Genomic DNA, 72,089 nt, shown 5'->3' with positions numbered 1-72,089 from the left:
TTAGATCTTATCTCCTAAGCAAGAGGGAGCAGATCAAGATGGCGGATTTTACCTCCCCGTGGTTATAGTGGAGTACATTGAAGCCAAGAATTCTACTTCCCGCAACAAAGGAATAGATTGAAGATTTCAGATCTTATCTCCCTAAGCAAGAGGGAGCAGATCAAGATGGCGGATTTTACCTCCCCGTGGTTACAAAGTGGAGTACATTGAAGCCGAATTTACTTCCCTAAACAACAAAGGAATAGATTGAAGATTTCAGATCTTATCTCCCTAAGCAAGAGTGGAGCATATCGAAGATGGCGATTTTACCTCCTTGTGGTTATAGTGGAGTACATTGAAGCCGTGAATTCTACTTCCCGGACAACAAAGGAATAGATTGAAGATTTCGTGTCTTATCTCCTAAGCAATAGTAGAGCAGATCGAAGATGGCGGATTTTACCTCCCGTGGTTACAAGGCAAGATTTTGAAGCCGTAATTCTACTTCCCTAAAACAAAGGAATAGATTGAAGATTTCGTGTCTTATCTCCCTAAGCGAGTGGAGCAGATCGGAGATGGCGGATTTTACCTCCCCGTGGTTACAAAGTGGAGTACATTGAAGCCGATAATTCTACTTCCCGGACAACAAAGGGAATAGATTGATGATTTCGATTTTATCTCCCTAAGCAAAGAAGGGAGCAGATCAAGATGGCGATTTTACCTCTCGTGGTTATAGTGGAGTACATTGAAGCCAAGAATTCTACTTCCCGACAACAAAGGAATAGATTGAAGATTTCAGATCTTATCTCCCTAAGCAGTAGTGGAGCAGATCGAAGATGGCAGATTTTACCTCCCTGTGGTTACAGTGGAGTACATTGAAGCCAGTAATCATATCTCTCTGGTCAGCAGTGGAATAGGTTGAAGATTGTAAGTCCTATCTCCTTGATATTGCGGTGGAGTAGATTGAAGCATCAATGCTTATACATTTGAAGATGCAGTAGGATGGAATGTGGCTGCTTGAAGAAGAGGAGCACTAAAATCCAGCGTGACTGGGCAAAAATTGGCCATTTCTAAAGTCTTTGCTCCGTTCCTGTTACACGATAACGAGCAAAGAGGGGCAGCTGTAATACCCAATCTTAGCCCGGGCTCACAGAAAAAAACCCAAAGTAATATCATTTGGTCCGATCGGAATTGCCCATTACTTGAAAAGGTTGAAGGTCCATCTACAAGCTTATGGAAACATAATCTTCAGGGATATGCAATCTTAGATATGATATGCAATCTTAGATATAATATATAATCTTAGATATGATATGCAATCTTAGATATGATATGCAATCTTAGAAGGTATGATTTTGTAATCTTAGAGATTTAATTTGTAGATACCCTTTAATCTCAGCCGTTGATGTAATTGATCTGTACCGTTGGATTTAGGGAGGCTCAACTATAAACAGAGGCCTCTCCCTTAATTAAAAAGAAAAAAAGAAAGGAGGAATAAAAAAAAGGAGAACGATTGGCAGTTTTTTAAAGGTGGCTTGCTGTTTTTTTTTATTATTTTTTACTTATTTACGATGTTAAAAAAAGGGAGAAGGTGATACCACTGCGAATTTTATTTATTTTTTTATTTAACCCTAATAAAGGGACACGTTTCAAAGGATGGGGATATTTTCGCATTTGAGGCCTATGAATTACTCACGCCTTTTAATTGGGCCCTTCATTTTTTCCCCCTAATTCTATTTTAGTTGCAATTTAATCCCTTTTGTATTTGTTCTTTTACTAATTAATTTATTATTATTATTATTTATTAATCCAATTATTATTTGTACTATTATTGTTATTATTATTTTCATTATTTCTTCTTATCAATTTACTTAAATTTCATGCGCATAGTTTTATCTTACTATGTATTTTTTATATTACTATTATATGTCATTATTTAATTTCATAAATATATTTTTCCTATTCCTTTTATATATTTGCCTCCAAATATGGTATATCTTCAACGATTTTGGTTTTATTTTTTATTCATTTAAATATATTTCTATATTTTAATAGATTTATATAATAATATTTTTTTCGATACCATGCTTTGTATATATACATGATTGATATTAAATTATTCTTGTTATAAATTATAGATTTCATTTTTGTCTTATTACCATATATAACTTTCCTCTTAAAAAAACTATTTTATTATATTTTACCTATTTTAATGTATTTCGTTTACATCAAATTATTTTTACATATATTATTGTATATTATTATTAAGTCTTCTACTTTTCTAAATATACGTATTTTACGATATCACTTTTTTTTCCTATATAATGTTTAGTTAAAAGTTTATCAAGATATTATTATTTATCGTAGGATTTATTTCTTTTGAAAATTAGCTTTTAATTCATTACCTTTCGATTGCCAATATGGTGCAAGATTGTTGTACTTGTTATTGCGACATTATTACACACATTCAATATCACATTACATCATCTTCTTATTCAAATTTAAAAAAAATAGGACTTTTCAAAATTGAGATAATGCTTGTATTTAGGATTTTCAAGGAAATTGAGCCCTAACGTATTGGGTTCCAATTTTCTTCGTTAAATCTAACAATCGAGCATTTCTCTTTAATCAAAAAATAAGAACTCATTATTGGGAATTCAACATGTTGTGTCCTAACGTATTGGATGTGACGCATTGATTTCTCGAAATGAAGAGTTTTTCTAAAAAATAATAAAGGAAATATTCTGAGTTTGGGATTTTAGAGGAATTGTGCCCTAACGTATTGGGCCGCGATTTCTTAAATCTTGAATAAATGGATATTCTTTTAAATTTTTATTACACAAGTATTCTGGCCTAATTCATTTTTGAGGAAATTAGAATGTCGTGCCGTAACGCATTGGGTGTGGCATTTTCTTTCTCTGAAATGATAAGGGTCTTAATACGTAACGTTTAAGAGTTTTTGCTAAGGATTATATTTTTCAAATTTTCGACATTAAGACATTAATTAATTAACTAGGTACCAATTTTTGGGCGTTACGAGGGTGCTAATCATTCCTCGAACGTAACTGACTCTCGGATCTGTTTTTCTAAAACTCGTAGACCAAAGCTATTTTTTTAGGTGATCCAATCACACCTTAATAAAAGATTGGTGGCGACTCCCAATTTTCATTTTTTAAAGTCGACAACCTAAAATTTTTATTTTTTCAAAAAAACGGTTTCGACAAAAGGTTAGACCGACGTTTTTGCAACAAATTTGTGAATCTAAACAAAGTGATGATGATTTGATTGCTAAACAGAAACAAATTGAGTTGACATCTGATTCAAACTTTTATGTCGGTTCAAACAATAGTTTGTACTTGAAAAACAAAATTTGTATTCCAAAGAATTTTGCTCTCATTTAGAAAATTGTACAAGAAGCTCATGAAGTATCTTATCGATTCATCCTGGTAGTAATAAAATGTACAATGATTTCAAACATATGTATTGGTGGCCAGGTATGAAACGAGAGATTTCAGAGTTCGTATCAAAATGTTTGATCTGCCAACAAGTTAAAACTGAACATCAGGTATCTTCTGGTTTATTACAACCTGTTATGATTCCAGAGTGGAAGTGGAAATGTGTCACAATGGATTTTGTATTGGGATTATCTCATTTCTGAGAAAGAAAGATACAGTATGGGTCATTGTTGATCATTTGACCAAATCCACACATTTCATTCCAGTGCGTACGAATTATTCACTCGAGAGATCAGCAGAATTGTATGTTTTTGAGAATGTTAGACTGCACAGTGTGCTAATTTCTATATCTTTGACAGGGATTCATGATTTACGTCTCAATTTTGGAGTTTTACATGAAATTTTGGGTACTCGACTGCATTTTAGTAAAGTGTTTCATCCACAGACCGATGGTCAGTCTAAGCAAGTAACTCAAATACTCGAAGATATGCTACAATGTTGTGTTTTAGAGTTCGAAGGTAACTTGGAAAAATTTATGTCGTTGGTTGAATTTGCATACAACAAAAATTATCATGCGAGTATTAAAGCGACACCATACGAAGCCTTGTATGGTCAAAAATATCGAACATCGTTATACTGGACTGAGCTAAGTGAGAAAAAGTTATTCAGAGTTGATTTGATTCGGGAAACTGAATAAAAAGTCAAAGTGATACGTGATAGTTTGAAAGCAGCTTCTGATCGTTAGAAATCTTATGCAGATTTGAAAAGAAAAGATATTTAATTTTCAATCGGCGACAAGGTATTTCTCAAAGTATCGCTTTGGAGGAAAGTTCTCCGATTTGGTCGAAAAGGAAAGCTTAGTTCGCGTTTCATCGGGCCATATGAGATCGTTGAGAGGATTGGGCCTATAGCTTATCAAATTGGCTTTACCGTCAGAGTTTGAAAATATTCATAATGTATTTCATGTGTCGATGTTACAACGGTATTGATCAGATCCTTTACACATGATTTCACCTATAGATATTGAGATTCAGCCAGATATGGCGTAAAGTGAAGAACCGATCAAAATTTTATCTCGAGAAGTTAAATAATTGAGAAATAAAAGTATAGCTTTAGTTAAATTTCTCTAGAAACGACATGAAACCGAAGAGGCTACCTGGAAACTAGAAGAAGCTATAAAAGTGCAATACATGAACCTATTTTCTGGTAAGATTTTTGGGGACGAAAGTTCCTTTAGGGAGGAGAGTTCTAACAACCTGTTTTTAGTGAAATTAGAACAGTGGTTTTGGGACCATAAATTTGATGAGTAAATTATTATTATTTTATTGTTTTATTGTTTACGAGATTTTATTAAGGTTGTATTAAAACTTCGTTAAGAAATTTTAATGTTTAAATGATTAATTAAATGAAAAGGACTAAATCATAAAAGGGTAAAAGTTGAATTCTATTTGTTAAAAGGGTCTAATGGCTATGAAACCTTAAATTAAAGGACTTGAATGGTAAATGGATCATTTAGTGAGTTAGTGGATTATTATGGATTAGGTTTTATTGAATTTTTGATAATTTTTAAAGGGAAAAAATGTAATTGAGTAATTAAAACTAAATTAACCTAAGAAAATCATATTCATCTTCTTCATTTGCTCCTACCACCACCGAAAATACTCCTTTAAACCAAGCTAGGGCATTCGGTCAAGTTCCTTTGCTTGCATGGTGAGTTTTTAAGTCTCATTTTTAATAATTTTTATATTTTTGAGTTTGTTGTAGCTTAATCTAGCTATCACAGGGGTCAATTTGTAAAACTGTTAAAGGTTGAGGGCTATGCCATGAAAGTTCTTGAATGGTTTTTGATGTTAAATGATAGATTATGATTTTTTATTGAGAAATAAACAAGTTTTGTAAAGTAATTTTGATGAAATTTACATTTAAGGTTTGATTTCTAAAAATAGTAAAATTCATGTTAAAATTTATGAAATGATGATTTATTTGGGTGGTTTAAGTCCTTAAAGAATTCGTTTAGCCTATAAGAGAGATTAAAATGTTTAGATTTCAATTTATAAGCTTAAGGACTAAATTGTGAAAAGTTAAAATGTTAGAGGTAAAATGGTAATTTTACTTAAATATGAAACGTAGATTAAATTGAATACTATAAGTATTAAATGGATTGAAATTATTTATTTAGATCAAGTTAAACCACATACGAACCTAGATCGAGGCAAAGCAAAAGCTTTAGATTAGCTCAATTTAACTTCTACGCCCCTAGTTGTCGAGGTAAGTTCGTATAAATGGTTATCATATTAATGCTATTTCAAATCGTATGGTATTATGTTATTTATAATGTGAATTGATTGATATATAAACAAAGTAGTGCTATGACAGTTATCGAGTTTCTATTGAACCTTAGGAATTCGTAGGATACAAATGACACGTCATTAAGGATTTCATGTTTTGGGTGCTGGTCTTGAATGTCCTACTAATGGTTGAGGTCCTGCATTTGTTGCGGATTCTCCACAGCTCGTTTGAGTACCATTATGTAGCTTACATTTTGACCCACAACTCGTGTGAGCAATGATGTAAAGGAAAGGTTACAGTTATGTAAAGGCACACTTCGTGTGAGCTTTCCCGAGTATCTGATGAAATTCTAGATGGTTTAACAGGTATGAAAATGAAATGAAATGGTAAGTGTTCAAATGGAATGTATCATGAACTTATGAAAAGGGTGATTTAAATTATGTGAATACATGTGTGAATTACTTGTTTATGGATGAATTCATTTGAACTATGTACAAATGTACTAACTTGTGAATTGATGATGTTGTATAGGCATTATGCCAAACTTATGGTTTTAGTTGGTGTTACACCTATGCTATTTTACATTATTCATATGAAATGGTAAGTTGTGTTTAAGTTATACGAGCTTACTAAACAGTAATTTCTTACGTAGTTTTTTCTATGTTTTATAGATTATCGGGAGCTCGATCAGTTTGGAAGCTCATCGAAGATTTATCACACTATCCAGCAAATATATTGGTAGTTTTTGATGTTTTGGCCAAGGTTATAATGGCATGTATAGGTTGAATTGTAAAGGCATTTTGTTGGATGTTTAGTTGGTTTTTGGCTTGTATAAGCTGTGAAAGTTAATTTGGTTAGTACCATTTGATGCCATGTTAGTTTGGGTTATTTTGGTTACCTATTGATGCATGTTTTAAATGACTCTTATGGTAAGTTGGGAATGGAATGATAATTGCCATGTTTGTAACATGTTTTGGTAAGTTTTGAACTAGAATTTAATGATTGAAATGTGGTAAAATTTAAATGTTTTGGTAAGTGTTGTTTTATGCATTTGAGGTGCCATTGAATGGCATATTGGTTAGTTATGTTACCACTTTGAAAATGGCATTTTGGTGTATGTTTTGGTAATGTTTAGGCCCATTTAATGTGTGAATGAATAGTTTGAGATGTTAAGCATGATATGGTATTGAAATGGTTCGATTCTAGGTGAATTTTAGGTCCACACGGCCTGAGACACGGGCCTGTGGCTCATCCGTGTGTGGCACACGGCTTGGCGACACGGCCGTGTGTCATCTAAGATTTCCTTTGTATGCAATTCAGTGAGTTACATAACCTAGCACATGGCCTAGAACACAAGCGTGTGGGGCAACTTAGACAGTTACGCAGCCTGGCACAAGGGTGTGTGACACGGCCGTGTGACCCTACTTAGAGGGTTACACAGGTGAGGACATGGGCTAGGACACGGTCGTGTTTCCCTAGTTCGAAGATTATACGGCCTGAGACACGGACGTGTGTCTCAGCCGTGTGAGGCACACGGCCTAGCCACATAGCTATGTGACCCCTGTTTCCAAATTTTTGTGACTTTTTCCTAGACTTTCCAAATGATTTTAAATTGTTCCAAAATCGTTTTTAAGATGATTCTAGGGCCTCGATGGCTCGATTTAGGGACAACATGTATGTTTCTGATTGGGTTATGATATGTTTATGTTATTGAATGATATTAAGTTTAAATGTTTTGATTAAATGGTAATGCTCCGTAACCCTAATTTGGTGACGGATACGGGTTAGAGGTGTTACAGAATTCATCATAGGGTTCATCTCCCCTAGGTATTTAGAAAATTAGTTCATAATCACAAATAAAAACATCCAAAAGACAGTATAACCAAAAGAAATAAAGAAACTCATAATAAACTTCAAAGAAATCAAGAGGAGATCTTCATTCTTGATGGCAATCTGCTTCAGAGTCGACTTCAATGGTGTTTTTTGAGTTGTTTTCTTCAATATTCTCTAACGGCTTACTCCCCTCTTCTTATATTTGGTATATATAGGTCTTAGAATGCTCGAAAAACCTAAAAATTTCGTTTTTCTACGTTTCTGGAGTGCAGTTCGCAATTTTGACACATTCTGGCACATGGTCGTGTGGCAACCCCTGTGGCTCCTAAAACTTGCTCTAATTTTCTATTTTTTTCTCTTTTTGCTCCCAAATGCACTCCTAAGTATAAAAACATGAATATAAAGTATTAGGAGCATAAAATTCACCATTTTAAATCAAATACTTATCCAAAAATGCATTAAGAATGAGACTAAAACATGTTACTTTTGGCATTTATCAAATATCCTCACACTTAAGCATTTGTTTGTCCTTAAGCAAAATCCTCAACCCATAATCAAATTAACTTCTCTTAATTTTTCATTTTCATCAATAATGTTTCAAGATAATTCGCAAACAATCATGCATTGAAAATTCAACTAAAAGGACACTAAAGATTCAAGCATCCAAGCCTAAATTTTTAAAGCTAAAAAATGTAGGTGTCACCCCTTATCTAAATAATTACCTTAAATTCAAAATCAACAAGAATTGACATCCTCATAAAGATTCACTCAAAGCACTTAAAGTGTTTAAGGTTCAAATATTGTGCGCCCAAAAGTCAAACAAGAAATGCTATTACATAAGCTTGCTTGAAAATCAAATCTCCACCACTATAAAATGAGATGACACACAAATTAAAAGGTCTTTTCAAGGTTGTAACGGGGCTTAGGTTAAGGGTATGGAAAAGTTTAGAATAGTTGGTTATAATCAAGATCGATTTGATAAGTTATCAAACTAGAAAAACAATTAGTTGCTAAGTTAACATAATTTACAGAAACAAGAATGATAAAAAAATAAAAACGAGCTTTTTAACAGAATATGAAACTAACGATTCAAGTTCAAACAAATATTTTTTCTTTTCTTTTCTTTCTTTTTTGAATTTTTTTAAGGTAAAGTAAACTTCAGAAATTCCAATAATGAAGCATAATTAGGCAACTAACCAAATCTGTAACACCCCTTACCCGAGACCGTTGCCAGAGTCGAGCACGAGGCGTTACCTAACTTAACTTACTAGTTCGAAGCATAAAAAAAGTTTCTTTTATAATTAATTCACTCACATTCAATCAATATGCCCCTAAAAGAACTTTTGAGACCCTAAAACATGCAACAGAAATGGTTCGGGTCCCAACCGGGAACATTAAAAATTTTCCGATTACTTAAACAAATAAAAATAATTTATTTCACTATTCACAATAAAACTGTCCACCTGCGTAGCAGTTACTAAATTAATTATAACTCGAGCTAAAAAACTAGAAATTTAGATCTGTAAATTTTCTCCAAAACTAGACTCACATACCTTCCTACCATAAAACTTTCAGAATTTTTGGGTTGGCCGATTAGTACAGTTTATTAGTTAAAGTTTCCCCTGTTTCACTATTTGACAGTACTGACCTCTCATCACTAAAAATTAATTATCTCATTTTATAGACTTCATTTGGTGCTACCACTTGTTTATACTGAAAATAGACTCAATAAGGAATCAAATCATATAAATTATAACTTTTAATTCTTTCTGTACAATTTTTAATGATTTTCATAATCAGAATAAGGGACTCCAAAAACCATTTTGACCTTGTCTCACTTAAATTCAAATATCTCAGAATATAAAATTCCTTTACCCACACCGTTATTTTTCTATGAAAATATACTCAATAAGATTTAATTATATATATCATTCACTCTCTAATTCATTTTATACTATCCATGGTGATTTTTCAAAGTCACGTCACTGCTGTTGTCCCAAAACTGTTTCATTGCAAATTTTTACTCTTTCATGATTTCTATGCATAATTTGTCACCTAGACATTTATAACAACAAACACCTTCATACTTATCCATTTTAATAACTATTCATCATCAAATATTTACATATCATCCTTTAGCAATATCATAAGGACATACATTCAAAATGACTAAGTCCTTATACATGTCATAGCTCAAACATTGATCATCATAAAATACCGAGTTGTTGTTGTTGATAGTGTGAACGTTCTCCGATGTCTTTAAGATCCCCGAAGTAGCTTTGCAATACTATAAAAGAAAGAAAAATAAAATAAGTAAGCATAAAGCTTAGTAAGTTTACAGGTAAATAAATAACAACACTTAACACAAATAATTATACTCAAGTAACATGATCCCTAATTTCCTCTTTACTTTATCTCTTACTCGTTCTCTTGCTTGTTTACTTAGCTAACTCATGATTATAACTTACTCTTCTCTTGCTGAAATGTTGATTCTTAATTGATAACATAATATGTTCTTAACTCTTATAACTCACCTGAATTTGCTATTTATGCTTTTACCTGAACTTTCATGGAACATAATCTGTTTTCTAGCCCGTTGAGCCACATTGGTATAATAAGGATACTTGGGTCTCATATCTGATAATAACATGCCAAAGCCATGTCCCAGACATGGTCTTACATGGGATGTTTCCTGTACTACCAATGACATATCCCAGATATGGTCTTACATGGGAGTTCTCATATCGGTGCCCATGCCATGTCCCAGACATGGTCTTACGGGGGACCTCTAATCTCGATGCCAACGCCATGTCTCAGACATGGTCTTACATGGGACCTCTTATCTCGGTGCCAACACCATATCCCAGACATGGTCTTACATGGGATCTCTTTACCCAAATGTCCTGACATTTGTATCCAATACACTCCTAATGTTTCAACGGGGCTTTTTAACACTGATTCTCTGTCATCTCATACTTGAGTCAACATTAAATAAATTCATGAAATAAATATATAATTGCTGGAAAATAACAACATTAATAATAATTATTAAAATATTTCATTTATTTACCGTAAACTTACCTCGGTACAAAAAATGTGATCAAATCTAACACTTTAGTCCTCAATCTTTTTCTTTCCCCGATCTAGCTTCAGATTTCATTCTTCTTTATCTATAATAGCAAATTTAGCTTATTTAATACTCACATTCATCAAAACAGTCCTTGACTCAATTATGGAAAAATTACAGTTTTGCCCCTAAACTTTTGCATATTTACACTTTTTCCCCAAAGCTCGGAAATTAAACGTCATCTCTTATTCTTATGTTTTATAATGTGCTGAACATTTTTCCCTTCTATGACAACATCAAATTCTTACTCTAACATGTACTTATGAACATTAGGTATTTTTACCGATTATGTCGTTTTACTCGTTTTCACTTAAAATCGCTTAGGAAAAGTTGTTTAATATAATTTCAAGCTTCATATTCTACCATAAAACATCAAAATAAACACATTTCACCTATTGGTATTTTTCCAAATATAAACCCTAGGTTAATTTATTGCTAGAATAAGTTAAATCAAGTTACCGGGACTTCGAAAACGTAAAGAACATTAAAAAAGGGGCTTGGAATCACTTACTATGGAGCTTGGAAGCTTGAAAACCCTAACTATGGCTTCCCCCTTGCTATTTTCGTTCACCATGGAGAAGATACCACATTTTGCCATCTTTTTCCATTTTTAATTCTTTTTATTACTAAATTACCAAATTGCCCCTAACTTAAAATTTTCCTATTTCACTTATCTCATGTCCATTTTTGTCTACCAACTTAACCAATGGTCTAATTACCATATAAGGACCTCCAATTTAAAGTTTCATAACAATTGGACACCTCTAACATGTAGAACTCAACTTTTGCACTTTTTACAATTTAGTCCTTTTGACTAAATTGAGTGCCCAAACGTCGAAATTTTCGAACGAAATTTTCAAAAAAAATCATTCTGTGAAATCGTAGACCATAAAAATATAAGAAAAAATAAATAATTCCTCATCGGATTTGTGGTCCCAAAACCACTATTCCGACTAGGCCCAAAATCGAGATGTTACAAAATCAAATCTCGACAAAAAAGGGAGTCAATAAACAGGATAAATTTACAACATATATATCGTTCATGGGTTAGTATTAACTGGTTAGAAAAAAATTGTGTTAGGATCAACGGGGTTTACTAGGGGTTAATTCAATAGGTAAGCTTTTTACAGGTTAAGTGGCTTAAATCCTAAGTCTCTATCATCTCAGTATATCAAATCAATAATGTGGTCTTGACATGCATAATCGAAGCAAGTTCTAGAACTCCAAATCAAGTTGACATACTCACAACCAAAAATAAAATGAGCACAAAATAAAATATATGTTTTATAGGCCCAAAAGCTCACAAATAATTATGGTTTTGATGTCAAACTTGCAAATTTAAAATTTCAAAATAACTTTTCAGTTTAGGGAGACAACCTAAAATTATAATTTCTGAAAAACAACTTAACATGCTTGACTCCCTCATGTTTTAAAGTATAAATCACACAATGCAAAAAAAATTCACAAATTATTCCAAAACTGAATCAATAAAAACTCTAAATTAAAAGAAATTACTTCAATGTAAGGTTCGAGAAAATTATTTAAACACAAATAATAATTCAGGGGCCATATCGAATAAACATATAAAATCCTCCCCACACTTAAGATGTACATTTCCCTCAATGTACAAACAGTAAAATCACAAAATAAGTACAATATCATGAGGAAGAGAATTGAAACTGCCCTGAATTTGGATGAATTCATCGGAATATTGAAAACCGAAATCATGGGCGATTCTAAATGAAGTGCATGTTTCCGAGAAAACTAGTAAGAAAATAGACAAAAATGAATAAGAAGATACAAAGATAACAAAATAGAAAAATAGCTGACAAAACAATAAACGTACAACGCATAATAAAATAAAATAATACAAAAAAACATAAAAATAAAAATAAATAAAATATAAAACTAAATGAAATCATTGGGGTAGGAAAGAAACAAAAAAGGAAAAAAAAGAAAAAAATAACTAGCCTTAAAAAGGAAAACAAAGTACATGGTCATGTGCCACTCACATAACCGTGTGGTTAGGCCGTGTGAAATGACCTAGACCGTGTGTGATAAAAATTAAGTAAAAATAAGCCTAGTAACAACACGGCTAAGGACACACTCGTGTGTCACATACAGCTATGTGCTAGGCCGTGTGCGATACTCCTTCGCTTCTCTCACGCCCGTGTGTGAGCTTGTGTGAGCCACACAGTCTACCACACGCCCGTGTGACAGGTCGTGTGTCTCACCCGGCCATGTCTCCAGCTTATGTAACTCTCTGTGCCCGTGTGGGTCAAATTAAAATTGAAAAAATTAGCTCCAATATACATATGGCTTGAGACATACCTATATGTCCAGGTCGTGTGTCTCACATGGCCGTGTGGATCACCCCAGACCATGGGGACCACTTTTTTCTTTTCAAGAAAAAAATCTCAAAAAAATTTTCTAATTTTTTTCTTTTTTTTTCAAGTAATAAAAATAAAAATGAATGTAAAATTTTTTAAAATAATTCAATTTTTAAATTTTTTTAAGAAATTAAAATAAATAAATAACACAAAAACACTCGGGTTGCCTCTCGAGAAGCACTTATTTAGATTCTACGCTTGACCTCCCTTTTTAAGCTCACGGTTAAGGCGGATCTTGGAGTCAAAACTCCTCTCTTATCAGTTTTACCACCAAAATATGATTTGAGATGAGTATCGTTTACCTTGAATGTATCGAATTCAGGATGTGTTACCTCAACTGTACCATATGGAAAAACAGTTTTTACCACACATGGGTTGGACCCTCTTGACTTAAACTCTGACGGAAAAATTCGTTGCTCCGATTTGTCTAACAACACTTTGTTTCCAACTTTGAATTGGTTCATTCTTTTTACGTGCACATCATGGTGTTACTTTGTTTCTTCCTTGTGTTTTCTCAGTTTCTTATCAACCTTCGGTCTCCATTCATCTAATTCATTGAGCTGCACCATTCGCTCTTCACTTGTACCTCGAGTTCTATCACTTTGAATAAAATATGGCTCCAACATGTTTTCATGATGGATTTCCTGTAAAGAACGTTGAGCCACATAGTTACTAACATTAATAGAACAATTAGTATCATCTCGCTCACTAAGTACTCTCACAAAATTACGTGCTTGAAGAGTAATCTTTTCATACCTACACGAAGCATAAGTCCACTAGTACTCACATCAATAACATTTCTAGTAGTTGCTAAAAAGGGTCGACCTAAGATCATAGGTACCTTAATATTCTGAATTTGGATGGTTTCTCCAACCTACATTATAATTATTGCTATAGGGGTTATTTTGAGGTTTAGAATTATTACCTGAAAAGTCAACTTGCTCATGCTCCATGTTAGACTTAAAGGGTGAATATTTTGAATTATTCATCCCCGCTCCATTCGCATCACATTGCATTATCGGGTTCACCTACGTAGAAAAATTTAAACCATCAATTTTCTTATTCAGAGCTTCTACTTGACTTGTCAACATAGCAACTGCATCTAGATTAAAAAAATCGGTTGCTTTCATCGGTTTTGTTATCATAACTTGCCACTAATAATTATTTAATGTTATTTCCTCAATAAACTCTTGAGCTACTTCAGGTGTTTTATTATTCAGTATTCCACCAACTGTTGCATCAATTAATTGTCTAGTCAAGGGATTCAAACCATTGTAGAAGGTTTGAACTTGCAGCCACAAAGGTAATCCATGATGAGGACACCTTCTCAAAAGATCCTTAAATCTCTCCCATGCATCATATAATGTCTCAAAATCAATTTGAGCAAAAGAAGAGATATCATTAATCAACTTAGTTGTTTTAGCCGGTGGGAAGTACTTTAAAATAAACTTCTTAGTCATCTAATCCCAAGTTGCGATAGAACCTCATGGCAATGAATTCAATTACTGTTTTGTCTTACTCCTCAATAAGAATGGGAACAGTCGTAAGCATACGGCATTATCAGTAGCGCCATTAATCTTGAAAGTGTCGCAAATCTCTAGAAAGTTAGCCAGATGAGTATTCGGATATTCATTGTGCAAACCATCAAACTGAACATACTATTGTATCATCTGAATTGTATTCGACTTCAGCTCGAAATTGTTTGCAGCAATAGTCGATCTCATAATACTCGATTTAGCCTCAATCAGAGTGGGCTTAGCATAATCATACATAGTACGAGGAGTAGGATGTGCAGGAGGTAGCTGATTATTTTGATTATCACCCATCTCCACAGTAATATCATTTTCATCTTGATCATCTACTATATTTTTTTGACCTTGCATTGCTTCTCTAACCCTTGTACAATTTCTACGAGCAATCTTTTCAATTTCATTGTTAAAAAGTAATGGATCCAACGGGTTTCCTCTAGTCATAAACCAAAAGAGCCAGCTAGAAGCAAAGAAATGAAAAATTAGATTATAAAAATTAAATTAAAAACAAAAAATTTTAAATAAAATAAAATGGCTAAACTAATATAAACAAAATTTTCCTAATATTTTAATCCCCAGCAACGATACCAAAAACTTGATTGCAGTCATAAACTAACTAAAAATCTGACTAAGGCAAGTGCACCAATCAATTAATAGTATAGCTACATTGAGCAAAGATATCGTTCCCACGATGACTAAAAGTACTACTAATTATTGTCTTTCTATTATTTAACCGATAAATTGGAGAGATTGGTTAAAACTAAAATTAACTAAATTAATTAACTAAAGAACATGACAAAGAATGAATTAGGAAAACAAATGATTAACAACCAAAAAGAAAAACAATACCCAGGAAAGAATCCACCTAGATTTCATTTATCATTATCAATCTGAATTAAACAATTTCTTCACTCAGTATCTTGATCCGTAGAAATTTCTAAATTATACTAATATCTCTCTTCAAGACTAAGAGCAACTGACTCTAGGTTGATTAATTGAAATTTCTTTTTAATTAAAACCTCTATTATCGCATTAACTCGATCTATGGATCCCCTATTACATTTTACTCTAATATGGTAGATTTATGTCATCTTATTTCTAGGATTGCATACAACTCCACTCAATTATGCTAGATCTACTCTTAAATAGGGTCTATTCCTCCTCTGATTTAAGCACATCAAACATGGATTAATAGTTTAGAAATATTAAACCAAGAAATAAGCACACATAATTAAGAACAAGATCAAAATATTTATTGCGTAAAACAGAAATCAAAAGACATAATTCATCATAGGGTTCATCTCCCCTAGGTATTTAGAAAATTAGTTCATAATCGCAAATAAAAACATCCAAAAGATAGTATAACCACAAGAAATAAAGAAACTCATAATAGACTTTAAAGAAATCAAGAGGAGATCTTCAATCTTGATGGAAATCTGCTTCAGAGTAGACTTCAATGGCGTTTTTCCAGTTGTTTTCTTCAATATTCTAACGGCTTACTCACCTCTTCTTATATTTTGTATATATAGGTCCTAGAATGCCCAAAAAACCTAAAAAATGTGTTTTTTCACGTTTTCGGAGTGTAGTTTGCAATTTTGACATGGTCTGACAAATGGCTGTATGACAACCTGTGTGGCTCACACGGCCTTGTGTCCTGCCCGTGTGGCTCTTGATACTTGTTCCGATTTTTTGTTTTTTGCTCCTTTTGCTCCCAAATGCACTCTTAAATATATAAAGATGAATTTGAAGGATTAGAAGCATAAAATTTACCATTTTAAATCGAATAATCATCCAAAAACGCATTAAGAATGAGGCTATAATATGTTACTTTTAGCATTTATCAAAGACCCAAATAGGAATTTTTAGAATCCATAATTTTCATGTTAAAACAATTTTCAATTTTTTTGTTTCTGTATCTTTCCATATAAGATGTGTTCGGAGAGAAGAATAGAGCGGATTTAGTGAAATTAATTCTTTGTCCGATAGCTCTTTGAAAATCATCCAGAATTTTTTAATTGAAAGCAAATTATTGACTTTTAGAGTGGTGAAAATAAGGCAATCATCGTAAAAAAATAAATGATTGATAACCGGACAATTTTTGCGTTTATATATTTGTTCGACTTTGACGAAAAAAATTTCCTAATCATGTTAACAGGAAATTAGTTACACTACCGTAATTTTAACATCTCCAAACTAGTGAGTCTAACATGTGACTTGGTCTTACATGTGGCTGAAATCCACGAGATGGGAGTCAACAATGCAATGTATTCAACGGCACAGAACTGCAAGGTTGGTTTTACTGTGAGCTCCAAACAGTATACCAAATTTTTTTATTTATACTAATACTAAAATTTCTAAAAAAAATATTAAAAATTTTAATAAAAATTAGAAATTTTGATGTAAGCTTAGAGTTTAGTATAAATCGAACAGTTCCCACAGCTCTGTGACTGCTTCCTTCAATACGGCTGTATAACCACGAATTGTAAAGTTCCATTTCATGTTAAATGAAAAAGAAAAAAATTAAAGCATGAAAATGTTCCTTATCTCTGCGTTTACTTACCCGGCTTCTCTTAGGCTTCCTTTGGATGCAACTGGTTCTCAGTGCGTTGATTTTTTTAGGCTAACAAAAATTGCAACTGAAATGTTAGTAAACGCAAGGCTGTTTGGAAAGCATTCTTCAGTACGTTGAAAATGCATTTCACCTCTCTGGAGGTTTAATTCCTGACTGGAGCCTTTTGCTCCAGGAAAAATTTAGCAACTTCAGTTGCTTTTTCTTTTCCTCTTTTACCCATATATTTTTCAGTTGCATTCTTCAGGCTTTTCTGATGTTTGGTTACCCTTCTTCTCTCCTTTCCCCTTCCTCTTCCCCTTCCCCTTGGGTTGCAAATCAGTTTGGTCAATGACCTCTTCTGGTTCCTCCTTCATCCAGGTAAGGCTCTTTCTCCTTCTTTCGTTCCTCTTCGGCTGAAAGTGTCAGAGATTCTACCGCAAATTCAAGACTGGTAATCTTCCTTTCTGTTGAATTTTATTTTTCATATTTCATTTATTTTTCCTATTCCTTTCTGTTGAAATGAAAAACCAGTAAAGAATTGGCTGTAGTTTTCTTTCACTCTGTTTATAAAATGAAGCTTTGGCTCAGATTTTATGGTTTCAGTTTCCCATTCCAACTCAGCATCAACTAAATGTTAAAATGATTTGACAGTGTTTTTATATGCACTATTTTTCCAGATAAGATTTTCTCAACTTCATCCATACAAAAGTAAAAATAAGAACCCTAGAATTCGGAGCTTAGTTCAGTGGTTTATGTTCTTTTAAGAGAGAATTTTAATGTAAGTTTAGCCTCTTGTATATATTTGTTCTGTTTATTGAAAAGTCCTTTAGTTTACTTAATTTTGTTGTTGAATGCTTGTTAATGAAAAGACAATTGAATTTAAGTTTGTAGCTGCTTCCTATGTTTCAATTTCTGCATTTTCTTTACCATGCTTAGCTTGTATATGATTTATTTGCTGAAGATGTGTTTCTAAGAAGCTGAGGCCTAGAAATGGTTTCAAAAGTTGCTTTTATGCTTTGCTTTTATTTTAATAAAACACTTCACTTTCTTTAGAAGAGTGACCTTCTGAAATCTATTAATGCTTTAATTTTTAATATAGGATTTTACTTGCTAAAGGTTCCCATGGAATTATTAGACTTTGAGTTAGGTACTTGTGTTGTAAATAAGGACTATCTTTAGTGTGTGGTCATTGATTCTTGCACTTATGGGTGGTAAACTTTGAGATGCTACGGACTCCATTTGGCACATTTAGTCATTATACTGCATCATAGCTGCATATACTTTCTAGTTTTTATTTGGCTGTTGAATGCATGAACCGAAAGCATTAGTAAACCAGAAGATTGAAGAGTTGATCTTCTATTTGGGTTGTGATCTATCTTTGTAACTGTTGATATTTATGACATAGCTGCTCTTTGTTCCAGAAAGGAGAGGTAATTCTTGTCATTGTGCTGAAATGTCATAACTTATATGTTGTCCTCAGTAAGTTTGTTTCATATCCCCCCTGGTTTTATTGGTTTTACCAGTATGCTGCCTCTCTTTCTTGCTTTGAAACGTCTTGCAAAGTCCTAACAAAGGTTGGCCAGGTGTATTACAATTGGTTGTCATCTTACTGATTGGTTTTTATGATATCTGGCTCAATGGCTTTCTTCTGCTATCTTCACACCAAATCTAAAAGGGCCTTAAATTTTATTAGATAGGTTCTTTCATTCTTTCATTGAACTGCATAGTTTATCTCATTCAATAAACATCATCATATAGACTAGTTGCAAACAAGTTATGTAGAAACTTGAGATAATCAAGGGAAAGGGGGTTGTCAAGGTTTGAATCCTCGACCTAGTGTCAACCAAGACTTGAAAGCAATATAAGTCATTTCTCAGTTGCTACTACACCGGTGGCTTGGTTACATGGAAAGTTGGGATTGAAATATTTATATATATATATACACACATATATATGAGGTTACTTTGGCAGGGTCATTGATGAAATGATTTGTATTAATTGTTCTTGAAAAGCATGATATGTATTAATTGTTCTTCTTCAAAGCATGTGGATTTAGAGATGATATATTGGGCTCTACTATGATGATGTATAGTAGGACAGTTTCAAGTACTTGTTTCGAAGGTGAACGGATGGTTAAACAAGCTGGTCGAAAACTGTAGTTAGTTTCATCACTCCAATTGCGTTAGCATCTTCCAAGACAACTAAACCACAAAGTTGAACCGCATCAAACATATGGATTTAGAAAGGCCGAGAAATTATTTCCTTTGTGTATTCAAGCTTCAGTTTCTTTTTTATCTTAAAAGATTACCCTATTATATTTGTTGGCTTCATTTATAATGTAGCAATAAAATAGAAGCTTTGGAGGGATATGGAATGAAGCTTTAATCATGGCGCAACATACTGATAGTAATCATATGTTGTATTAAGAACTATAATATATGCTTCCTGGACTCTTGTTTTACCGTAAATTACATGTTTCGGCATATATTTGGAATAGGTATGGGCACAACATACTGATAGTAATCATATATTGTATTAAGAACTGTAATATATGCTACCTGGACTCTTGTTTTACCGTAAATTACATGTTTCGGCATATATTTGGAATAGTTATGGAGATATAGTCTTTCAAATATATGAAAAATATTGAGCATGACTATGTTAGATGTGGTACTCTCATCTGATGAGTCTAGGCAACCTATTTTTTCAGCCACGCAGTGAATTTTAAATGGCCTCATTTAACTTCTTCACCCACATAAGTTCATTTATTTTAATCAAACAGCCAACAAAGCTATTTCAGTTACTAGCCAACGGTTGGTTTTAGTTTTGAAGTTATTTGGTGCTAGCAATGTCTTGCATTGAGTTACTGATGACAAACATTTGAAATAACATGCATTAAGACGCACAGACATTGAGAAAAAGGGTATTGTAAATATTTCATTAAAGAGATTTGAAAGAAGAATGAATAGTAATAATTTTTGAATTTTTTTCTAGTTTTAATTCATTTTTAATTATTTATTATTAAAAATAAATATAATTGTAATAATTTTTAATCATTTATTAATTTTGTAATTGTTAAATAATTTTAAAACTTCTATTATATATCATTTTAATCTAATGTCCTTAAAAGTCATTTTCTATTTTCACCTCACCGCCACACCCACGTTTGAATCCAAACACACACTCCATCATTGCTTTCTAATCTCACCATTCTAAAGATCCAATCTCACCGCTACAGTAACTAATCTCATCGCCACCGCTGTTTTTAATCTCACCGTAGTTAAACACACCGCACATCCAAACTAAGCCTTAATCTCTAAGAAACTCGGGACCAGAGTGGATCCCGCAGAAAATATTTAAACAGAATATTGGTGGGTCCCATGGTTTTAAGAGTTTGGGGCAGAGGGGGGCATTAGTTGGTTTCGTCGGTTAGTGTTTGGTTGCCTATAAAATGGGCTTCAATGATCAAACCCCGTGTCTCTCTCACATACATTCCCTTCACTTCTATGTATAATTTCTCTGCCGTCTGCCTCCGTTCGTTAAAATATCTTTCAATGTTTTCTCATTTTTAGCCTTGCAATCTGGTTTCGTTTCCAATCTTTCAGGCTTCCTCAAAACAAAACAGAGTACTCTTTTAACTACCTTAATTTACCAAAATGGGTAAGTTTTGTTTTTGGAGTTTGGAGGCTCGGGGTCTTTAGTTTTCATGCTAAAAGCTTTGTGGGTTTTGCCGAAAATGTTTTTGTGGGTTTTGCTTTTCCTTTGAAGTGAGTTTCTTTGAAGATAGTGCAAAGAATATTGCTGGTAAAAATGTGATGTTCACTGATGCAAAATCTGTCCTCAACATGTCGATCACAGTAACCGTATCAGCGCAAAATCCGCTAGCGTCTCCAGGATATAAAATCTCCATTAAAACAAAGAAGTTGCTGCAAAACCGTGAAATTATCTCTGGAGCAAGAGTTAATGCATGGGTTGATTCCATGAGAGCTTCTTCTCCAACTCATACAAAATCTACATCTTCCGTTACAGATGACCAAGTTACCTGGAATGTAAGTGCTAAGCTATCCGGCTGGTGCCTTTGGTATTTACAACAATCAAAAGATTCTGAAAATTTTATTGTTTATGACAATATTCAGCTCCATCATCCATCTGCCCTTGAGATGTTCGAACAAATAATAGATGCATCAAAAGGGAAACAAATAGTAATGTTTCTTGATTATGACGGCACTCTTTCACCAATTGTTGAGGATCCAGATCGAGCTTTCATGTCCAAGAAGGTTGGCTATTTGTTTATATGAAACAGACAGTGTCTAGCCCTTTCTATAATTAGTTTCCGGTTAACGAACTTTTCATGTTTGTGTAATAAATCAGATGAGAAAGACTGTGCGAAAGCTTGCCAAGTGTTTTCCTACCGCTATAGTGAGTGGCAGATGCAGAGACAAGGTACATTTTCATGCCTTAGATCTTGAGAATAAGCAATCACCATTTTTTTTTCCTTTTTGTCCATTTAGGTATTCACATTCGATAACTGTTTTCTTGTTTTGCAAATTACAGGTGTACAAATTTGTCAAATTAGCTGAGCTGTACTACGCTGGAAGTCACGGCCTGGACATTAAAGGGCCAGAGAAACGTTCCAAATCTAAAAGCGTAAGTGAGATGCATTGGTAACCTTTTCTTTTTCTTTTTCACTGCAGGGAAAGAGTATGTTCGCTCGTAAAAGTGATGGTATGAACTAGCTAGATTAACTCGCTCGTGCATTTCAGTGCTTGTACCTAATGGTTAAAAGGAACATAAACTTTTCCCAACTCTTCCACCTCGTTTATCCTGTGCTTTTGCACTTACAGGATGGTGAGTCTGTTCTCTTCCAACCAGCTAGTGAATTTCTTCCCATGATTGATGAGGTTGGTGTTCTTCACAGTCTTGATTAATTCAACCACTCCATGGGAATTAAAGCAAAGAGCTTAATTTTCATTTTTGTTTGTGAACTTTCCAGGTTTACAAACAATTGGTTGATACTACAAAATCAACTCCAGGAGCTAAGGTTGAGAACAACAAGTTTTGTCTTTCAGTACACTTCCGTTGTGTTGATGAAAAGGTAAAACCCCAATAGCAATTACTATTATCATCTTATTATCAGAAATCACTGTTTGCTTACACAGAAATTTTCTCTATTAAAAATACAGAAATGGAGTGAACTAGCACAGCAGGTTAGGTCAGTTTTAAAGGAATACCCCAAACTTCGGTTAACTCAAGGCAGAAAGGTAGGAACGGGGATGCAATCTGATCTTTTTTTTCCTCACCTTCGATGATATTCATTTATTAGTTAGAGATATCTGAGTTTGAATGATATTTGCTGCGTGCTGCAGGTTTTAGAAATTCGTCCTACAATTAAATGGGACAAAGGGAAAGCCCTTGAATTTTTGTTAGAGTCTCTTGGTAAGTACTACATAATTTATTACATGTTGTTTGATTGTTGACCATCTCCACTTCATAACCGCAAATATATATTATATATTACTCATAAAGTGTTAAAACAGCAGCCCACCTCCACTTGAATACTTTATTTCCCATAAAATTGTTAATGCTAGCAAAATAATGACATGATATTCTCTGCTCACTAACCATGATTATAAAATGTGTTTCTATAGGATTCGCTAACTGTACCGATGTTTTTCCCGTCTACATTGGAGATGATTGCACAGATGAAGATGCATTCAAGGTATCCAATGCTCAAAATCAAAGCCAAGGCATCTCTTTAATTTATAAACTAGTGGATCTTGCTAATACTTTGATTTTTATTATTTTTATAGATATTGAGAGACAGAGGACAAGGCTTTGGTATTCTTGTGTCCAAGTTTCCCAAGGAAACCAGTGCATCATATTCTTTACAAGAACCAGACGAGGTGAGTTCTAAACCAGTGCATCATTTTACATTTATTGCATTTGACCATAAATGTTATTATGGTCAATTGCAATAAATATCGGACATAATATCATAACAGAAATAGTAAATCTTGTTTCTTTTTGCAGGTGATGGATTTTTTACGTCGCTTGGTTGAGTGGAAACAATTATCTTTACAAGCTCAATCCAGAATGTAAAGACAGAAGATATGGGTAAAATAATACTAGTCCAACACCCAAGGAAGAATCTTAAAAGGGCGTGTAAGAGCCCATTTTTGCCCGGGCCCATACCAGCAAAACAAACCCAAATGATAAAAACAAAAACAGTCCATTTACAGAAAATTTAAACCCAAAATTACAATGGTCTGAACGGCCCAATAAGAATTAAAACCCTAAAGCCCGAATGACCCAAAACCTAAACTAGTTTTCAGCCAAGAGCAGACCCTAGCTGGCCGCCGCTCCTGCCCTAGCCTCTGTCACCTCCGCACGAGCACGCCTCTCCCCACGTACGTGCCACGTCCACATCATCGTACGGGCGTACACCTGCAACACACAAAGCAACAGAGCGCAAGCAAACAAGAAAAGGCGGACAGAAAATAGCAGACAAAAAGGAGCAAAAAAATAGCAAAAAGGGCAGAGAAAAAAAAAGGGATGTATTTGGATTTATTTTTTTCTGGATCTGGCTATATAAAGCCGTTTTTGAATCTGTAAAAGGGGGTTCTTTTTCCTCTACACACAATATCAGTACAGAGAAAAATATTGAAAACAAAAAATATTGAAAGGTGATTGAAATTTTGTTTCGCATCGGGGTTTCTTTTTTCTTTTGGTTTTGTTTCTATGATTGTTTAGTTCTTTATTTGAGTAGAAAAACAATAAAAGGAAAAGGGGAGTCATATACCTGGTGACCACATCTTCTTTCTCTCTGTCGTCATCGGAGTTGAAAAGGGGATCGAAGAACCTGAAGAACAGATTGTCGAACGGCGCAGAGTTTACTTTAGTTTAGGTTTTATCTTAATAAAAATGATAGGTTTGTTTAGGGTTTATTTTAGTTTAAAGCGCAGGAATTAAAACGCCACCGTTCAGAGCCAATACAATGGCATTGAAACGGCGCCGTTTAGTGGCCTTTGAACAGCGTGGTGACCCGACCCGGGGGAAGGATCCGCGCGCTTTGGGTCTGATGGGATTTTTGCACAATAAGTCCCTTCGCATTAGATTTTATTTTAAATCGGTTTTCTTCAGGTTTTAAAATGGTACCGCATATTTTATTTTATTTTCATTTCGATCCAAAGACAAACGACGTCGTTTTTATCAATCAGATTTGAACCCTTGTACTTATGTGTTTATTTGCAGCTTTAGTCCCTCGGTTTTTAATCCAGTACAAATTTTATTTTCCTTTTACTTTTATTCATGTCTGCTACCTATTAAATTTTGTTTTAATTTCAATGTAATTCTTGTTCCATCATTTTCTTATATCTCGTTTTTTTTTTCACTTCAATTTCGACCAAGCTTTTATTAACTTAATTTAAAATTAAATTAGTTTTATTTGGACATATTTTATTTTTTAGTATCACTTTAATATTTCCAAATTAATCTTATTTTAAATTTATTAGACATTATTTTTTAGAAATTCATTATAAACTTTGGTTTTCAAATTTAACATCTTATTATTTAATTCATCATTTGTTAATATATTTATTTTATGAAATTTGATATAATTTGTATGTATTTTAATTTTTATTTCATGTTATATCTTAAAATTCTCTCATTTATATATGGACTACATATTTGATGTTTACATGATAATCTTTTTCTTAATGCTAGTATTCTTATGTATGACTTATTAAATTATTCATTTCTAGGGTATATCATTATTCTGATCTTATTAGGATTATTAATTTTAAGTTATTGATGTGTTTATATGCTCATTTAGAATTGATTTTTATTTATTTAAAAAAAGAAGAAAAGAACTCACTTTGAATCCTTTATATACTTCAATATTTATGCATATATGTATTATTACTGTGATGTTTTTATATTATATGTATTACTTTTATTAAATTAATATATGTATGAAATTCGCTTGAATATATTTCAAATTTCAACTATTCTATGGTTATTTTATTTCAAGTCTATTCGAACTTGGATACGTAATTTATTTTAGAACTTTTATACATAAGATCCTTTTTATCTTGAAGTATCTTTTAAAAATTTTTGGTAATAAATTTATTTAGCTTTTGAATATTGATTTTATATTTGCATAAAATGATTAAGATTATTGGTGTTAGTCTTGTTTGTATTTGTCTATTACTTGCTTAACTGCTCCTTAGTGTAAGTTTAAGCTGCTATTTATCTTTTGCATTATGTTTCGCTATTCTATCATAATTCGTTTAAAAGAATTCTTTTATTTTAAAGCACAATAATCATTCTATTTCACAATAAAAAAAACCTAGCGTTTATATTTCTGGAGAGAATTGTGCCCTAATTTACTGGGTTCCAATTCTTCTCGATGAATTTAGATCGCAATGTGTTTATTTAATTAAAACCATACAATTTTAAAACTAAGCATTTAGGATTTAAAAATGTCAGATCCTAACTTACTGGATGTGACATTCTGTTATCCCAATTTTAAAATAAAGGCAATGTTTGATGTTTAAGAACTTCGAGAAATCGAAACCTAACTTACTGGATTCTAATTTCTCATTTGACTTAAATGACCAAACAACCTTCTCAAAATACATGAATTTTAAAATTTAAAAATTAAAAGAGGCACACTTAATTTTGATGATTGAATTGTTGCATCCTAACTCACTGAGTGTGACAATTTATTTCTTCGAAATGAGTGTGTCTTATCATTCAATTTGATTTATCCAAATTTGAGCTTCAAAGGATCGTATTTCAAAATCTTTTCAAAATTTTGACCCTAAGACATTAAACAATCAATTTGGTACCAATTTTCGGCGTTACGAGGGTGCCAACCCTTCCTCGTGCGTAACCGACTCCCGAATTTGTTTTATCAAAATTCGCAGACCCAAAATTATTTTCAAGGTGATCCGATCACACCTCAACAAAAGATCAGTGGCGACTCCCATTTTATTTTCAAAAGTCGATCCCCATTTTTCAAATTCAAAAAAAGATTTCGACAGCTTGGCGACTCCACTAGGGACTTTTAGAGAGTCAAGCCGTAAAATTGATTGTTTTTTTATCTTATTATTGAAAATTGAAAATTTGATTTAAAAATTATGATCCTTTCTTTGCATTTTCCTGCATGATTACTGTAAATTGAGTTTTATATCTTGGCATCATATTGCATAAAGACTGTTTAGTCTTACCCTTTTAAGTGTGAGTGAGAAGCTACTCCTTCGTGAGGTTTTCACCTCCGTGCAGGATAGTAGATCACTTCCGGGATACATCTGTACCTATATCTTCGTGAGATTTTCATCTCCGTGCAGCCATAGGGAAATGTATCCCCTGAACTGAACTCAGTCTGTATGAGCCTATAATGGGTGAAGATCGAGGAATCTGCTGGTTCGGGTACCTTATCTTTAGAGTCAAACCACATGTAGAAGACCTTAGGAACCCATCCTAGGTAGAGCCGCTCCAAATCCCTAGTGTTTACCTGACTAGGTACTTTTGTTTTCCTTGTTTGCTTCTATTTTTGTACTAACCCCTCTTGTTGTGCTTTGATTGTGTTTGCATTACATTTGTATCTTAGGAAAGAGATATTGATTCAAATCCGATTACTAAATTAGAAAGCTTATCATGGAATACGGATTCTTTGATAAAGCAGAAAGTAATACGACTGCTTGAATATATCCCAAGAAACACAGGAATGGTGATGAAAGAGTTCGTGACTTCATTTCGTGGCCCGAAGATTCAAGATGACTGTCTAGAAGCCTTCGACGTTTCAACTCCCTTAAAGAAGCTGACGAGCCTTATGAAGAGGGGCAAATGATGGATCGTAACCAAGATCAAGAAAAGGATCTAGCAGTGGCATCTATTAGAAATTGGCGAGATTATCTCAAACATGCGGATGAAGAAAAAGTTGATGTTGTCTCTTGGAATATAAGAGCAAAGCCGTACATGCCTCTGCTTTATGTAAATGAATTTTCTTTCTAATAAAGTTTTGTAAATGTAATTGAATCAGAATTAACATCTCTTTAGGCATTCACTTCATGCATCTGCATTACATTACATGCATTAAAGTCCATTGAAAGAGTCTAATTAAGTAAATTTGTTTCAGCTAATCTGGAAAACCAACCAACCAAACATCCTTATGGTACTCGTCGCAAAACTAAGGAAATGGGTCAAAGATTAGAAAAATTGGAGCAAATGCAAAAGGATATGCAAGAATGGTTACAAGTACAAATGCAAGAGCGGCTAGATAGAATCCAAGAAGACATGATGGAAAAATTGATCAAGGCTCAAAAAGATGCGATGGTTGAATTGACCCATTTACTGACTAAAAGAGTAAATAAGGGGAAATGTCCTATGGTAAATGATGAAGAAGACAAGGATAGACCTACCTATCCTCCAGGCCTTACGCCTCTGTACGTGCAGGTTCAGACTGAGGTACCTCCGCGCGGATCCTCTGTTTCAATTGGGCCTCAGCGGTTTCAAACTGATGTTTCAATACCGATGAACTTTTTGGCTGGATCATGTCCTAACCCTGGTGATAATCTGGTTAATCTTTCCGTCCCAAATTTTGATGAAACAGCTGAAGAAGGAAAGGCGAACGCTGAATTGCCAAAACGGTGGAAAGATAGGTATAAATGGTTGGAGGAAAAATTCAAAGCCTTGGAAAGCGCTGATAGTAATCAGGGAATTGACGCTAAGGATCTAAACTTAGTCCCAGACTTAGTACTTCCTTCCAAATTCAAGATGCCAGAATTTGAGAAATATAGTGGGACCAGTTGCCCCAAAGCCCATATCATCTGTTCTGTAGGAAAATGACTGGGTATATTAACAATGATCAGCTATTAATACATTGCTTTCAGGATAGCCTCATTGGAGCAGCGTTCAAATGGTACAATTAATTGAGCCGTACCAAGATTGGTTCATGGAGGGACCTAGCTCAAGCATTCATAAGGCAATACAGTCATGTGACAGATATGGTTCCTGATAGAATCACTTTGCAAAACATGGAAAAGAAGCCAAGTGAAAGTTTTAGGTAGTATGCACAGGGGTGGAGGGAGGTTGTAGTCCAGGTTCAGCCACCCCTCTTGGAGAAAGAGACGACAATGCTCTTCATCAATACACTGAACGCCCCGTTCATCACGCATATGTTAGGAAGTGCAACAAAAAGCTTTTCTGATATAGTTATGAATGGTGAAATGATTGAGAATGCTATAAGAAATGGAAAAATTGAGGCGGAAGAGAGTAATAAGATGTCAACCCCAAGAAGAAGAGAAAATGAGGTGAACAACACAGGTTACTCTAAATCAGTTGCTATGAGTCCACCAGGATAGATAGTTGATAATCAACAAAATTCGTCAAGGAAAGATTCTAGTATGAAGACTGAGAAGTTTCAATTTACGCCAATCCCAATATCGTATAGGGAACTGTATCAAAATTTGTTTGATGCACATGTTGTCTCCCCTTTTCATTTGAAACCTCTACAACCCCCATACCCCAAATGGTATGATGCGAACGTATAATGTGACTACCATGCAAGAATTACGGGGCACTCAATAGAGAATTGTACTGCCTTCAAAAATTAAGTTGAAAGACTCATTAACATGGGTGTTGTCAAGTTTGATGACTCCAGTGCAGAAAATACGTTACCCAATTATAATTGATAATGGAGTGAATGCAATGCATGAAGAAGAGTGGGAAATGTTCACACCGATGAAAAGCAACTGAAGAAGAGACCTTGTAGATATCCGTCCTTATAAATTTGGGAGTGTTCTAAGCAATTAAGACTGCAGAAGAAATCCCTGTAGATTTTAGAGCTTATTTAGAGTAATGTTTAGAACATTTTTGTTGTTTTAGCGTAAAAATGATAGAAATTCCTTTGTGAAATAGGCTCATGTCTGAACGTTATTATTTTAATGAAATACATCTTTACAATTATTGCTGAGCCAATATTTTCATTCTTTACGAATAATTCCAGATTCTTTCATTCTTTTGGATTTTCTTCCACATCATTCATTCATTCATAATCATATTGTACAAATAATTGTTCATAAATTCATACATTCTTTGGTACTTACTATGGGTCCCATGATATCAATGACATGAGTGACACTGCTGCAAACTTAGAATCTCCTTTTGAGCGAGATGTGTTTTAGAGAGATCACATGACTTTGAAAATAACATAGATTGTAGCTTATCTCTAGACTTGTTGAGGATGGTTGAATAAGAGGATAGACAGATCCTACCTCATAAGGAATCATTAGAAATTGTGAGCTTGGTGAATATTAGAATTGACCTGATTGCAAAGACGAAGCAAGACCTTGTTGAGTCACCTCTAAGGTTCAAAGATGTTTTTGTATGGTCATACCAGGATATGCCCAGGTTAACCGCTGATAACGAAATCTGCACAACAGCGCGATGTCAGAAATTTGCAGTATGAGCGATGCAAAATTCTTTGTCGGGGCAGTGCCTCTCTTGTTGACTCAGCATAACTTTGCCCATTTGAAGTCTAGTTTCTATCCCTTCAAGATGTTGTTAGATTTTACTTTGATTAAAGAGGAAGATCCAAAGTTTTCTGTCGTAGTTGCGCCCTAAAAGGCTCTATGAAAGAAATCTGATACCAAAGAAGGTTTTTCGCATACAAGGTGAAAGTGAGAGATCTTATGTGGGAAACTTTATCAAGAAAGAACATTGGTTCTAGTCAAAAGGGATAACAAGGACTTGCCTAATCCTATGGGTTCAGATCCAATCTCAAAAAAAAATCAAAAACAGAAAAAAGAAAAAAAATCAAAATCAAAGTCAAAATGAAAATAAAAAAGAGAGAAGAAAAAATGAAAAAGGAAAAAGAAAGGAGAGGCCAAGGCGAAAACCCGCAAAAGGCGCTTTGTGACCAAAGGAGGTTTTGAGTTGAAAACCCGAAAAGGGCAACTCAAATTTTGAGCAAATGGGGCATGGACATCACATTTATCGAAGACTTCTAATGGGCATTGCTTCACTATTAAGGTCATTAATTACTTCATCAAATGGATAGAGGCTACTGCATGCGTCAATGTCATCATATGCCATGGTATTAGAAAATGCATTGAACTTGAATGATAACGCGATAGCTGAGAGCTGTACTCAATTCAAAATCAGACACCACAGTTTGTCACTGTATTGCAAGACAATGAATTGCAAAAATGACTAAGACTTACAAGGACTGGCATGGAAATTACCATTTGCCCTCCTTGTTGGTTGAACATCTATCAAGACTCCTATTAGAGTAACATCATTCTCTTTGGTTTGAGGGATGGAGGTAGTTCTACCCATTACAGTAGAAATCTTTTCTCTCCAGGTGTTAGTTGAGCTAAGAGTTGGATGAGGCAGAATGAATCCAATTTGATCAGAAGGAAAAGGCTAAAAGCTATGCAGCACAGTCAAATGTATCAAAGGCGAATGATGCGAGTCTACTACCAAAAGGTTCGCCTTAGAGAATTCTATAGGGGAAACCTAATGTTGAGAAAGATCCTTCTTACACAAAAGGATTTTAGAGGAAAATTGACACTTAAGGCCTTTTCCAGAGAAGCTCTGATCTTGAGTAGGATAGATGGTAAAAACTCGCCAAATCCTACAAACTCAGATTCAGTCAAGCACTACTTCACCTTAAGAAGGAGAATGGACCAAGGTGAAAACCTGCAAATGGTGCCTTAATTTCTCAAAAAAAAGTGAAAAATGAAAAAATGAAAATGAAAAATGAAAAATGAAAAAGTAAAAATGGAGAGGCTAAGGGGAAAACCCGCAAAGGGCACCTTAGGTCAAAGAGGATTTGAGTTGAAAACCCGAAAAGGGCGGCTCAAATATTGATTGGAATGGGGGCATGAAGTGATCAGAGCGATTCGAATCTTTTTCAAATTGGGGTATGTGGTAATCTTGTTATACCGGAATCAACAGGAAAAGGTAGGCGACATCTTGGGACATTGATAAAGCATTGTAGATCTCCTAAACACATGTCTTCAGAAAGTTTGTACAGAGAAGTTCAAGCTGCGATATCTGGGGCACCCAATTCTCATATTATTTATATTGAATTTGTTGTTCTTGGAATACTTTTTCTTTCCTAAGATATACATTTCCAATCAATTTCTTTATTATCATTATTTACTGTTTTTGATAATTTATTCATTTTGAGCTATGCTTAGAACCAACTTTATTCTTATCCATTGTCATGACCCTTGTTGCAAGCATCTTGCATTGGAATAATGATCAATGGACTAATAAAAATTTCACAAAGGAAGTTTTGCATATTACTCTAAATAGTTTCTAAATAATACAGGAACCTGAAACAGGAATATTGTTTAGAACACACCAAATTTAAAGGTTGGAAATTTGAGAAGGAAGAGTCTAAATTTAGATTTTCTCTTTGGATTTTGTTGTCAAATGCATTGATTGACAAGATGCCATAAACAAGCAAGCAATGATCACCAAGCAATAGGAAGAGGTTACCTCAGAGAAGAGAGCCTCCATTTGCGCATGAGTCTTTGGTACAACACCCTGGAAATGGTGTAAGGGGACCAGAAAGATTAAGATCCTATATCCTTAAATTGTGATAAAAGAGGATTGAGGAAAAGCCGCATATTTCTACACTTGGATTACAGTGGGAGAGTGATGGTACAAATTTTGGGCCCTAATGGATTAAACTTTAAGGTTTACGGTGGGGGGCAACCTAGCTAAATGTTTTTCAGAAAAGCCGGTCAAACGAGAAGGCGTTGTAGCACGCCAGTATTAAAGCTTTGATAAACTTCGAGTAATGACAACCTAAGCTGGATTATTCTCGAAAATAAATAAATCTTGCATTCATGAAAATACCATTCACACATGTCTAGTTAGGAGCATTGGATTCATTCTGATCATGACATCCTAGTCATTAGGCATAATTAGGTTCATTACACATGTCATGTTCCCTAGAAAATAGATTAGTGAAGATAGCAGATCTTGCCTTCCTGCATCGACAACGAAGCACATCGAAGACACAAACCTTGCCTCACTCGGTTATAGTGGAATAGGTTGGGAAATTATAGATCTTGTCTCCCTAAGCAGTAGTGGAGCAGATCGAAGACGGCGAATCTTATCTTCAAGTGTAAGGAAGCAGGTTTAAGCCACAAAACCTAGCTCCCTGACCAGCAGTGGAATAGGTTGGGAAATTACAGATCTTGTCTCCCTAAGCAATAGCGGAGCAGATCAAAGACGGCGGATCTTATCTTCAAGAGTAAGGAAGCAGATTTAAGCCACAAGTCCTATATCCCTGATCAGTAGTTGAATAGGTTGGAAATTACGGATCTTGTCTCCCTAAGAAATAGCGGAGCAGATCAGAGACGACGAATCTTATCTTCAAGTGTAAGGAAGCAGATTTAAGCCACAAGTCCTATATCCCTGGTCAGCAGTGGATTAGGTTGGGAAATTACAAATCCTATCTCCCTGAAGTTGTAGTGAAGCGGGTTAAAGTAATAGATCTATCTCTCTGAAGTTGCAGTAGAGTGGATCGCATCAGGTCTTATCTTTCTGAGGTTGCAGTGGAGCAGACTGAGAAAACAAGTTTTATCCCCCTGAAGTCACAGTGGGGCAGATCAAAGAAGCAAATCTTATCTCCCTGAGGTTGCAGTGGAGTAGATTGAAGCCGATAATCCTATCTCCCTGAAGTTGTAGTGGAGCGGATTAAATTAATAGATCTTATCTCTCTGAAGTTGCAGTAGAGCAGATCGCATCAAGTCTTGCCGACTAGAGATAGCAAATTTTGTTCTTTTTAGAAGCTACAAGCTACGAATCCTATCTCTCCGAAGTTGCAGTGGAGTGGATCGAAGCATCAGTTCCTATACCTCTGAAGATGTAGTAGGATGGAATGAGGTTTCTTGAAGAAAAAGAACTACCAAGGTCTAGCACGACCGGGCAAAATTGGCCCTTTTTAGTCTTTGTTTCATTCCCGTTACACGACAATGAACAAAGAGGGGCAGTTGTAAGAGCCCATTTTTGCCCGACCCGATACAAATATAAAAACCAAATAAATTAATAAATTAATAAAAGTCCACTCTTAATGTCCAGCTTTTACAAACCCAATTAACCTAGCCCAAAATCTAACCCAATTAACCTAGCCCAAACCTAAGCCCAATACCCTAGCCCAACTGGCCTAAACCAGAAGTCAGAAACCCAAGTAGCTTGCAGCAGTTACCGCGCCGCAATCGAACACGGGCTCCCCTCTTGTGCGTGCGCCACCACACACGAGCCACTCCCCACGCACATAGCAGCACTCACGCGAGCCTCCGTAGGCGCGCGCCCGCGCACATCTGTACATGCCACGTCCACCCTCGTACGACCGTACCTGCGCAGCACACAAACAAGCAGAAAAATGAAGAAAAAACAAAAAGGAGCAAAAAAGAAAATAGGACAAGATGGCGGAGAGAAAGAGATGTATTTTTATTTATTTTTTCTTCTTTTCGATCCGGCTATATAAAGCCATTTTGCGAATTTGTAAAGGGATCTTTTTTTCCCCTTTTTTACACACATATTGAATACAAAAAAAATAAAAAATATACCGAGGAATCGAAAACAAACAAATTTTGAAAGGTGATTTGCAGTTTTTTTCTTTGTTTTTCCTTTTTCTTTTCTCCGTTTCGTTTCATCTCTGTTTTTTTATATGTGAAACAATAAAAAAGGGAAAAAGGGGGAGTCGTACCTTGTCGTTGGAAGCCATCGGATCTCTGACCCTCTCCATCGCAATCGGAGACATGGTGGAGGTCGTAGACGCAAGAGCGGTGCGGTACCTGAAGCTGGTACCTAGGTTTCTTTGAAAGGGGAAAATGGAATCAGATGCTTTAGACTTTTAGGTTTTTTTTTAGTTTTTATTTTTTTGTTTTATAGAGTATAAAACGACACCGTTTGGGGCCTGTTTCAGTGGCTCCAAAACGGTGTCGTATTGGCCATTACCCGCGCGGTGACCCGACTCCGGGGAAGGATCCGCGCATTTTGGTCGTTTGGTCTATTTGCGTATAAGGTCCCCCTTTCTTCGTGGTGTTTTCATATCAATTTTTCCTTTATTTATGAATTTCATGCTCCATTTAGCTGTTGTTTCATTTTGGTCCCTTCTGCCACTATGCGTTTGGAAGGGCAGGGAACATTTCCCATTTAATCCCTCATGTAATTTGCAAGCTTCATTTTTCCTTTTAATTTTGTTTTCTTTCTATTTTATTTATTTCCCTTTTCGATTAAACATTAAATCCATTTTAATCTCTATTTTTTTATTTGTTCATTTTAATTAATTTAAATATTTTGGTTTTGTCTTCTTTAATATATTTCAGTTTTAATCTAATGTCATTTTAATAATTAAACTTATTGGTATAAATTCATTATTGATATTATTTAAATCTATTGAACCATTATTCTAAAAGTTTTCTTTCGTGTATTATATTCAGGTTTTCATATATTATTATTAAAATTTAATACTTATTATTTTAATTTTATAATAACTAAATATAATTTGTACACTTTTATAGTTTTATTTATTTTAAATCCTCTTCTATATCTATATATTTTAAAATCTATATGATAATACTTTTACACTCTACCCTTATATAAGTATATAATTTTTATTAAATTATTTTTCTTATTTATGAATATACCATTGATTTCATATTATTATAACTATTAACCTTTAGTTTTCTTTCGAATATGTTTATATGTTTTTAATCAATCTATACAATTTATTTTCAAACTCTACTTTACATATTTGGTTTATTTCAACCCTTTTGCTAACATTATTATATATATCTATATTATTATTTATATTATTATTATGTTTTTATTTAGTACATAATACTTGCTTAAGTTAATATGTATATTGTTTTGTATATTACATCTTTGATTTTATATTTGTGCCATTTCATATGTGTTAATTTACGATGTCTCGTTTACCTTTTTTTTTATATTAGTAATTTGTATAGGATATGAGATTATTGCTCGGAGTGTATGGTATTACTTATTTGTATTTGCTAATTATTCGTAGTTCATTAGAATGCATTGTTGTTTACAAATCATCACTTCACACTGTACATTCAATCGCGCTTTATTCGCCTAGAAAGTTATGTTTAGTATCATTTAAGTATCAAAAACAATTTATTCAAAAACTTTCAAGATAATGCAAAGTTTGGTATTTGGAATCTTCGAAAGAATTGAGCCCTAACGTATTGGGTTCCAATTTTCCTCGTCGAATCTAAATAATCGAGAATATCTCTTTAAATTAAAACATAAATAAAAAGCTCATTTTCGGGAATTCGATACGTGGTGTCCTAACGCATTGGATATGACATATTGTTTTCTCTAAACTAGGATTTTTCTAACGAATGAAAATAAAGGCAATATTCGACATCTAGGATTTTATGAAAGCGAACCCTAACTTACTGGGTTTCGATTTTCTCATTTGACCTAAAGAATCGAATATCTTTCTCAAAATGCATGGGTTTTAAAAGTCAAACTTAATTTTGAATATTAAAAATGTTGCGCCCTAACTCACTGAGTGCAACATTTATTTCTTTGAAACGAGAGTTTCATTATTTAATTCAATTCATTCAAGTCAAAAGGATCGTATTTTTAAAAATCTTTTCAAAATTTCGACACTAAGACATTAAACAATCGATTTGGTACCAATTTTGGGCATTACAAGGGTGCTAACCTTTCCTCGTGCGTAACCGAATCTCGGACCTATTTTCTCAAATCTCGCAGACCTAAAATTTATTTTTAAAGGTGATCCGATCACACCTCAATAAAAGATCGGTGACGACTCTATTTCCATTTTTAAAAGTCGATTTCCGTTTTTTTTTCAAATAAAAAAAAAGGTTTCGACAGGGCGAATTTAGATTAGGTTGTAAATTTGTGTTCATGATAATTAAGAAAGGGTGAACAAGAACGGAGGAAAAATTATTATACAGAATTCTGCCTTGATTTTTGGCTTGAAAGTCTTTTACAGCTTGTAACTAGTTGATTACAAGGGTAAAAGACTTGTAGCTTTCACAACTTGTCTATCATGCATAGAAATTTTACTCCGTCTCTTTTACCTCTCATCAAAAAAGAAACAAAACAAAGCTATTTGAGCTCAAAGCCTGATTTTATTCTTTCATGTATTTACCCGTAAGATATGACAGGGTTGGAATTCCATCAGTTTCAATCGTCTACCTACCCAAGTTGTCGCCAAGAAAATAAAAAACTATATATTCATTTTGACCGTAAACATAACTATGATGAATCCAAAACCTTCTTGTGGTAGGAAATTATTAAAGCAGGTTCACATCATGTGATTCTAGAATTTTTCTTTTTTACAATAATGATTTGATTTCAGATTATTCTTAAAAAAAATTAACATTTTTTTACTAAATTTCAGGTAGTTTGCATATCCATCTGCTCAATTGATTTGAGTTATTGCTTTAATTTTTTTCTTAACTCAAGAAGAGAACAAGAAAGAAAGTTAAACCAATATTTCAGTTTCCTTTTCCTTTTCCACATAATAAGTGTTTTTGTTTAAATATATATTTTAAATATTTTATTAAACACTTGTTAACCCCTAATCATACTTGTAGAGTCTAAAATTTCATTAGTAGTGTACCAAATATTTTCTCTGTAAATATACATATATATTGAAAAGACATTCAACAATTAATATTGGGTAAACTATCAAAATAGTCACTTTTGTTTATTTCAAGTTACATTTAGTCACTTATGTTTGAAATGTTACATTTTAGCCACTTGCGTTATCGAGTTGTAATATTTTAGTCACTGAGTTGTTAATTGTCGTTAATGGTGTAATGGTAAGTTGACATGGCATGTTAAATCATCATTTCAAACAAAAATTTTAGATTAATTTATACAACTGGTCCCCATATTTTTTTCATTTTAAGCAATTTAATTTTTTTTCTTTTATGTTTTTATATCTTTCCTTCTATTTTTTTCCATTCTCTTCTGCTTCTCCTTTTATTTTCCTCCCTTCTTCATTTCTTTTAACGTAGTTTTTTCATATTTTCCATTTGTTAAAACTAGCTCGCCTCACTCGAAAAAATTAAATTGTTCAAACAAATAAAAGCATAGGGATTAGTTTTAACAAATGGAAAACATAGAAAAAAAACTACATTAAAAGAAATGAAGAAGGGAGAAAAACAAAGGGAGAAGCAGAAGAGAATGAAAAAAAATTTAAAAGAGCATAAAAGAAAAAAAATAAATTACCCAAAATGAAAAAATATAGGGACCAATTGTACAATTTAACCTAAATTTTTTGTTTGAAATGATATTTAGCGTGCCACGTCAGCTTATCGTTACATTGTTAACGACAATTAACGGCTCAATTACTAAAATGTTACAACACGATAACATAAGTAACTAAAACGTAACATTTCAAACATAAATGTAACCTAAGACAAACAAAAGTGACTATTTTGATAGTTTACCCATTAATATTTGGTACACTGGTAGTATATTTTTTTATTACACAAACAAGTTTAAAAATTTGATCACTCTAATCATGTTTGTCAAGTTTACAAACTTCAGTAACAATATACAAAATATTTTCTCCATATATATAATAGTTGTAATAACACATGTAGATATTATCAAATTATAATAAAATAATCTAATTGAATAATTTTATTGAAATATAAATAAAATAACTTATTTTATTTTATTTTAAAAGTGTTGTAAGTAGAATACAAATACATGTTTGAATGACTATAAGTATCAATGTATTACAACATGGAACTATCCAATTATTCACAAAGTAAAATAAAACAATTACAAGCACAAATAAACTAAAATTGATACAATTCAAACTAAAGATAACAAGCTGAACTAACTAGACTAAAACATAAAATATATAATATTTCTCAAATTTTACATTATTATCCTTAACTGTACATGAATTATTTAAGATGTGAATATTATAATATTTTATTAATTAAAATTGATGTATTTTCAATTAGATAATAAGTTAGAACTCGTTTTCAATTATGTATTAAAAATAATAATATTTATAAAAACTATACAGTTTCTACTTAATTAATAAGTTATATAATTTGTTACAATTATAATTATAATGTTTGCTGTTATCTTCTATTAATTATTTAGTTTTATATTATATATCATTATTTATTATATATTCGTTTACCATAATTTATATAGAAACATTATCAAAATAATATTCATTATATTACACTAATAAAAACTTCTACATTTAAATTCAAAATATGAATAAATATAACAAAAAAATTAAAGCATAATATCAGTTAAAAATAAATATCTAGTCTTTCTTTATTATGCATTTACACTTGAATTATTTAAAATATGAGTTCTATAATGTTTTATGATAAAATTTTATTAATTAATTTGATTTAAAAATTTTAAAACATAAAATTTACTATTTAATTGTAAGTTGATTTTTCAAAATTATATTTTAATATAATTAAATATATATTTTCAATTAAATATTATATTTTATATATAACCCTTTCACTAATAATTTTGTTTCAAATTTTAGCATCTAAAAGAATATAAATCGAAAATTATTATGAGTTAACGCATTAGTAAACCTTTTGAAATTATTAAATATTATATTAGAAGCATTAAAGTATAGCTACACTTTGGAATTATAAAATTATGGTTTATAATCAATAATTTATTTATATACTATCAAATATCTATCATGTCCAATTATAACTTTTTACTACAATTTATTAGTTATTATTGTGTTATTATTCATTTACTATTATTCATCAACCATTTATTATTTTGTTATTTATCATATGTTAGTACTATATTTTATTTTAATTAATTTATGTTTTTTATGTTTTTAAGTTAATTACACATCATAAGTGATAAATTGGACTCATTTTTAGTGTTTCTTTACCCAATGTAGGCCTGACATAATGTGGAGGGATGATAGCTTGACATATGCACGTAAGGTAGTTTTTTGCTCCAGCAAAATATTCTCCCTCTCTAGTGTACGTACGCAGACAACTAGAGTGGCGCAAGTACCTAAACAATTTTCAAATGCTGTGATTTTTAAGCGGATGTAAAAGGGAAAAAAGAGACCTAAAACTCGAGGGAAGGAGATTAAAAGAGAAGTTACCAAAGCCTTCATACATCAAGGATCGATAGATTTCATCAATAACACCAAGTTTTTGCATGGATTTTCTTCTTATTTCCTTTTTCTAAGACTAATTGTTGTTTTTATTTCAAGATGTTTTTCAAATCCTCCATGAACTAAACTCTTTTTCTGGGATTGTAATAGGTTCCATGTTTAGTTAATTGAATAGTTTTCTATTTCCATCTATTTTATTTTTAATAGAGAATTGATTATCCATTCATTCTTGTTCCTCAATGATAATAGTTTGATCAACTATTAATTTGACAAAACCTAACGAAATTAAAAATAACTTTTCATTTTTGGTTTAAAATGAATAACTCTTGGTCTAAATTAGATGAGTCAATTCGTAATTCGTAACTAGGATAGGAATATACCGATTACTTTGGGTAGCCATAGTTGGAGTTTGTTCTTAATCAATTTGGTCTAAATTATTGGTATATGAATATAACCCAATGGTTAGATTAAATTAATTCTTTATTTGATTAGAAAAATCAAGGAAAATTTAGTACATCATGTTAGTAACAAACTCATTAGGATAAATTGGGTGGAGATAGGATCATTAGTTAATACCTTTGGATGAAGTTGTAATCCTAGGTTTTTATTATTGATTGATTATTTCATTTTAATTTGTTTTGTCTATTTCTATTTATTTAATCTCATTTGAGAAATTATATTATCGATTTATTTGGATAAGTATCGAGCAAGAATTGGTGATTAGTGTCATAAGAGCAAACTACATCAATTGTCCATAAACTTTATATAAAATTACATTTCAACCTCCCACTTTTAAAACTTACATAATAGCCATTAATGTTATCATATTGTTACATTTTTACAACTCATCTATTGTTTGAGAGTCGATTGCTAGTTTAGTTAACATCAATTTAATTACTTTTTGCCTAGCTCAAATTTATTTTTCTTTTTATTTTCAAGTATTTTTTGTTTTTGTATGTATAGAAGTCAAAATCCAGATTTGCTACCGCTTGATTTAGAGATTGAGATAACTCTATGAAGACTTGGAAATTAAATATAAATTTCGAGGTTGAATATGAAGAGTCAATAATGGCTAACCCTAGGGAGAGTAATAATGATAATGAAAAGATTAATGTAAGAGTTCCTCTTGTTGATCCTTTTCACCTAGGTATATCAAAGACTATGTCATACGGTATGCTGAAGGGTAAACTTGAGTTTCTTGAGTCCACTAAATGGCCCTATTTTGGCCATTTAGTGGGCTCTATACTAGTATTCGCTTTCTAATTGTGGAAACAAACAATATTAAGATTAAGTTAATGGTGATTCAGATGGTCAAAGATAACCAATTGTCTAGTTTTGCCCATGAAGATCCTAACCAACATCTGTAGAAGTTCATCAAATTATGCAATACATTCAAATCTAATGGTGTTTCAAAAGAGGTTGTGGAATTAAGTTTGTTTCCATTCTCTTTATCTGGATGAGCTACTAATTTGTTAAATGGCCTACCGAATAAGTCGATTACAAGTTGGGATCAGGTTGTGGAAACATTTTTAACTAAGTTCCTTCGTCTAGCTAAGACAACTAATTTGTGGAACGATATCACTAGTTTCCAATAGTATCAAGAGGAAACATTACATAAGGCATGGGAACAATTCAATGATATGCAAAAGAATTGTTCTTAGCACCAAGTGCCAGATTGGTTGTTAATCTAGACTTTCTACAATAGTTCGAGAGAGTTCATTAGAGGTAATTTGGATGCAATAGCTAATGGGTCATTACTTGTAACACCCCTTACTCAGATTGAACTGATATATCTTGAGTAAGGGATATCACATTTGAACAAAAAGACCACATAACTTTAAACATCGTGTTAAACACTTTATAATAACATATTTAAGATTGTTTTAAGTGATTAGATTCGTCTCTAAGATTGTTTTAAAGTTTGGTTGCATTTGAGGGTCATTGGCGACCTTTTCGGAGTAAATATTGTTAGTGTTGCCATATTGGAAAATGGTTGTCATGAAACTCAGAGCAGAATACTCCAATGACTCCAATGACGTGACACTAACTTGTGGTGTAATGAAATTGATACCAAAATTGTCCAATGTTACATCACTCACTATTGAATGTCGCAACACCAGGGATAAATTTCCTAAAACATGACTTGTGTTGAAAAAAGCGGGTTTGGAAAACATAGCGAAAACTAGATTTGAGGAAAAACCAGAGTTTTAATTTTTTTACAAAAATAAGAAATTAGTTGTAATATCTAAAGTAATAAACACTTAATCAAAATTGTACCTTTTCGTTTTGTCTAGGATGAACGTTTCGACCGAGTAGTATTCTTCGCTGTCCTCAAGATCACGTCTTTCGAGTGTAGGCTCATTCCGAATCAAAAAATTTTTTGTAAAATTTTCAATGGGAAATTTTCCAATTTCTCTACACTTCTAGGTCAAGTTGTAAATAAGAAATATATCTCTAGAAATCTTCTATAACATTTTCTTTAGAGAATTTTCTCTCTACAACTTTCTCTTGAATTCAAGTGTGTGAAAAATAATGACCTATGACTCTCTTTATATAGAGAGTTTAGAGAGTTCAACTATGATTAAACTTAATTACTTTAATTTTAAATTAATATAATACTTATTAAGATAAATATTAGATTAAATTTAATATTAAAACTATTAAATTATTAGAATATTTATCTACAAGATAAATATTTAATTTAATTTAATATTAAGATAATCACTTTAATATTAATTAATAAAATACTATTAAGATAAGTATTAAATTAATTTTAATATTAAATTTATTAAAATAATATTATTTTTGAAATAGTTAATCTAAATCAAATTATCAAATTATCCAACTGCTGAAAGACTACCCGTCGACCACTGGAATGCTGCCGTCACCGTCGCCGACACCTTCGTGCTCAGTGGTGCCATCACAAGTGCGACACCCTCATGGCACCTCGAGCCGGTTTGGCTGTTGTTGATTCTATTTGAGTATGTCCAAAGATCAATCATGAGATGGTTGTAATAACATACTTGATTTATCATGTTTATGAATATAAGACGTTACCATTATTATTTCAGTTTCTTTTCTGTCTGCATAAATAAACTGTTTTATAGTAATGTCCTGAGAATAATATGATTTATTCTTAAAAGGTCCTTAGTCAAGTTTTATTGTTGGCTAGGACAACAATAATGCATTAAGACTAACATATAGTTGATTGATGATAAAGAGTTGTCATTAATATGGAATGTCAAGATCGATGCATGAATATGTGTGTTAGAGAACAACATATTGGACTGACCCGTTATGAGTATGTTTCTTGGATTATTATGTAATTGTCACAACATTACTCATAGTGATTAATATGTATATGATCCTCAGACTTGAGATCATCATAATCCCAACATCGTGAGTTGTGTATTTTGATACAGTCAAACGTACAATCAGAATCGGTTGTTCTATAAAGGCTGATGTTGGATATACCACAATCTGTGTAGAGGGATATGGTTGATCGATATAGGATAAGTCCCTCCTACATAATGGGAGTAAGATCTTAGGCCACTTGATGGAGTGAGACTAGAAATGCATGGCCATGCTCAAATAAGCTGATATGAGATGTCATACTTATTTGTATATCATAGTCTACTTAAGATATCAAGGAACATGGAACAGACTATGCAAGTGTGACTATTCCATGACTTGTGTCCAATCCAGAGATAAAGGACTTAAGGATTATTGCATGAAAGGTTAATCATAAAAGGTTAATCATAAAAGGTTATGTCGAATCATGATTTCTTGTGACTTAGGTAGCAATGATGCCTTGCTAGGTGCCACTTATTTTTTGTAATATTGGAATCGTTCTAGTATTACTGCTAACATTACACGAACCTACAGGGTCACACCATATAGTTGAAATGAACGGAATAAAACATAGTTGGTATTGTGTTTGGTTATCGCTTGAATTAAATTAATTATAGAATCAATTTAATTGGGTAATCAAATATTGAACACATTATATGTACAAGGTTGTCGTACGCATAATGAACATGAATTTAGTTAGTATATAAATTCAAATAAATATATGTTTTCCGAAATCATTATTATAATTAATGTAATTATAATTTTCGATTTTAAAAATGTTGATATATTTATTTAATTTTAAGAAACCCTAAAAAGGGATATAAAATCTCGTTTTTCTTTGCTTGGTGGGTCTAGTAGCCGTCAAAGCAAAATCTTCTCAAAACAGTTTTTGGGATTCTTTCCGTTTATTGTCAACAGGGTGGATTATGTAGAGGCCGGGGTCACGATAGATTGCGGCTTGATTCGATAGCAGATCAGATTACTCGTTGTCGAGGCATCACTGTCTACTCAGAATCACCATTCGGTAATTTCGAAACCCTTTTTCACCCCGATTCGTTCCTCACACATGGATCCATGGTTAGGATCGCCGGATGTTTTATTTTTTCGCTGCGTCGTAGGGGTGCCGGCGTCCAACAGATTCAATCCGGGCTAGTAATAGCCTAACCTTTTCAGTCCAGCCACAGATTGGACCGCCGGCCCGATTTCACATACTTGACCCGATTTGACCAATTTTTTGGTCTCGATCTTGGTTTTAAGTTATTGGACCCAATTTTCGACCTCAATTCCAAATACCCATTGGGTCAATTTCCTAACTTGAAAATTAATTTCTAAAAATATCATATTAATTTTAGTTAATTTGATTAATTTAATTTTAATTGATGAAAATTAATTTTCCCAAAAAATACTTATATTTTGCAAATTAATTTTTCAAAAAAAAATTCTTTAATCAAATTCTCTAGTTGAATAATTCTCACGACCACCTAATTTAATTCCACATCGAATAAATCAACTCAATTAAATTATTTACAAAGTCGTAAAATTTTCTTCTGATTCAAATGCAGTCCGATCGAGCTTTTGTTAAGCTAGCGGATGGACCAATCGAACGTGCACAATTAGGCTCGAGTAATTGTAATTATGTCCAGAAGCATCGTTCCAATAATTTGCAATTTACTTAATCATGGAGTTAGTCCACAAGAAGTACCATGATTAAAACTTCTTATTGTATACTATTTACGAAAGCAATTCATCCAACTGTTTTATCTAAGGACCTCGTCATGTATGTGTTACACTTATATGATATCCTTGATTCATTTGATTTAAATCTGTTCACTCAATACAATCCTATTTTATCTCATTGTCACCATTGTGTTGTCTTAATGATTAATATTATCACTTTCAACAAATGAATGTGATAAATTTTTCATTCGAGAATAAGCAACCCGTGGCCACATTGCATATTTATCAATCCACACAATATCAATGAAAGGATATCGTTAACTCTTTAATCGAGCTATGAATTCCATTGTTGCTATTAAATCCATGGCATACACAAGTCATGTACCCAACATACCGATCATGGGCTCGATCATCTTTAGAGCATAAGCTTCCACTTGTATGAAAGCACATGAGTTACATACGCATGATCAATGACTACCTCAAGATTTAGGTAAATGACACCATGTACATCACAAGTGAATTAATTCACAAACAGATTCAAAATTAATTCAACTTGGGTCTAGTCCAATGTATCATTCTTCCAATGAGTACATCTATGTCTCTACTCGTGAAGTCAATTGCTCTGATAACCAAGACTAGCCATCCTCCTAATTGGAATTGTAGACGACATAATAATCTTTCTAAGTATTTGAATCAAACGTTCACTTTGATTCTTTTAGGGATTACAGACTTGTTTAGATTATCTACTGAAGTAAGTTGTCTTTCTCTCAATGTAAACGTTCTTACAGTGCCACTTATCATCAGTTTAAACTTAGAGAATCAATGAGCTAATATTTCCGAACAACTTAAACACCTTAAACACCTAAAACTAAGTCAAAACTTTCTTCAATAATTCCGTAACATTTCTAAACAATTTTAAAATTTAAATATATCAAAATATCATTCAAAAATCTTATATAACTGTAACGCTGGGGTTTGTGCAAGTGTACACAGTCGTTATCAAGTAATAAGTAAGTATCGAGTTATCGTCTCCACAAGAACTGTATTTGTGCTAAGTCACTTAATTTGTAAAATTATATTAACAATTTGAAAAATAAAAACAGAATATAGTTGAGGAGTTGTATAAACTAGATGCAATGATCCCAAATGTAAATTATCCTAATATGCGACTATATGAATGAAATAGATTTTAGCAAAATTTAACACAATTTGCAACAATTATAACATAAATAAACTAGGACAATTACTTTAATTAAACTTAATTTATTAGCATCATGCTTAATAATAGTCAGAAAAACATTCCCTGACAACTCGATCTTTCAAGTCCCAAATGTAAATTATCCTAATATGCAGACTATATGAATGAAATAGATTTTAACAAAATTTAACACAATTTGCAACAATTATAATTGTAAATCACAACTGCTCCAAAAGTAAACAATGAGCATAGCAAATTCAATGTTGACAGAAAAGAACATAATAAATTCTAATGGGAAGTGGTGCCAAAATCTTATTTTAATTGATCACACTTTCAAAAAAAGTTGAATTTAAGTCTGATCAGATTAAGATTGAGTATATAATTAATTTTTAAATTTGGGATGGATTAAATATTTTTAAAATCGAGGCATGATAGTAGAGCATCAAGTTGAAGTTAGGATGGGCAAAATTCCGACCAAGCTTGCTCTGTTGCCATTACTAATGATAATAGAGAAAGTAAATAAACAAAGTTGTAAAATATATGAGATGAGATGAAGAAGATGATCTTGTGAAGAGATTAATACATGTCTTTTACACTTAGTCCCAAAACTATTTTTATCTTATTGATTGGTCTGCAACATGGTTCTCATTGTACTATTTTTAAGTGAAAAGTGCTTAATGGCTGGAGTTTTAATGATATAGTATAACATGATCAACAGTATTGTAGGTAAGATAATCTCAATTAATCTGAATCATCATTGGTTGGGCCAGGGAAGAATTGGCAGCTTGTAGTTAGGATCAAATAGCCCCAAGTTTTTTTAATTCCTTTTTTAAACATGTGCCTCCTTACCAAAAACACTGTTTTTCTTGTTTTATTTAAATCAAATAAATAATAATTGAGATACCATTTGAGATTCTATATTGGTCTCTTTGATTCCTTTTTCTTGCACTATGGGATTTAAAGAGTAATAAATGCACGAGACAAGGAATCATATGAAGAAAAAAAATAACTTTTGGTCAATGTTAAAAGATGTTGAATTCATGTGGCACTTGATACTGGTGAAGTTTGGGACACATTTTCTAGTTAGATAAATAATTGTTGCAAACACAGGGAATAAACTGTAAGATTGCATTCTTACTATTTTCATCCAGGTCTAGATTGATCCTTTTTGAACAATAAAGACACTAATGTATGATACTTGAAATGATGTAAATGTCCTAATTTTACAGGATAGTTTTTGGAGAAAATAAAAGGTAAGATATACAAATTTCAAAGAATATTTATATTAAATGAAAGGTAAAATATTGGCATTTGTAAGGTATAATATACATGTGAAGATTAATTTAGTTAATTCAATCCTGCATTGTTATTAGTAGCTGCCTCTATTTTGACATATCATAGATCAACACACACCCTTTCTTAAAGAAGGCACAAAGGAGAGAAATAAATAAGAGTTTATTTGATTTATGAGATACTCCTTTATTTATAATCAAAAGCATTGACTTGGCATCACAATAGTATATTTATAAAATTTAACATTAATATTCATATAACACAAATCATTTGAATCTATACTTAAAAGCTTGACTGATGAATTTGATTGCTTTTTTGAAAACTCACTACAGCAAAACATGTTTTTAGTGGCCTTTTTTTGGGCCTATAAGCGACGCTAAAATTACTTACGGCGTTTTGATAAGCGCTGCAAAAAACACCGCTATAGATAACGCCACAAATTTGTGGAAAAATACTGTTATAGAACATGACCTTTAGCGGTGCTTTTCCCACAAACGCCGCAATAACATGACCTTTATCGGCGCTTTCCCCACAAACATCGCTAAAGAACATCACCTTTAGCGGAGTTTTCCTCACAAACGCCGTTAAAGAACATGACTTTTAGAGGCGCTTTTCCCACTAAAGAACATGACTTTTAGCAGCGTTTTTAGTAAAAGCGCTGCTAAAAGTCAAGTTTTTTGGCGGCGTTTGTGGAAAAAATGCCACTAACTTTAGCAGATTTTTAACAACCCATTTTCATTCATATAGAACCCGAATTGTCAATATAATTTCCTGTAACATCAAATCCAACCAAAAACTGCAAATCTAAATGATACTTCAAATCCAATGAAAGAAATATGTATGTGATCTAAATTAATAAATGAAATAACAAAATTTATTATATTCAAAAGTTATAATGTTAAAATATTCTTACAATAAGAAAACAGACGTCTAAAAGGGTAGACTCTGCGACTACTGAAACATCTTCATCATATTCTAAAGTTGTAGCTGGAGTTCGTCATATTTTTTGCTTGCCTCTACTTCCCTCGCTACTGCCTCCACTTTAAGTTTTATCTAGAGTTCTTCATATTTTCTTTGAGCCTCTGCTTCTCTTGATGCTGCCTCCACTTTAAGTTGAGCAATTTGCTCAACTGTGCTCGCTTGCATCTGAGCCATCTAGTCCCTTAACCTTTGAACTTTAGCTTGAGCTTGATTCTCTGAAGGCATGTATTGCTGCGAGTTGGATCCATAATATTAGGTTGGGTTAACAAAAAATCCTTGAAATCGAACCCGACCATACCTTTCAGGACTCAAAACTTCAGTAATAATTCGGTTATCAATGTCATCAAGATTAACAGAACTATCACTCGAAGCGATTGCTTCATACTCTGCCCTTTTATCCTTTAGTTTCTCCTAATAAATCAACCAAAGAGTTAGAAACGAAATATATAATCAAAACAAATGCAACATAACTTAACACTATTTGCATTACAAACGACGAATTAAACCATTATAATTAAACATGATAAATATTTAAAATAATTCAAATTTTATTAAGTGAATATACCATAATTTTTGCAGCTTTAGTAGTCGTAGGAGATCCATCTTTCTTTCTATGTGTAATGTTAAAAAGCTAAAGGCGTCCAACTTTTTGACCAGACGACAGTTCCTACAATATAATAGGAAGAATATTATTTAGTAGAAAGTAATTAATATTTGACACAATTAATAAATTCAAAATACCTCGTCATCAGCTACACAAGCAAAACTTTTCAACCCAACTGTGTGCGTGAATTTTTATTTTTGCCTACTTGTAGTTCCAACTAGCTCACGATCCTACATTATGAAATTATTATTACGTATATAGTAAATACTATAAACTGAAATAATTATAAGAGTTTGGAAATACGTAATACCTCTCATTTCTTTGAATTCCAAAATCTAATTGCATCTTCCCATTGGTACCTCAGCATTCTCAGCAGGACATTTGTAATTTCTCTTTGAGGCTTATATTTTTCTTAAAATATTCCTTCTTTAAAGCACTTTTATGGTCTCTCCATTTGTTTCGTAATGCCTTCTTCACATAATTATCCGATACCTTTATAGCAAATCTCTCCTGCAAATAACACCAGTTTAAAAAGCAAATATAAATGAAACTTGAACCAAAGTATTATAAATTACATTCACATTATTACCTTAATATTATCGAGAGCTTGATTTTTTATACTATCAAGCATATGATGCGATGACTCGTAGTTGATAGGCAACATATTGGCATTTCGTGCTATAATGCCCAAGTATCCTACTAATAGTTGAGCTTCTGATCCAATAGACTGACCAAGATTGTTTCTAGCTACTTTGACACGCTCGACAGAATTTAACTCGTATAAATCTTTTAATAGTGTACGCCCTCGAGTTTTGCGCCTCCCACCACTTTCAGCTGAGAAAATGGTATATTATAATATAAAATTTGAAACAAAAATCAATAATAAAAGTCAACATGCATGTAAATTAAAGTTAACATTACTTTGAATTTCTATAGATTCGTCAGTTGTATTCGGAATATTCGAATGTCCTGTAGCTCTCTGTTTTTCACTATTTGTTTATTCCGAATTCGAAGGATTTTGAATAATACTGAGATCTTGCAATCTTCTTCTAGGCATTTTATCTGCAATACACATAAAATAGTTGAAATATTAGTAACTAGTTACAACAATAATAGTACATACAAAATAGTTGAAATATTTAACAATATCAAGATTTAAATTATAATATTACATATAATTAAAAAATCGTAAAATCTTACTACATCATGATTTGTAAATATCTTCATCCACATCCTGGTGAACCCATTGAAATTGTGTACTAGTGCTAGGGATAGTTTCATTTAAGTTTTCTTCTAGAAAAGATAGTTTCTGATCTTTCGTCGATGTCATCTCTACTTCCATTGCCCATGTCAAACAAGTCTTTAGGGGTGTTACAGAGTATAACGTACCAACCCTCATCAGTTAGATCTTTCGAGTAAAAAACTTGTTTGACTTGAGAAGAAAATACATACGGCTCGTCTATCGATTGTTGTCCAGTGTGAATTAATCAAGAGAAGTTCACCATTGTAAAACCAAATTGATCTTTTTTAATTCCACGAGCAGTATTAACGTCAGCCTAATCACATCAAAATAAGACAACTTTCCATTTGCCATAGTAATCCAACTCAATAATGTCAGTAAGAAGTCCGTAATACTCCACATTTCCCTCAACAAGATTACTGTCCCTAGCACTAGCATAACTTGTAATTGAAGAATTAACAACTATTCCACAATGTTGAGTCCTCATCAATCTTTCGCAAGATTTTGTATGAAACTTGAATCCATTGATGAGGAAGGCAGTATATCTTTTTACTACTCTATTTGGACCTTGGGAAATCCATTTAACTTCATCATTGACATCCTTTCCACTCCAAACCTATTGAATCGAAAGTAAATTGATTAATTATAAATGTTATACGAAAACATTATTATTTGTCAATGAAAGCTTCATTTGCATACCGTTTGCTCTAACCAGTCTTGAAAAGATTTTGTGAATAACTTATGAATCTCTTGATGTTGTAAACTTTGGGAGTGTGAACGAGATCTCAAGACTTGTTTGTACTCACTATGTTAAAAAGTGGATTACTTGGTTAGAAGATAAACAAATTAAAAAGATGAATATTTATCAAATTCTAAAACTTACTTGCGTAATGGTTCAATTGAATCACGGTGAAAAAGAACATATCGATGTGCTTGTACCCAAGATCTCATCTAAGTGTGCAATTTCAACTTTACCGATTGGTTCTCCATAACTTCGAAATAGATAAGTTTCGGCTAAGTTATGATTAGTGAGCCCAGCATTTCTACTTGGTCTATTCAGTCTTGTTTCAACATCTTTTAAATATCTAGAGTAGAAAGTCATACACTCCTCTGCTAAGTAACCTTCAGCAAGTAATTGATCCTTCTGGATAACGCTTATTACGACAATAAGACTTCAATTTGCATAGGAACCTAAAAATGATATACAACATTATCAAAAGTTTTAACTAAAGGTATATTCATGAATGAATGAAAACTTTACAAATAAATTAGCACCTCTCTATAGGATACATCCACCGATAGAAAATCGGTCCACCAAGTTTTGCTTCATGAAGGAGATGGATTAGCAAGTGCACCATAATAGTGAAGAAGGAAGGTGGAAAGATCTTCTCCAAATTGCATAAAGTCAAGGTGACTCGATCTTTTACTTTCACAAGTTCTTCAACAGTCAAAACTTTGCCACAAATAGCTTTCATTATATTGGATAGTTCAATTATACAGGACGTCACCTTTTTTGACATACAACATCGTAAAGCAACTGGTAGTAAATCTTGCATCATGATGTGATAATCATGTGATTTTAGGGATTATAGTCTTCGATCTTTAAGACTCACACATCGAGATATATTTGATGCATACACATCTGAGACATTTATAACCTTCAACACCGGACAAAACACTTCTTTTTCTTTCTTCGACATTGCAAAAATAGAAGGTGACAACAGAGATTTTCTATTCGGAAGTAATTGGGGATGAAGATCACATTGAATTCCCATGTCAACTAGATCAAGTCGACTCTGAAGATTGTCTTTCAATTTTCTATCAACATTCAGAATTGTCCCAATGATGTTCTCGCAAACATTCTTTTCAATATGCATGACATCAAGATTGTGTCACAAAATGTGATGCTCCCAATAAGGCAACTCAAAAAAAAATACTTCTTTTTTTCCACAAGTCCACCTCATTAGGATCATCCTCTTCATCAGATTCATCATCAATTTGCCGGTCAACATCGCCAACATACGCCTCCCTTGGTCTTCTTTTTGTTTGCGTGTTGGGTGGTTGATTCATCTTCTCATAACTGAAATTGATATCTTTTAACATGAACAAGATTTCAGATTTAATGGTCTACTCAGGAGCTTCTCTGAACTCTTTAGTACCATCAAATAGAGTCCTTTGAAATCTAAATCTATGATTTCCATCTAACCACCGACGATGCCCCATATAAGAGAACTTCTTCCCATTATATAACCAAATCGAACATGTTTGCGCCGCACAACAAGGACAAGCATAACGTCCTTTTGTACTCCAACCAGATAAATTGGCATAAGCCGAGAAATCATTAATAGTCCACAATAAAGCTGCATGTAAATAAAAGTTCTCCTTTCTCAAGACATCATATGTTTCAACACCCGCCCATAACTATTTCAAATCTTCAATAAGTGGCTGCATAAAATGTCAATATCATTTCTGGGACCTTTCTCTCCAAAGATAATCATAGATAAGATAAAAGAAGATTACTTCATGTAAATCCACGAAGGCAAATTGTAAGGAACAAGAACTGTACGAAATACTCATGATTTTAAAATGATTAAATTCATCAGATACTAGCCCAAGCCTTACATTCCGAGGATCGCTTGCAAAGCTTGGAAATTTACTGTGAAATGATTTCCAAGCCAAAGAATTCGTAAGATGCCTTAATAATCCATCAAAGACTTTGAAACATTGATATTAGTGGAAAATATCGCAAAATATTTATTGGCTTCTTTCTTGACTGTGCCTCACCTTCATCCTCATTCACATCTTCTGTATTCCTATTCATCCAACGAGATTTACCGCAAACATGACAAGACTATTTGTTTTTTACGATTACCCCAATACAACATACAACCATTTGGGCAACTATGAATTTTGTCGTACCCAAGGCCTAAATCTTTTACCAGTTTCTTCATATCTTTGCATGGATAAGGGATTTTTGCAAACAAAAACATATCTCTTAAAAACTCTAACAGTAGCGTAAAAGAGTTTTCGGTCTACTCTCCCAAACATTTTAAGTGAAAACGACGAATGCAGAAGAACAATTTTGAAAATTTCGATCCCTCATGAAGTTCTTCATTCATTTCATTAAGTAACTTGTAGAACTTCGCCGCTTCTCCATTTGGCTCTTCATTAGGTACACTTCTTCCTATTCCGGTAAAAGCATTTCCACCAATATTAAAATCATCGGATGTAATAGTTTCAGGTGGAAACGATTGCAAACCATGACTGTGCATATTAAATGCATCCCGCAACATACCTTCCATGTCATCTTCTCTAACAGACTGATGGTAGGCATTATGAGGATAAGCCAAGTTAATCGTTGAAGAGGTTCTACGAGGTGTACACTCTCCATGGAAAATCTATTTTTTATACCCCGAATAAAGCCATCAACAATTAGATATTTGTAGACAACTTTACGAATATGCGAATTGATATTGCCACACTTCTTACACGAGAAAAGAATTATATTCTCTTGGCTTGCATTTTGAAATGCAAAATTTAGAAAATTTTGTACTCCATTTCGATAGTCGTTGCTTACCCTTGAAAAATTAATCCAACTCTTGTCCATTTCGTAGTTCTTGAAGTCTAAAGTTGACAATAAATTATGGTTACTTAAGTGTTCTAAATTGATTTAAGTCATGTCATTGTACTAAAATAGATAATACATAACAAGTATCAAGTATCTAATGGGTGTAAACTAATTTAGATAAGTCGCTTATTTATAAGTATAATTAAGTTATGCAAGTTATGATATGATATGATATATATTTATGTAAGTTATGTAAGTTATGTAGGTTATGTAAGTTATGATATGATATATATTTATGTATTATGTAAGTTATGTAAGTTATGATCCAAAATTTTCTTTTATTCTTTAAATGTTTATGTAAGTTATAATTATCATCTTTAAATTTTAACTTTAAATTTTAACCCATTAATTATACTCTTTTAATTTATAAATTTGTGTTTTTATCACCTTTATGTTTACTATACTTAAAAAGACAAAATTCACAAATTAATAATTATATGTTAATAAAGTTAATATTTGTTAATTTTTCATCTACTTTGAGTTAATATTTAAATTAAATTTTCACGTACTTTTTAACTTTATACTACACATTAAAATAGATCAATTTATGTTTATGATAGTATTTATGAAAAGTATTAAAATAATTTTAACATTAAGATAAATATTTCTTTCTATAATAAATATTATATTTTGTTTTATTTTTAAAATTTAAACTTTAAACTATATACTTTAAAATCCACCAAATATTAAATTAAGAACTCACCTAATTAATCCCCAAAATGGGTAACCCATTCTTCAGGGTTGTCAGATTACAAATTAATTTAAGTGTTTTTGAAAATGTTGAAATTTAAATATAAATTTTAAACTGATGTGTAATGCCTAATCAAAGATTTTAATTAATATAATACTAGTACTATTTTAAATGACTTAATCAAAATATTTTAAAAATTGCATGATAGTTTAAGGTGGTGGGGGCCGTTCGAAATTGCCCATGTGCTTGAACCCCAAAATCGCTCCGCTCAATCTCCCTCCTTTTGATGAGATAATTTGGCTTTTCACCTTCTCTTTTCCTTTCCCCGTTAAACGAGGGTGTTTGACCTTAACCACTATTTGCTCTTTTTTATTTAATAAAAATTACATAATAAATAAATACTAGAAAACGATTTATAGGTGTAAACATGGGATTATTAATATGAACCCCCACAAAATGAAACACATTATTACTGGTTTTGTGGTTACTCATTTTGGGGATTAATTAGGTGAGTTCTAATCTAATATCTGGTCGAATTTAGTAGTACATCGATCAAATTTTTAAAAAAAAATACTAATACGAGAAATCCATCTTATAAGCTTATTTTTTCTTTATTTAGGATAAGAATGTGTTATAATTTGATGGTTAACAAAATAACTTTTCATTTTAAAAAGCTTTATATAAATTTTTGGAAAAAGATTAGTAATTTGATTTTTATATAAAACTAAATTTAAATAATGCTAAATATTATTATATTGATAAAAATTATTTTAAGTTTTAAAAATATTTAAAAATATTAAATATTAAAATCAAATATTATAATTTTCAATATTATTAAACATATACATTAATTAGTATTAAATATATATTTTAAGTCAAAAGAGAGTATTTAATCATATAATAAATTAATATTTTTAGTCAAAATATTGAAAAATCATGTTAATATTTTAATAAAATATTGAATTCCATAATAGCAAAAATAATAAAATAAATGAAAAATAAAAGAGTATAAATAGCAAAATTACGAGTTCAAATAGTGCAACTAATGCTAAACTCTAATTATTGAGTTAAATTAATCATTAAAATGTAAGAATTAATTTGAATGTCACAAAATATGTACAGTAATAAACTTGAAAATTTTATGACTAAAATAGAAACAAAAAACCTTTCAAATTGATTACAAAAAAGGAATGAATATTCAACCAAACTTTCCTAATAATCAACACCATAGAACATTATTAAACCAAAACCAATTTAATAACTAAGGAGCAAAAGAGATCACAATCATACTCCACGAGCATATAGGTTAAACATTCAGGCAAACAGTTTGCAAACAACATATGAGAATGAACGCTTTAAATATAGGACAATGAAGGCTTTAACAGTTTGCAAGTAGCATATCCAGATAAAGACAATAGCATGCTCCATTCTCAACTCCATTTACAACTAAACAGCCTATTGAAATTCAACTCCATTCTCAAAGTATCTACCAGACAAAATGTGGGGTATTTAGCATATCGCAATATTTCCAAGCATCAAATATCAATCGAAGAGAAAGTAGTAGTTTTAAATATAAGGGTGAATTCATTGCTATTACCTTTACAAACTTTGGCCTGCTTAATTCGGTCTGACCAAAAAAGAGAAAGAAATAGATAATTTGAAGCTCAGTAACTGCCCTACAAAATCGTGCTCTATATCAAGAACTTGCTGATGTAAAAACTCAACTATACTAGCCTTAGTCAACAAGGGACTAAACATATAATTAAATTAATCAAAATTAACAAATAAATAATCTAAAAATTGCAAACAGCAACACAAACTTATAAAGGGAGAGGAAGCTAGTTTTTTTTCCCATAAAGTTGGGTTAATATTTTGATTGTAAGGAAAGTGTATAAGACAAATCATGTTTAAGCCATAAAGTTGGGATAATACATCAATTGGCAAGATAATGATCTATGGTTGTTTAAGTCAAAACTATTATATTATGAAACTGATAAAATTGTATACTAATTAAAATATATAACATTTGAAAGTAGAAAATCATATTTATAACAATAGCCTCAGGCTTATATGATTTCCGAACTCTACTTGAAATGACTCCTTCCTTAGAATACAAATGGAAAATTCTCTTATGTTAGAGAGAATCCTAGATACCTCATAGTGTGTATATTTATTTACCTTATCAACAAGGTCAAGCAAGTGCTCTGAAAGCACAGTGAACCAGTACCTGAAACATGTATATAAAAAAATAAGATAAAGAATCCATGTTTGCAGAATCAATATCTTGGATCATAAAAGTTATTATGATCTATTTTGCAAGGCACTCTTACGAAGTCCAGAATAATGAGTATTAAGTAGCATATTTGAAGAGCACACTTACTCTAAACTTTTTGTGATCTGATAGATCAATGGTATTGGGCTTGTACCTGTTAGTGTGTTGTAATTCAAGATATGAGATTAGAACATTGCATGGATGCATATATAAATAACTACTAAGAACAAATATTCAATAAAAGCAGATATTTTCTACTTCATAGCATAACACCTTAGTAAACAAAAAAGTGGCAAAATGACCCTTCCATATCTTTTTGTATGATTTTTATTGTTTCAATTCAAGTGCTGGATTACATGCTCTCTCTCTCTATAGATTGTGCATGTAAAATATCAAATTAACTAAAAATGAAAAGCTTTTTTTGTCAACGTAAAACATTTGGGTAAGTTGCATTCTCTTCTGGCATTGCATATGAGAATGTAAATTCTTTATTCTTTTTACTTATTTTAGTGTATATTTATATGTAAGCTACAAATGTAAGAGAGTAAGAAAGTAAGAGAGTTAATTATTTGGCTTGTATGTCAGGTGTATATGGCCTCATACCAAGCAGGGATGGAAGGAATTCCATGGGTTATAGTGGCAGAGGTTAGCGTTTACTTTGTTTTCTAACATCGTCTCCATTTACATATCCATCCTATATTGTTCCGACTTAATTTTCTAGGAACATTCCTGTCTCTGGACAAGGGTATGTTGATATGCTCATCCTAAGATCTTCCAAATACTTGTTAAAAACTTATTCATACATGTGACCAAAACACACACCATCCAGGAAGTCAATCATAAATATGTTTTACTGCACATATTTAGCAGTGAAGGGAATATGTTTCAGATTTTTCCCATAAATGTAAAAGCTAATTATTGCATTTCTAAAAAAAGCTAAATATTTATTAATTTAATCATTAATAATACATACAGTAAACAATGCATGCAAAACTCATCAATAGAAAACCCATTAAATATCCAGTCAACCAAAATGCATATACATATAAAGGGGGGCAATGCTGTAAAAGAATAAAAAAAGAAAACCTTTTGAATCTACTCAGTGGGGATGTTCATCAATTGTGAAGGCTGCTGCATATTTTCCTCTTCACAAAAGGAAAGAAACCTTACTTAACTGAAAAATATAATGAATTTAAAAACAAGATATATAAAAAATAGAATGAAATGAAAACTTACCAGAATTTTTTTGGTTTCGGCAAAGAGAACAGCTATGAGAAATTTTTTGTTGCTGTTGCTGGTGAAGAATTTATATAGAAGAGAAAAGGGTTAGGATTTAAAAGATGACAAAAAGGAGGGGATTTGGGGAAAAAAGTTAGGGTTTTCAATCATTTAGGGGAAATTGGGGAAGAGATAATGGGATTTGGAAAAAAATTTTGGAGAAATATCATTTGGGGAAAAACTAAAGGAATTTCAGGGCTAACAAAATGAGCTGTTTAAGTCAAATTTAATAAATATTTGCGGCGTTTATGAAAAATGCCACCAACGCATAACCTTTGCGGCGTTTTCAGTCAAAACGCCACTAACAACTTAATTTCCTATAGTGAAATAGCCCCATTTTACAAAATTTTAATACATATTTGCGGCGTTTTTGGTCCAAATGCCACTACTGCTTCCTTTTGCGGCTACTATCACCCTAACCTTTTGTGACATTTTTCGAGTAGCGCTACTAATGTATAACTTTTACACTATTTTTCGTCCAAACACCATTAAAAACACTGCTAAAAGCTTAACTTCCTATAGTGACCCCACAAACAATGTAGATTATTAGTTTATAACCTATATAATTGGTCCTTGCGTCGGAGGAGCATAACCATTGCTTACATACAGAACAACAGGGATGTCCCCATTTGAGTACTTGCACTACACCAAAACAGGCTTTTAGCGGCGCTTTTTTAGGTCTTTAGCGGCGCTAAAGTATTTGCGGCGCTTTCAGAAGCGCCAAAAAAAACGCCGCTAATGAACGCGTCGCTAACTTTAGGGGCGTTTTTTTCTAAAAACGCCGCTAAAGACCAAGACCTTTAGCGGTGCTTTTTCCACAAACTCCGCTAAAGACCAAGACATTTAGCGGCGCTTTTACCACAAACGCCGCTAAAGACCAGGACCTTTAGCGACGCTTTTCCCACAAACGCCGCTAAAGACCAGGACCTTTAGCGGCGCTTTTCCCACAAACGCCGCTAAATACCAAGACCTTTAGCGGCGCTTTTCCCACAAACGCCGCTAAAAACATGACTTAAAAAAATATTTTAATTAAATAATATATATTTCTATCATAAATATTATATTATTTTTTATTTTTAAAATTTAAACTTTAAACTATATACTTTTAAGGATAAAAATATTAAATTAAAATTTCTATTAAAATTTTAACTTTAAAGCTAAATATAAAAATTAATGAATTTAAATTAAGAAAATTAAAACAAGTTACATTCTATATTAGAATTACATAAGAAAATTGTTTACATTCTATATTAGAATTACATTAGAATTACATAAGTTCTGTTTACAAGTTACATTCTATATTAGAAAATTGTTTACAAGTTACATTCTCTCATGACCAACTCTTAAAATCAATTCTTTAAGGGATCTTTTTTCCCTTAAGTGTAACCGAGTTGCAAAATGTGGTTTTTCCATACTTTTCTTGCCATCCCACATGTAGCAGTAGCAGTAGCAGCTCAGTACTTACCAGCAGAAATGCTTACGATTGTTTTCTCACAAAGGGAATATAGCTGTACAAATTCATCCAAATGAAGTAAATAAAAGCTTCACTCCAGGGGAAGTTAAAATCAACAAAGACAATGGAATAGAACCTGTTGGCATCTAAGATGAGGATCTGAGGAAACCCAATAAAATAATGCTCCATCTTCAGTAATAGCCATGCTATGTACCATCCCGGCAGCTATTGCAACCACAGAACCCAAGTACAGTCAAGGCCTCAAGGGCATAGATGAAGGCTACTACAGCAGGCTCAGAATGAGAAATTAATTCAAGAGAGAATCACCATGTTCTCAGCAATATGCGGATTTGCTTTCTCAAGCAACAATGAGATGATGATTGGATCAGCTTCAGTATGATGGTTTGATATAAGTACAACATTGTGACCCTGCACCCAATTGTCTGACAATTAGATCCATGAAAAAGCCAGTTTAAACATGAAAGATTCAGCCAGTATTGCAAGCTTCCTAAGTCCCAGTTGCACGTAAAAGTTTCTCGAATGTTGAAAACTTAATATGACCACGTTTAGCTTATGCCAATACAAAACTGAAAGGAAAACACCATTAAACTTTCCTTCTGAATACTAATATATAACTTCAGCCTTGCTTGCATAAAAAAAATATAAATTGACATGATCTAAAGCTGATGAAAATTAAGAAATTAAAATAAAATGGACACAAATTTAACATACAAACCTGTTATTTTATTTCTTCCTCAGATGCACGTTCTTGTTAGTTATTAATCAAAGAATATGCAAGTATTGTAGCATGCAGAATAAAAAATTTCATCAACTTACTACCAAGCAGCTCTATGATGGATAAATCATGTTATGATCTTTAACAGTATGTTTGTTCAAAATGTAAATAATGACAAGGACATCTTAGTGAAAAAGATGCTGGAGCAAAACTCGGTCTTGTTTAGAGGAATCCAGTAAAAGGAAAAAGAAAACTGAGCATAGTCACCTGCTTAAGCTTCTTTTCTATTTCATAGAAAAGAGAAAGATTGCCAACATATGAATTTCTGCAAAGAACATAATACACGGATGTTAAGAGAAGTAATTTTTTTAATTTTAAAAAAAGAGACCGAACATGTCCTTCAGTGATTTTAAATATGAATAACATAAATGTTATATGAAGCACATGAAAGAGGGTGAATAAGTTAAATATACAAAATACATGCGTCTTTTTCTTTGCATTTTTGTCAATTCGGTTGATGATAAATAATCAAACATGAAGAAGAGAAAAACTACTAAAGACCCTATGAAACCCTCAATGAAAAAAACACAAAAAAGAATGCACAAGATAAGAAACATGGAATAAGCTTAACCTTGGATGGTCTCAAATAGTAGCTAATAATTAAGAAAGAATTACAGTCCCTATTGCACTTCTCTCTCTCTCTCTATACATATATCTATATCCATGAACCTTAAAGTTTATTACCATGGTTTACAAAATAAAATTATGAAATTTTAAAAATAAAAATTCCTTCAGCAAAGCACATGCTTAATTTTCAGGAAGCTTTTACAAATTAATTGATATCAGCAGAGAAACCAATGAAACCAATGAATTCTTCCAATGAAACCAATATCAAACACGTCATAGACACTTAAAGCTGACAATCCAATTCTAACAGCAATTTATGTTCTATCCTTCAAGCATGTGAGTTTTATAAATGCCAAGTCAGGCATATTATTCATTTATAACTATCATTCAAGAGTATCAATGTGCTTTGGCTTCGCGTTTCTTTCTTGTTTCAATTTCCTAGTTTACATATGTATGTGCCACTGGACTTGTTAAGTGAAGAATGAGAACCAAATTTTTGTCAATGACTGTAGGACATAAGACCAAGAGCATCAAAAGTTTCCAAACATGAAACAACTAATCTATATTAAGCAAGTCAGAAAATCAATGAGCTTATTGTTTTAGCTAACATAATTTTCTTGAACAGGGGTAAATTAAAATTTTACCTTTAAACAGTAGCCTACTGCTGTAAAATAAACATCAAAACAGGTCCTAACATGAATATGACATATACTGAATAAAAAATTATGTAACCAGCTGAAGAGCAGCTGGACATATACTGATTGTATGTATGTCCAACTAAAGAGCAGCCAGAAAAACCCACAAGATATCCGCATATTAGAATTAAATAAATAGAGGAAGCAAAGTAACTTAAGAGGTTGCATTTCCATTAGTTAGAAGACACACCACAACAGTTAACGTGTTAAATAAATTAAACCAATTAAATGATTCAATTTTAAGTAAAAGGATTAAGGCAAATTTCAATGATTCGATAAATTAAATTGAACTCCATTTGTATAAACTACATCAGCTGCTATTTCAGATTTATTAACATTAACTTACCTAAATCCCATACTTGAAACTTGATGTTGTTGTATTGTACAACCTCTACATTAAACCCAATCGCTGCAAAAAAATAGTTCAAAAAAATGGTGCATCGAAGCTGTCAGTCATTTAGAAAAAAAAATGAAAACCCAAAACAAGAATGATAAAGAAGAACATTTCCACAATATGCATGTATATAGGCATACATACATTCTCAGTCAATATGCATGGAAAAGCTTGTAATTAAAAACCAAACAATGTTTTAATTGGGACAGAAGCTACATGTATATAGGCATAAATGCAATAAAACCTCAAATGAAAAAAAATGATTAACTAAACAGTATCATTAAGCATTTCCACAATGAATTTCAAAAGATTTGGCTCAAGAAAATTACCAACCTAAATTTATTGAAATGCAATGGACAAATTACAACAGGATTAACATTTATAAAGCATCTAAACTAAGTGATTATCCTGAATCATGGTACATCAACAAAGCACCAAATTTACTCAACAATTAACTACTAAACATCTATTAAGAACACCAAAATGACATACCTGCAAAGAACATTTTAGATAGAATGGCTAAAACTGGGATATAACCCGCAAAACGCAGCCTTCTTGTTGGCCATCATTGTCGTTTTCTACATCCCAAAGCCCCTAGAATACACAGCAACTTCAAGCACATATTAGAAACATTTCGACTGAGCTAAAAGTGTAAAAAAAATAGATTATGCACAAAACTGATCTCTTGTAATGTCTTTATAACCAAGTGATTAAAAAGTTGCACATTACCCACATCCAAGCCGATTAAAAGTTAAAAAGGATAATCTCTTAAACTGTTTTCCTATTTCCCCTGAAAAAGAGAAGAAAAGGTAAAGCAAGACTAATGAGACAATTACCATTTGAATTCAATGTGGTTAACAATCAGCACACCAAAGAACAAAAGAATTTACCTTTGGAAAGTCAATTCCACAAGATATGTGAACCTTTGAAGCAGGGAAGGCAACCATAAAAGAATCATTTCTCGAAACATAAAATGGTTCACTCAAATATGGTGCCAATTTCTCAACATTGTTGCCACACCGATCCAAGGCCTCTTTTCTGCCAACTTGTTCTATTGCCTCTACCCAAGCATTTGCAGACCCATCAAAAATAGGAACCTGTGTTAGTTAAAATTCCAATCATCACCATCTATAAAATTGTATGAAAAAAGAGACTCAGCTAAATTATTACAGTGTTTGTACATTATATGTTACATTAAACAGTTCTCTCTACAAATTCATTGACTATGTTTAAATCTCCTCGCTCATCCCTCAATCCAGAACGCATATCCTACAATATGGCCTTCAAAGGTTCTTTCCGGCTGTTAGATTGCAGCTTCATGCTTTTAGCTTGCTTCAAAGTTTTCTTGAAGTGAACGAACAATTGAATATATATTTGTTCCATGTAAAATGTAAAATCATGCATTTTATTATCCAACAATACCTTACAGGAAAAGTCACTTTTCTTGCAAAAAGGAAAGAATGTGACAAAAGTAACAGCCAAATGAATAACAAAACTTACAATTTTAAGCAAATTAAAAATCAATTTTGATATCCAAACAAAAATTATGGCACTAACCTCGACCTCAGTATCCTTAGAATCGAGACTTTGAATCTGAATTCTACAATTGTCAATGCCTTTAGCTTCCAAAGCCGAAAGCAAATGCTCGACGGTCCGAATCTTGTATCCGTCTTTGCAAAGAGAGGTACACAACAGCGATTCTCGAACAAAATCGATGGATGCAGGAATCAAATTTGAGTGAAACTCAAAGTACCTTCCTTGGCCGGTGAATCCCGGCCATATCTTTACCTTCGAAACCTTCCCCGACTGAATGAGTTAATTGCCGAGGAGAGATGCATGTTCCAGAGCGGAATGATACGAGGTTAAACTTACAGCTATGGCAAGATTTTCTTTTGGCGGGTTTTAAAGTTATGAAAATATTAAAAAAGCATTGAACTTTTTCCCTAAAAAAAAACAAATTCAAAAGCATTGAGAGATAGCTTGGATGACTTCCCATATTGTTGTAAATTCAAAAATAAAGGGAATCGGGGTAGGGGGAGAAATGGTTTGGGAAAAATAAAAGGACTGTCGATTTGGGGAAATTGGAGGGAAACAGACTCTTGTTCGGCGACAGTTGTTTCTTCTCGTTCTTGTTCAACAACAGCTGTTTCTTCTTCTTCTGCAGACTTGAGTTTCCAAGTACCGTAAAGAGTTTTGCTGTTTTTGAAGGATAAGGTCAAGTTGTTGGAAGAAAAGGTGGAAACTTTGGTCTGAAAATGGATAGAATTTGGATAAAAGAAGAGGTTTTTGGGAGATTTAAAATGGGTTTTGGAGATTAAATGCAAAGGAGTTGAAAATGCTGAAATTGTTGCCATTTGGTCTTCAAAATTTGTGCTTTTAGATGAGAGAACTAAGAAAAATTTGGGGGGAAATTTGGGGTTTTTTCGTTTTTGGGTTTTAGGGGAGAAATTTGGGAAAAAAGCAGCACGAGAATTTTTTTAAGTAAAATGAATTTTGTGGCGTTTTTATAAAAAACGCCACTAAAAATAAAATTAAATTTTTATCGTGAAACTTTACGTTTTAAAAAATTCAATTCGTATTTGTGGCGTTTTTACCTTTTGCGGCGTTTTCTCATAAACGGCACTAATGACTGACTTTTTCTTACAATTTTATATTTAATTATTATATAATTCATATCAATTTTAAATAAATAAATTTTGAAAATTTAAGTAATATTTAAAAGAATTAGATAAATTTTAAAATTTTTATATAATTTTTTATGTAAGAAAACAAAAACAAAAAATTTTAAAATATGAAATAAAAACTTTAAAAACTATATTAATGATAATTTTAATAAATTAAAATTCATATTGTCTCTTTTATTGTCAATCTATTATATTAATTTGTTACATTAATTTATTTATTTATCAATTTTTAAAATCTAATATTTAAATATATCAAATGATTTAAACCATTTAATCTAAATTTAGATTAAATATTTTTAAATATAAAAACATTAATTAATTGTATAAAATTTTATCATTTAACAAATCTAAAGTAAACCTTAAATCCTAAACCATTTAATATATATAAAATTGATCTATTATCTCTTATATAATTTAAATCGTAATCATAATTTTAATATATTAAAATTAATATTATCTCTTTACAATTATATAAGAAATTATTTAATATATAAATTAAAAACACCAATTAATCTAAACCTTTAATCCCTATCTCCTAAACCCTAAATCATAAAACATAAACCCCTAACCCTTTTTTTACAATTATATTAAAACCTAATTAATATAGGAATTAAAAAATACTAATTAATCTAAACCTTAAACCCTAACCCGACCTCAAATCTTTAAACCCTAAATCACTAGCTCTTAACCCCTAACCTTAACCCCTAACCTTAACCCCTAACCCCTAACTACTAACCCCTAAATCTTATTTAATATATAAACTAAAAAACACTAATTAATCTAGACCCTAAATCCTAAACCCTAACCCAAATCCCTAACCCCTAACCCCTAACCCCTACACCTTATTCAATATAAATTAGAACACACAAATTAATCTAAACCCTAAACTCTAACCTGACACTGAATTCATAAACCTTAAAACACTAACTCTTAATCTCTAACCCCTAACCCCTAAATTACATCCCTTAAACCAGAATCCCTAATCCCTAAACCCTAATTCCATAATCTATAAACCTTAAAATTGTAACTCCTAAACCGGCCTTAAATCCTAAATTAACCATATACCCTAAATCATATACCTTAAACCATATATATTAAACCCTAAACTATAATGATAATTAATTAAATATTTTAAAATTAATACTATCGTATCTTTTACAATTTAAGTTTTATGATATTTTATTTTACTCATAATTTAATATATTTTTCTAGTAAAGTAGTTTAAATAAACTGTGATTGAAAAATAATAATAAATAGCTAGGAGTTAGGAATTAGGTATTCTCTTTAATAAAAACATTTTGTATTAAACAATATTATTTGTTATAATTTAAATGTAAATTTGACCAATATATAATAAATACAACGAAATATCAATTTTTTCAACTTATAATAAAAAAATATAATTGAAACATTACTTGAGAATATATATATCAAAAACGGGCATTAGCGGCGCTTTTTAAAAAACGCTGCTAAAGGCCCGAGCATTACCGACGCTTCTTCAAAAACGCCGCTAAAGGTCTGAGCATTAGCGGCGCTTCTTCAAAAACGCCGCTAAAGGCCCGAGCAGTAGCCACGCTTCTTCAAAAACGCCGTTAAAGGCCCGAGCATTAGCGGCGCTTCTTCAAAAATGCCGCTAAAGGCCCGAGCATTAGCGGCGCTTCTTCAAAAACGCCGCTAAAGGCCCCCAAAACTCGACGTTGTTGGGCTTAGGCTTTTTGCGGCGCTTTTCAAAAAACGCCGCTAATGCTTATTTTTAGCGGCGTTTTCCAAAAAGCGCCGCTAATGCTCGACCTTTAGCGGCATTTATAGAAAAGCACCGCTAATGCTTGATTTTTAGTGGCGTTTTTTATCCAAACGCCGCTAAAAGCCTGTTTTGGTGTAGTGTTGGATTTGTAGGAACCCCACAAGAGAGGAGAGAAAGTAAAGGATTCTGCTACTTCATATATATTTTGTTCTTATTTAGGGGCTCTCCTTGTTTTGAAACGAGAAATAATAATCTTTTTGTTTAGGTTTTTGAAAGGGAAACCCACTACTAAGGTTGGGAATCTATTTTTAAAAAAAGAGTTGGAATCCACTTTAACGCTTGTTTGATGTTAAAAAAAAAAAAATCTATTTCTTGAATAAAGACATTAACATAGTTCCTAAGCTTTTCTTTTTTCTTTGTACAAATTCAGTTCTTTCGTACGTGGAAAGATGGAGTCCACATAGATTGATCATACTCCCATGATTGGTGCCTTAACTGAATTAAACTAATTCTTGTTAAAGCCTCAATTATTGGCAATGGCAGGCAGAAGGCAGAAGGAGGCACCTCTCTTCTTCTATTCCTATTGTAGAATGCAATCAATAGAAAAACTTAATTTTATTAATTATAACAAAGAAGTTAAATATATTAATATGATCCTAAAATGTCATTTTTAAGTATTCAATATAAATGTGCCATTTCATATTTTTTTTAAAAGAATTTTTATTTAATTAGATAAATTCTACTAAATAATGTTGATTAATTAGATAAAACTAACTAGTAGTAATAGTATCGCAAAATTTATGGTCTTTTTGTTGAACTAGATTTATGGTTTTGTGGATTAAAATTTAGAATTTTAAAATTTATGATTTTAGGAAAGGGTTAGATTAGAATTTAGAGCCTATAACTATCTATAGTTTAGGGTTTTAGAATTTTATAAAAATAGACTAATTTTATTAATTTTAGAGTTAAAAAATAAATTTGATATGTGTTAATGTATTATACTATTAATGTAATCTAAAAATATGATAAAATTATTTTCAACGCTTAAAAGTGATTTCTTTTAAAACCATTCTAATCATCTCTATAAGAAAAGATTATATACATTTATAAACTCACATAATACATGATTCTCAAAATCATATTATAACCCATACAACTTTAAAAATTTTCATTTAAATCTTTTTAATGTACGTTTTAAAATGTTTTGTTAATCGAGTGCATTTGGCACTACCGCCATGCACTTGTCACGCCAAGTGCGGGTGGGTGGGGGGGAAGAAAATGGGTGGTCTTGGATTAAATAAAACATTGTCATGCACGTCCCGATAAATTTATTTCGAAAGAAATGAACATTAATGCAGGCATAAAAGTGATAAAACTTTGTGAGTGAATTTAACGTTATCCAGAATACATTTTAGGCCATGCTCATAACAAATGGTAGTACTTTTTCCTATGAACATTTAAACAAATACGCCATACTCATCATAAATGGTGATACATGTATATGTACTTTTGGATATCGTTCTGTATATAGCTAGATTCATACCCTGTCAAGGGAGAGGAACCTTGGGGCATTGAGTTGTCAGAGGTCATGTTAGATCGATGGAGAGGGAATGGTCCTAAAATAATACGTGTCCAGTACTTGGCATTACATAAGAAAGAGATTTCTAGCACGGGTGATACACTACAGAATCGGTCCCCACCTTGAGGGTCGAGCCATGGGAGCGTAGTTTATATTGAAACTACATTATATTATACATATGTTATCATTATATAACTTCAAATGAGGGATGCATATTACCATGCATGATCATTGAATTGGTCATATGGGCCTAACTCTTGTCTCACATGGATTCCCATATGACCGATATACTTAATGTGATGGGGAACAAATGAGTAGTGCCGATGTGGAAATTGGGTCATTTCTTCCAAACTGTCAGCATTCGCCCCCCGGGTATATAATGTACAGAAGCCATGAAAGAGATTGGTGATAGAAAAAGAGATGAATAATTGATATTGTGTTGATGAACCGTTGGTCGAACTTCATATTTTCCCGGCAATACAAAGCAGTTACTTTGAGTATTGAGAAAACAAGTTACAACGTGTAAGAGAGTTTGGGGTTCATTTCCTTGCAGTAACTTCATTTCGAAGATACTCCTCGGAAAAATTCTTAAGAGTAACTACTCGCAATCAGTCTTCGACGACATTGTGGGGCCCACACATTAATCACTATCCTTACATACATTAGTTGTCACATCTCTTCACAATAAATGTAATCACCATCTTATTTAGATATATGATAATAGGTTAGTGGTCAACTTGTTTAAAGACCATCAATAGAGACACGACTCAAGGCACATCGGAACCATAACTATGGATAAATAAGATCTTAGCCTTGCTTCTGAGAGGGAGACGATCTCATTATCCCTTTGTAACATCCGTCACTTGTCTCGACGTACGATACAGATGAAAGGTGCTATCAGAGCATTAACATGGCAAATACCTTTGATTTATTTAATAAATTTTAAATTTAAAAAATATTTTTGTAAAATTATAGAAAATATTTAAATTCTATTCAAAATAAGTTTTATGCTTTTCCGAACAAAGTTCAAAAATTTTATATTGTCCATTTGAAAGGAAAGAATTAAGTAATTTACAAAATATAGGAATCTTAATATGTTAAAGGTTACTTAAATCTTGAAGGGATTATTAAAAAAATTAAGTAATATCATCAACAACTTGCCACTTAGGGGGCCAAAGCTTCCGCCTAGACAGCACTGGAGTTAATGTTTTTTTTTCTCCCAAGTTATTGCTTAAGCGGAAATGTAGTTAATATTAATTTTAATAAGATGTCGCTTAGGCGGCACAAGATACTGCTTAGGCGGTACTGTAACCATTCATAATTTCATACTTCCATAAACATTGTCATATCATCTCAGTGTGTTTCAAAACACTATATGTAATGCCCTCGACCTAAACCGATGAACCGAATCTGAATCTTGAGTGTTATGCCTTATATATATGTAACTTGAAACTTTTCTTTCTTATTCATTGATTTAAACATCTATCTTTGTATAACAGAATTTCGTATGGCGTACATTATTTGGCTACATTTACATCTCTCCTATGTACAAACTACTATCTATGGCTACTACAGAGTTTCTTGTAAAAATACAATGTGTGGCTATCATTTCGACTCAATAATATTTCAGGCTTTCCTACTTATCTCTTACTCTACTAGCTATACTTTGGGATGCTACTTAATAAACTTTAGCGCAGACTTAGACAAGCCAAATTTTTTTCCTATATACAGAACAACCCATTGTGTCGTTTTCTTAGCATAGCCCTGGCATCATCTCTCGACACTTATTCCTTTACAGACAGGAAAACAGAAACAACTTTTTTAAGTTCGTAAGAACTTAGTGAGCTAAATCTTAAGATACCTTTTCCATTCATTCTACATTGCATATGTTGTTTTGTACATCCTTGTAGTGTTTATTGACCTTTCTACCTTCTTTGGTGGGTACAATACCGAGGCTACCATCTCTCTTCCTTCAGAACCATTTTCCTGATCTTGTGCTCACTATAGTTAACATCTCTTTACTTTTTATATCCTTACTTAAATCTTATCTTTACATAATGCTTAACCTCTTCCTTTACCTTATTATCAGACTTAATAACTTATTTCATACTTACTAGTCTTATCATTATCTACGGGCAGGGTAAACTATGTCCAATACTTATATCATAATTTGCCCATATCTTACTTTAGTGCACTCTCTGTACTTACTTTTAGCTCATATCTTTTCCTCGCCATGTACTCTAGCGCACTCTAGCCTTTCTATTCATCCCTTGTAACTATACGAGGTTCGCCATTCATTCGGTGTCTACCTACAGGCGTTGTCTTCAGATGGTCATCATGAGATGCGTTCTTTAGATTCCACCACGAAGGTGCTCATTTGTAAATATAGCCATAGAATATTTCCTTTCAAAGTCTTACCATGAAGGCATTCTTTTTAACAGAGTTTTACATAAGGTATTCTTTTAATTGAGATAGCCACAAATGCATCCTTTTAACAGATATTGCCACAAAGGCTTCCATTTAATTGAGATCACCACAAAGGCATCCTTTTAACAGAGATCACCACAAAGGTTCCATTTAATAGAGACCGCCACAAAGGTTTCCTTGTAACAGAAATTGCCATAAAGGGTTCTTTTTAACAAAGATAGCCACAGAGGCGTCCTTGTACAAAAATTGCCACAAATGTACTTTTTTATTGCGCCACAAAAGTGTCTCCTTACAGATTACCACAAAGGTATTCCTTATTAGAGATTTTCCACAAAGGAATTCCTTTAACAGAAACAATCACAAAGGTATTCCTTTAACAAAAACAACCACAAAGGTTCAGTTTTACAAAAATTGGTGTTTTTGACGATAGAGACATGCCTAAACTCACCATCATGAGGTTTGCCCCTCATTGTTGGTACTCACCTAACCATTCTTTACATATTCCATATGATGCCATGGCCCAACCATGGTTTTACACCATATAGTCTTCAGACTGCCATGGACTTTTCCTTTCAGAGATTCTTGATTTTAGTCTCGACGGACCCCTTTAGACGATTCTAGAGACAGACACAAACACTTCATGTAGACTCATACTTGACAGACTCATTCACATATGATTTACTCATGGTAGACTCTTTCACAACAGACTTGTTCATGTAATCAAAACACACATAGACGCTTTACTTATTCAAACCCATTATCCTCAGAGATTATATCCATATTCCATACGAATCATTCATGCAAGTTTATCAAACATACATTTTTCACAGAATCATCACATCATGCATTTTTAGCTTATTTTCAGAGATGGTTCTAGCATGCATAATACATTTGCAAGAGTTAGCTTAGAGACTCACCTGACTTGTGTCTTTAGTAGCTCTAAACACTAGATCCAAGCTTCTATCTAGTAGATCATCAACCCCTAATTGACAGAACATTGGAACTCATGAAGATCTGTACACTTAACTCACTTTCTTTCACTTTAAGCATAAAAAATCTCTAAATAAGACTTTACCATACTTTTTTACCCAGCTAAACTAAGCTGCTCCTTAACAACTTAGTATGTAAGGTTGCAGATCGTACCTTAACAAGGGGCATCTCAGAGCCTAGATTTATATCTTCAACTTAGCTTGAAGGATGATAGGTATTCTCTTCGTTTCTCTTTTTTTTTATAAGTAGAGATTACTTCTTGAAGAAGAAGGAGAAAGGTCCCCCATTCTTACCCAGGTTACATTGATTTATTTTTTTTATCCCTATGGATATTTGACATGAGTCCCAGTCCTTACAGTCCACCTGATAAATGCTTAACAATTGTAAAGAGACGTGTATGAGACACCTATATTTACATAACATAGCCTTATGCCTTAATCCATCCTTTGTCCTTAGTCATTACGTTAGAGCGTAGCTGGTATCTTAACTAATCACACTTGCCACATTATGCCTTCTTGGAGATGACCTTATTATCCGAGTTTACTTAATACCTTACTAGACTTCTTTTTCCTAATGATTCATTCCTTTCTAAAGTAGTTTCTTGCCTTAGTCCAATATTGGTTATGCGCCTACTTAGTACACCAAGAGCATCAATAGGGCGGACAACACTCCACCCTTTTAAAAACACATTTCCTTTTTCTTTTAAAAGGAAAAAGTATCTGAGAGGTCCTTGTAATATAGGAACTGAATTAAATTAGTCCTATTATTAAATGGATTAATTTAATCCCTATACTATCGAAAGAATCAAATAAGTCAAAATTGTAACAAAAGTTAACATTTATCGATGTCTTGAAAATTATGTTTTTCCAATTGCAGTTCAATTTCAAATGAAACATTTCATTTACAAAACCATAAAACTTTATAAATATTAACTCTATTAAATTGTAAATGATATTTTTAAACAATAAATATTATCTCTATTTCAATTTAGCCTTAATCGATTTTTTAATGTACAAAGATTAAATTGATCCATTTAATAATAGAGGAGTAGTTTGGTCATATTCCTATAATGAAGGACCTATAAAGTACATTCACCCTTTTAAAACATACAATTATAAGAAATGTATATGAATAATTGTAACTAGAATTAAATAGTACTCATATATAATAATATTTGAAAATCCACACAATCAGACTTAAACATAATATATAAAAAGTTTTAA

At 32.4% G+C, this 72,089-nt stretch overlaps 1 protein-coding gene, 1 long non-coding RNA gene and 2 other non-coding genes across 4 annotated transcripts; 2 read left to right on the top strand and 2 right to left on the bottom strand.

Moving 5' to 3' along the window:
• Positions 1 to 14,375: 14,375 nt before the first annotated feature.
• On the top strand, positions 14,376 to 14,482 carry LOC128035810 (small nucleolar RNA R71). The gene has a single exon (XR_008192357.1). It is a non-coding gene; the product is annotated as a small nucleolar RNA R71 (small nucleolar RNA).
• A 6,170-nt stretch (positions 14,483 to 20,652) lies between these two features.
• Positions 20,653 to 23,799, top strand: LOC105763706 (probable trehalose-phosphate phosphatase J). Its single transcript, XM_012582028.2, has 11 exons — positions 20,653 to 21,199; positions 21,287 to 21,427; positions 21,522 to 21,593; positions 21,705 to 21,797; positions 21,995 to 22,051; positions 22,144 to 22,245; positions 22,334 to 22,411; positions 22,517 to 22,586; positions 22,799 to 22,869; positions 22,961 to 23,053; positions 23,181 to 23,799. The coding sequence occupies exons 1-11, from the start codon at positions 20,966 to 20,968 to the stop codon at positions 23,247 to 23,249; spliced, it is 1,080 nt and encodes a 359-aa protein (XP_012437482.1). The 5' UTR covers positions 20,653 to 20,965; the 3' UTR covers positions 23,250 to 23,799.
• Positions 23,800 to 40,886: 17,087 nt separating this feature from the next.
• LOC128035714 (small nucleolar RNA R71) lies at positions 40,887 to 40,993 on the bottom strand. The gene has a single exon (XR_008192265.1). It is a non-coding gene; the product is annotated as a small nucleolar RNA R71 (small nucleolar RNA).
• A 6,732-nt stretch (positions 40,994 to 47,725) lies between these two features.
• LOC105763705 (uncharacterized) lies at positions 47,726 to 57,797 on the bottom strand. Its single transcript, XR_008191880.1, has 12 exons — positions 57,496 to 57,797; positions 57,346 to 57,404; positions 56,368 to 56,413; positions 56,166 to 56,214; positions 55,585 to 55,663; positions 49,350 to 49,490; positions 49,018 to 49,262; positions 48,739 to 48,938; positions 48,566 to 48,658; positions 48,390 to 48,491; positions 48,123 to 48,235; positions 47,726 to 48,055 (listed from the first exon to the last, which is right to left on the bottom strand). It is a non-coding gene; the product is annotated as an uncharacterized LOC105763705 (long non-coding RNA).
• Positions 57,798 to 72,089: the final 14,292 nt, after the last annotated feature.

This window comes from Gossypium raimondii, chromosome 12, assembly GCF_025698545.1.
Source record: "Gossypium raimondii isolate GPD5lz chromosome 12, ASM2569854v1, whole genome shotgun sequence".
Taxonomy (NCBI): Eukaryota; Viridiplantae; Streptophyta; class Magnoliopsida; order Malvales; family Malvaceae; genus Gossypium; species Gossypium raimondii.
This window is presented reverse-complemented; position numbering and strand designations above follow the sequence as displayed.

Coding starts and splice junctions, on each gene's coding strand:
- LOC105763706 (XM_012582028.2), top strand. CDS start 20,966: ATGTTCACTGATGCAAAATCTGTCCTCAACATGTCGATCACAGTAACC. Junction 22,052..22,143: donor TTCTTCCCATGATTGATGAG/GTTGGTGTTCTT, acceptor TGAACTTTCCAG/GTTTACAAACAATTGGTTGA. Junction 22,870..22,960: donor CAGATGAAGATGCATTCAAG/GTATCCAATGCT, acceptor TTATTTTTATAG/ATATTGAGAGACAGAGGACA.